At 36.0% G+C, this 72,089-nt stretch overlaps 3 long non-coding RNA genes and 5 other non-coding genes across 9 annotated transcripts; 1 reads left to right on the top strand and 7 right to left on the bottom strand.

The window, feature by feature from the left end:
• The first annotated feature begins 32,228 nt into the window (after window positions 1-32,228).
• On the top strand, window positions 32,229-36,476 carry LOC145063455 (uncharacterized). Its single transcript, XR_013687956.1, has 3 exons — window positions 32,229-33,007; window positions 35,294-35,409; window positions 35,740-36,476. It is a non-coding gene; the product is annotated as an uncharacterized LOC145063455 (long non-coding RNA).
• Window positions 36,477-36,662: 186 nt separating this feature from the next.
• Window positions 36,663-37,583, bottom strand: LOC145063456 (uncharacterized). Its single transcript, XR_013687957.1, has 2 exons — window positions 37,532-37,583; window positions 36,663-37,372 (listed from the first exon to the last, which is right to left on the bottom strand). It is a non-coding gene; the product is annotated as an uncharacterized LOC145063456 (long non-coding RNA).
• An 11,422-nt stretch (window positions 37,584-49,005) lies between these two features.
• Window positions 49,006-51,899, bottom strand: LOC145063454 (uncharacterized). 2 transcript variants are annotated; one of them, XR_013687955.1, is made up of 3 exons: window positions 50,113-51,765; window positions 49,291-49,518; window positions 49,006-49,199 (listed from the first exon to the last, which is right to left on the bottom strand). It is a non-coding gene; the product is annotated as an uncharacterized LOC145063454 (long non-coding RNA). The 2 variants fall into 2 exon arrangements; XR_013687954.1 differs by having other exon boundaries at window positions 49,291-51,899.
• LOC145065238 (small nucleolar RNA Z196/R39/R59 family) lies at window positions 50,880-50,968 on the bottom strand. The gene has a single exon (XR_013688382.1). It is a non-coding gene; the product is annotated as a small nucleolar RNA Z196/R39/R59 family (small nucleolar RNA).
• Window positions 51,054-51,138, bottom strand: LOC145065236 (small nucleolar RNA Z195/SNORD33/SNORD32 family). The gene has a single exon (XR_013688380.1). It is a non-coding gene; the product is annotated as a small nucleolar RNA Z195/SNORD33/SNORD32 family (small nucleolar RNA).
• On the bottom strand, window positions 51,241-51,330 carry LOC145065248 (small nucleolar RNA U31b). Its single transcript, XR_013688392.1, has one exon. It is a non-coding gene; the product is annotated as a small nucleolar RNA U31b (small nucleolar RNA).
• Window positions 51,448-51,537, bottom strand: LOC145065250 (small nucleolar RNA U31b). Its single transcript, XR_013688394.1, has one exon. It is a non-coding gene; the product is annotated as a small nucleolar RNA U31b (small nucleolar RNA).
• TRNAH-GUG (transfer RNA histidin (anticodon GUG)) lies at window positions 51,840-51,911 on the bottom strand. Its single transcript has one exon. It is a non-coding gene; the product is annotated as a tRNA-His (tRNA).
• Between the last annotated feature and the right edge of the window lie 20,178 nt (window positions 51,912-72,089).

Raw genomic sequence — 72,089 nt, 5'->3', positions numbered from 1 at the left:
CCTACTCAGTCCCTTCGTAAGGGGATCTGTTGGGTTATCCTCTGACGATACCCTCTTCACTACGAGGAGTCCCTCTTCTACTCGATGTCTTATGAAGTGATACTTTCTGTCGATGTGCCTGGATCTGCCATGATCCCTTGGTTCCTTGGTTAAGGCGACCGCACCCTCTTTGTCATAGAAAATATCCATAGGCTCCTTTACAGCTGGTACAACTCCAAGGTCTCCGATGAAGTTCTTCAACCATATTGCTTCCTTCGACGCTTCGCTTGCTACTGTGTACTCTGATTCGCACGTTGAATCAGCTACAGTATTTTGTTTGGAACTTTTCCATGTTATTGCTCCTCCATTTAGGGTAAATACCCAGTCCGACTGAGAGCGGAAATTATCTATGTTGGTCTAAAAGTTGACGTCACTATACGCTGCCACTCTCAAGTCATCACTCCCACTGAGGATAAGGACCCAATCCTTAGTCCTCCGCAAGTACTTAAGAATGTTCTTAACTGCTATCCAATGAGTTCTACCAGTATTCCCTTGATATTGACTAACCATGCTCAAAGCAAAAGCCACATCAGGGCGAGTACATGTCATAACATACATGATCGATCCAACGACAGAAGCATATGGTACTCAACTCATTTATGCTATTTCAGCATCGGTACTCAGACTCTGAGTCTTACTCAGTTTGGTATTGATATGGATAAGCAATTCTCCTTTATTGGAATTCTCCACGTTGAAACGTTTCAACACATTGTCCAAGTAGGTACTTTGACTAAGTCCTATTGGTCTTTTACTCCTATTTCTCAATATCCTTATCCCTAGAATATAAGGAGCTTCTCCGAGGTCCTTCATAGTGAAGCACTTCCCAAGCCAGGACTTAACTTCCTGCAAGGTTGGAATGTCGTTTCATATGAGTAGTATGTCATCCACATACAATACCTGAAAGCTAACTATACTCCCACTAGCCTTGACATATGCGTAGGACTCATCCTCACTTCTCGAAAAACCAAACTCTTTGACTTTCTCATCAAAACAAAGATTCCATCTGCAAGATGCTTGCTTTAATCCGTAAATGGATTTCTCAAGCTTACACACTCTATTAGGGTACTTCACATCTATAAAACCCTATGGATGAATCATATAAACATCTTCAACCAACTTCCCATTAAGGAAAGCGGTTTTAACATCCATCTGCCATATTTCATAATCATGAAACGCAACCATGGCTAGCATAATCCTTATAGATGTAATCTTCGTTGCTGGTGAGAAGGCCTCGTCATAGTCAACTCCAGGAGTTTGAGTAAAGCCCTTCGCAACCAATCCCATCTTATACGTGTGTACTTTCCCATCCATGTCGGTCCTCTTCTTGAAGATCCACTTGCACCCGGCCGTCTTACGACCTGGTACATTTTCAACCAAGTTCCAAACTTCATTGTCATACATGGACTGAATCTCGCTGTCCATCGCCTCTTTCCACTTTGTAGACTCTTGGCCTGCCATGGCCTCCTTGTAGCTGTTAGGTTCATCCAAGTTTATCAATGTACTATCACTGATAAGTGTATTACCTTCAATTGTTATATGAAAACCATATAACATAGGTGGAACATTAACTCTAATGGAATGTCTTAGAGGTACGGACTCATCAACTGGTTTAACAGGAGTCTCATCCTCAGGTTGATTCCTTCATCGCTTAACTCTTGAAGCTCTTCGAGGTAAATCTGCCTTCCACCGTCCTTTTGGCATATGAGTTCTCTTTCACGAAATACACCCCTTCGCGCTACGAAGACCATGTTCTCACTAGGTCTATAGAACAAATATCCAAAGGATTTTTGTGGGTAGACGATGAAAATACAATGCTCACTATGAGGTTTGAGCTTGTCGTGAGTCTCTCGTCTTACGAAAGCCTCAAAACCCCAAACCTTGATATGTGCTAACGTCAATCTCTAAGGCGTACCCACAAAATGAGATAGGTAGCGAAGCTCGACTCATCATGGAACGAACCATGTCCAACAAGGTTCGATTACGCCTCTTAGCCACACCATTAAGCTGCAACGTCCTAGGTGGCGTCAATTCTGAAACAATTCCACATTCTTTAAGATAGTCGTGGAACTCGATACTAAGATACTCATCACCAAGATCGGATCGGAGCATCTTTATCTTCCTGTCCAATCGATTCTCCACTTCTTGCTTGAACTCTTTGAACTTTTCAAAGGTTTCCGGCTTGTGCTTGATTAAGTAGATATATCCATATATGCTATAATCGTCGGTAAAGGTTACATAGAAGCGATTAGCATCCCTTGTAGCGGACCTGAAGGGTCCACACACATCGGTGTATATGACATCCAACAAAACCCCACCTTTCTCACAAGTACCAGTGAAAGGTGACTTGGTTATCTTTCCAAGCAAAGAAGATTTGCACGTGTCATCCGACTTTAAGTCAAATGACTCCAACACTCCATCCTTTTAGAGCTGGGTTATGCGCTTCTTGTTGACATGTCCAAGACAACAATGCCACAAGCATGCCTTGTCCAAACCATTAGACGAATCAATATGCAATACATTATTTCCTAAGTTGTATACAAACATCACAGTTTCATATATACCATTACAAGGCAATGCTTCAAAATCAAATTTAGCATTACAAGGCAATGCTTCAAAATCAAATTTACCATTACAAAAAGCATTAATAGAACCAATTTCATTGTTAAATGAAAATCTAAAACCTTGTTTATACAAACCATGAAAAGAAATAATGTTTCTTGCCATATCTGGCGAGTAGCAACAATTGTTCAAATATAACCCTAACCCATTACTAAGCAATAAAGAATAAACTCCAATCTTGGTGACAGGCAACGCTTTCCTATTCCCCATGATCAACTTCATTTTCCCATGCTCCACATCCCTACTTCTTCTTAGACCCTGCAAATCAGAACAAATGTGAAAACCACATCTTGTATCAAGGACCTAAGAACTAACATATGATGAGTTATTAGATTGAATAGTGTAAATACCTGTGAAGGTGGGCTTTATCTTTACATCCTTAATGTCCTGCAACTATTTAGGGCAGCTTTATTTCCAGTGCCCTTTTTCATGACAATCGAAGCACTCTGCTTCATTTGGATTGGATGAGGGAGCAACAGAACCACCTTTGGACCCACTAGAAGAGGGTCCACCAAGAGACTTTTCCTTGTGATTCTCTTAGGAAGCTTTCCTCTTCTTTCACTTCCCATGTCCAATTGTCGGGACTGGGGCAGCAGTAGGAGTGGATACACAAACTTGCCTTTTAAACCACTTTCAGCAGTTCTCAGTAGGCCTTGAAGCTTGCTCAGAGTGACTTCCTCCTTGTTCATATGATAAGTCATTCTGAACTGATTGTAACAAGGAGGAAAGGAGCGTAGGATAACATCAATAGCCAACTCTTCGTTGAAACTGACATTCAACTTTAGCAAGCGGTCCACATATCTTTGCATCTTTTGCAAGTGGGTTGTGATACACTCTCCATCCTTCATTTTTGTTGTTATCATGGAGGCAATGATTTCATACCTTTCTTGTCGAGCGCTCTAATAGTAACTTTCCATCAAGTCTTGGTTCATCTCGAAAGGCCAGAAGTCATTGTAGGACTTCTGAAGCTCATAAGTCATAGTGGCTAGCAAGATGCACAACACCTTTGTCGCCTCCTTCTCATGAGCCATATACTTAGCCAATTGCTCAGGAGTAGGAGTTTCTTCATCAATCTCCTTTAGCTCTTTGTCGAGGACATATTCCTTTTCCTCGTAGCGAATGGCCATGCACATGTTTCGAATCCAGTCATTGAAATTCGATCCATCGAAAATGACCCTCCCACATAAGTTCATGAGGGAGAAAGAGCCAATAGCATTTGAGTTCGAAGCGTTTTTTGAAGCAGACATCTAAAAAGAAAGACAAGTTTCATTAGATAGAAATTCCTTAACATAACACCCAAATGAAATATTAAGGCTAGGACCCAAACACAATATTTCACAATTCGGAAGAGGGATGCCGTAATCCAATTGCAAAATATTTGAAGGTAGGTAATTGACGATTTACCAATTTCACCACCCAAAACTAAAATTTTAAAGAATTAAGTTTTATGAAATTCCTAGTTCTTTGCGATTCATTGAACTTTTCAATGGCATGTTTAAATATCGATTATGCTCTTCAAGTTTGTAACGGGGATACCTAGGATCACAAACAAGGTGTGAATAACCATGCAAATATGTGTGGTACTCTTGATGTCATTTATCACCTAATCAATGTGTCGGTGAACCACACATCCTCCATTGATCTATGAAAAACATCGAGCTACCCTTTGCCACCCTTGTTAGTCCAAATTAGTGTGTCGGTTAACCACACACGCTCCATTAACGACTTGGAAAGGCGTAAAGTGAAAATTCATGGAATAACACCATTTTCACATTTTTCCTAAAGTAACTAAGATTGGGAATTTAGAAAAACATTTAGTTACTTTTAAGATTATCATTATACTTTTTAATGAGAATTAATGTCCTATCCTACCCGTTCGGCTAACGACCCTCCACTAGTCAGGGAAGTGGTGGGTGAGAGTGGACACCCATTCAATCGCCATTTTATAGGCAATTTCCTTATACCCCCTTATAGACCAACTTCGTGAACGAGGCCTACTAATGGTAAGACTGACTGTCTTATACATATATAAGTATTAAGTTATTAATATTATAATAGTATAAGGGTTCAATTTTAAACTTTTAAAAATCTAGGGTTTAGAATTTAAATATTTCAAAATTAAACTTTTTAATCAATTTTTTTAAATTTCAAAACTTGAGGGCAAATTTTGAATTTTTTCAAAACTCTCCTGGATCAATTTGAAAACAATTAAATTAATCATATAATTAACTATATCACAAAATTGACCTAATCTAATTTCATACAGCAAGATGATTTAAATCAAATTCTACAAATAATTAATTTTTCACAATATCAAGTAATTATCTTAAAATTTTCCAATCACCATTCAATTGGATGAGGATAATCATTACCTTATCAGAAAAATTGAATTTTATCAGTCAAAACAGTTTGTGGTAATGATCCTACTCCAAATTTGCCCAAAAAATCGAAAAATCTGCCAACAGATGATCCAACTCGTGGAGTCAGGCAATTGATTCGTCGAGTTCCTACATAGGACTCGTCGAGTATATCAGTCAGAGGCTAAAAATGAAAAAATTTCAACTTTGAAAACAATACAGTTGCATCAATATAACAGAAAACACCTTAGTATTTGATACCACTGATGGGTTTTGAGCACTATAACAATCCTATGGTGCACATACAACCCTAATGCTCTGGATCTAAGTTTTCTCAAGTTATACATGCAATTTTCATTTTTCCAAAGCATGAACTATAACTAGCATACAATTTAGAGATTTACAACATAAAACAAGTTAGATGAATACCTCTTGTTGTAGCTTGTAGAACTTGGCCTTTCAAGAGCTTAGTACCTCAAGTGTGATACCTCAAATAAGTCACAAACACCAAAAACAAGAGGAGGCTTATGAAAGAGAGATTAGGAAGCACCAAAATCGACTAGGTTTTCACCTTGGAAGAGATAGGCCGATTTTGGGAAGGCTAGGGGTTCAATTTATAGTGTTGAATTCTTAGGGTTTCTTACATAAAACCCTAATTTACTTAAACCTTTAAGTATTCCAATGATCTATGTGATAGGCCCTTTGGACTAACTCTTCATGAACTCTCACATAGATTTAGCACATCCCTAATCAACATGGTGATGGGTTTTAAGAAAAACATCAATCCTATGGTGTACATGCAAACCCTAATAGCTTTTGGATATAGTTTGTCTAATGAACATGCAATTGAATATCTAAAGCTATAAACCCTAGATTTATCATATAAGAACTGAAATAAGGGTTTAGTAATTTCCTTTGATTATTATATTGCAATAACAATCAATTCCTTGCTTTGATTGGTTTCAGAAAGCTTAGTGCCTCAAGTGTTGCACCTCTAATGGAGTCACAAACACCACTAAGCAACTAAATGAAGAAGGAGAAGAGAGGAGGCTGCCAAAATTGTCTAGAAACCCTAATCCCAGAGTTCACCACGTTTTTGGTGCCTAAGGGCTCCTTATATACATAGGCAATTAGGGTTGTCAAGCTAGTAAACCCTAATTTGACTGCTTAAGCCCTAAACAGCCCATGAACCATTCTAGAAGGCCCTTGGACGATTTCTTTATGGAACTCCATATAGAATTCTGTCACACCCCCAAACCAAGATGGCGGAAACGTCCGGGGGTGGAGGACTTCATGTACAGTATCACAACAACGTGTATAATAGTGCTCAAAGTAAATACAACCATCATAAATATAATTGAAAAAGTTACACCAAAGTATATGTTTACATGTTTCAAAATCAATTACATTATGATGACAAAAATAAATTGTTGACGGTTTAACGTCCCATCCTCAAAGCGCTGAAGTTTTCCTGTTTCACTGACTTCCTGAGAATACAAGTAGTTTTGAAAGAGTGTCAACAATTAAGTTGGTGAGTTCATAAGAGTTTTGTTTGGAGTAGAAACCGTTTTCCTTATAAAATCGATAGAGTTGATTTCCAGAAAATCCAATATTTTCTTAGTTAAGTGTGAATAGAATATTCCTATATGGTACATTAATGAACCATAGAATGACCCGTAGATTTCCCCTATAATCGTCCAGCGTATATAAGTTATATAAGATTTAGGTTAGATAAAACGTTGAATATAGTGGGTCTGCCCTAGGTCCACAACCCAACGAGGAACAGGAGATGAGGCGGGCACCACCAATTCTAAGCCAATCCAGACTAAATTCTTGTATGACTCAAGCATATACGCTCAACGATTATAGTTGAAATATAACAATGCGAAAATTTAATGTGGACTTAAATCCAGAAACCGGAACCAAACCCTAGTGTAGTGTATGAAATAGTAATAGTGACTGTGAACATAAACTATACATATCATAGTTCATCGGATAGTGATAGTGACTAGTGAACATGAACCATGCATATTATAGTTTACCAAAAGTGGTGGTGATGGTGAATATAACCTATACATATCATAGTTCATCGGATAGTGATAGTGACTAGTGAACATGAACTATGCATATTATAGCTTATCAAAAGTGGTGGTGATGGTGAATTCCTTTCTTGTAATTAAGTTCATAGTGTAGATGAAACATAAACTATACCTATTATAGTTTATCACTTTGTTTGTAATATATATATGCCATAACTATACCGATTATAACTAGCGTGTTCGTTTGTGGGGGTATAATGGCTTAACTATACTTATTATAGTTTATCATAATTATCCATAGTGGTAATAACTCTTTTGTATGTGTAAAACCTTTAATCATGTGTTTGTTATGTAAAATAACCCTAAACTATACCTATTATAGTTTATTAAATATTTGTGTGGGTAGTGGGCATAAGCCTTACTTGTCATAATTTACCAATGTTTATATTTTAATGGATATAGTCTTGTAATATCATTTATATATTTACCATACTTGTGGAGGTATAAATCCATTTGTTTTCTGATGTATCTCTATATAAGAATACAAAATTGTCATATATTGCAACAACACATAATCACATAATGATGTATACCTTGCTCAACATGTTACAAGGTGAAATGAAATTTATAGTGTTTTTCTGTTAATAACATTTTCTGTAACTGTTATTGGAAAATTTGTAGAAAAATCATAAAATGTCCAAATCAAGTTCTGTAACTTCTGAGAGTTTGGAAAATGAGTCTAGTTTGTTCATAATTTTTATTATAATTTTTAATGACTTCTTACTTGTGTGAAAAAGTCCATAATCACAGACTGGTCCGGATTGATGTTTGAAATGATAGGCAGTTTTGTAAAAATCACCATAAATTGTAGAAAAATTGTATGGAGATGTGCAAGTAGTCATTTTAAAGCTAAGAAGTGGAACTACATGCACCTAAAACAGTTTTGAAAACTAAAATGTTTAAGTTGTCCAAAACAGTCCGTGAATGGGGTTGAACTTTTCTGATGAAGGCTGTTAGAAAAGTTTAGTTATGTTCTTGGTGTTTTAACTTGTATTCCCCCCCCCCCCCCCCTAAAAACTTGAGAAAACATGAAAATGTAGGGGTATGAACTCACCTTGAGTGATTTCAGTAGGTAAGTGTTGAAGAAGAGAAGTGTTCAACCCAAGAACACTTGAAGAATCACTTGAAGATTCGAAGATCTAACAAGAATGTGATGATGTTTGTGTAAGCAATCTTTGATTTTGAGTAGGAGGATGTGTAATAATCATAAGAAAGATGATGATACTTACTAATTGTAGGAGAAGAGTCTTGGAGTATGCCTTGAAATTCTCGAATTAGAGAGAAAAAGATGAGAGAGTTTGGAGTGTGATTCTTGATAAAAATGAGAGAATGATTAAAGTGTGAGGAGAGAGGATGGATGTTCCAGCCCTAAGAACGTGGAAATAGTTGAAAATAGTGAGAAAGGACCTATGAAGTGACTAGGGATGGGCTGGTGGTGAATAGTGACATGGAGTGGGTATGGGAGTGGTTGCTTGTGTCATAGAAATAAGTAAAGTCAACACTCTACCTTTGTACTTCACCGACTCTCTTTTGGATAAGGTTTTATCCTTAAAAATGTGATTAATTAATAGTTAAGGGTCCTTATATGTTAAAATAAAGTTTTGGGTGAAAATCCCGTGTTAAAATAATTAAAAACGGGCCTAAAATGCGAATTTAGTCGAAAATCGGGAGAAAAAGCGTTCCCAGCGAGACCTCTCGGTCCTAGGCCGAGGTTCGGTCCCTAGGCCGAGGTTCGGTCCTTGCTGGTGCTGAGCCGGAAACGAAGTGCGAACCAGAAGAAGAAGGCGAAGGCGAGGGGCTCAGTCCGAAGGCTCGGTCCGAAGGGTCAGAAGCGAAGGTTCGGTTTGGTTCTTTGAGTGAGGTTCGGTTCGGTTCTTTGAGTGAGGTTCGGTTCAGTTCTTTGACCGAGGTTCGGTTCGGTTCAGCAGCCTTCTTCATCAGGAGGGTTCGGTTCCTAAGGGGACTTTCGGTTCCTAAGAGGGGTTTCGGTTCCTAAGAGGACTTTCGGGTCCTAAGAGGGGTTTCGGTTCCTGAAACCCGTTTTTCGCGTAGACTTCCGCTTTTGGGCTGTTTTCGCCAAATTCGAGGGTCGGAATGCCCCGAGTGATTATAGAAAGTTGGGAGAGATTTCGAGAGAGATTTGAGAGAGATTCCACATACTCAGAGAGATTTGGGAGAGATTTGACATTCTTGGAGAGATTTCACATACAAAGAGATATTTGGGAGAGATTTCACATATTTAGAGAGATTTGGGAGAGATTTGACATTCTTGGAGAGATTTCACATACAGAGAGATATTTGGGAGAGATTTCACATACTTAGAGAGATTTGGGGGAGATTTGACATCCTTGGAGAGATTTCACATACAGAGAGATATTTAGGAGAGATTTCACATACTTAGAGAGATTTGGGAGAGATTTGACATTCTTGGAGAGATTTCACATACAGAGAGATATGTGGGAGAGATTTCACATACTTAGAGAGATTTGGGGGAGATTTGACATCCTTGGAGAGATTTCACATACAAAGAGATATTTAGGAGAGATTTCACATACTTAGAGAGATTTGGGAGAGATTTGACATTCTTGGAGAGATTTCACATACAAAGAGATATTTGGGAGAGATTTCACATACTTAGAGAGATTTGGGAGAGATTTGACATTCTTGGAGAGATTTCACATACAGAGAGATATTTGGGAGAGATTTCACATACTTAAAGAGATTTGGGAGAGATTTGACATTCTTGGAGAGATTTCACATAAAGAGAGATATTTGGGAGAGATTTCACATACAGAGAGATATTTGGGAGAGATTTCACATACTTAGAGAGATTTGGGAGAGATTTGACATTCTTGGAGAGATTTCTCATACAAAGAGATAGAGTGAAAACGATTGAGAGCGGTTTTGTGTGTGATGAATGTGAGTGTCTGGCTTCGCAATGCAAGGTCTGTAAGCCCCGTTAAGCCTTGTTTAAGGATCTTGCATACTCCCGATGAGTATGCAACATTGTTTTATCGGTTTGGCTCGCCACGTACCACAGTTTTAGGTTAAGGAGATCTAGATGTACGCACTTTTCGATTTATGATCTCTCATTAGAATAGAGAGTTGTTTAGAAATTACATAACGTAAACTCTAGTACCTACGGGCAAATTGAGTTGACCGGTTTGACTTGTTGACTTTATTTGACTTTGAATTGACCAGAATTTGACGGTTGTCACATCATCCCCCCGTTAGAGGGAATTTCGTCCCGAAATTTGAAATCAGGCAAGGAGTTTGTGAATGACTAAGGTCGGCTCTACATTATTTTGATTCTGACTAAGAGATGAGTTATTATACATGAAAACTTAGCTCATACACATTATGATATAACCAATACTGGGCGGATAGTAAAATGTGTGATTCTACTTCAGTTTCACATCCCAACGAGGAAAAGAAACTAAGTCAGAATTCTCACATTCTATTATCTACCAGGTATTCGTTATATATAACTGGGGAATGTATAAGTGAGGAAATCACAACAAATAACATCCTTCTTAATGAACTAGAGTTCCTAGTCAGGGCTAACATTGAACCTAGATGTATTTCGACCGTTCACCTATAGAGTAGAAGCATGTTCTCGAAAGTTTGACCTACATCCCTATGATGCAGTCCTATTACGGAGTAGAAGTAAATTCGTAGAATGGTCTCATGATTGTTTGTCGTTCAAACCGGGTTCCGTGGGTTGGTGAATAACATGATCCAACCTTTGAAAGAGAATTGGGAACGATCCCGGAGCGAAATTACTCTAGTCCAACAACTTGACTAAAGTGGGTTCCAGATAGACTCCTATGGGAGTATTTGAATCAAAGAGTGTCATAGAATTTATCCGACTGAAAACGTCATTGATGCTTAAGATGTAACAAATTAGGGAAAATTGACCTTGAAGAGGGTCTTACATTACATCCGGAGCAGGAGAGTTTTGGTTGTCTAAAGGCCTAACTAAAAGTACTTACGGCCTTGGAATTTCTTATGGTTTACGCTCTCAGTTTAATCCTTGGCATTACTACTATGCATGTTTTAATCGATGCTAGATTTAATCATATAAAGAAATTTGGAATTTAAACGTCGATGTTAGAAACACGTACTGATATTTGCGGGCAGTTCCGGGGTGGTCTCTCCTTCGGTGATCGCAAGCACCCTTCCACCACCACTGGCATCTCTTGCACTTGGGCAGTTCCTTTTAAAGTGTCCTGTTTCTCCACACTTGTAACAGGCTGGGCTTACTCCAAAGCCGGGGAACTGGTTGATGGGTCGTACCGGTGCCCTACAGAAACGGGTAGTGTGCCCTTTCCTATTGCAATTCATGCAATGCAATTCTCTACAAGCCCCAGTGTGATGGAAGCTACACTTGTTACATTTCGGAAGTTGTAACAGCCCGGAATTCCAAATATTGATATAATTATGATTTTGGGGGTGTTTTAAGAAGGGACTCGGCGAGTTGGAGCCAGACTCGCCGAGTAGGACCGCAGACTTGGTCGCGGGTTCGCGACTGGACTCGACGAGTCCAGATATGGACTCGGCGAGTCGACGCTGTTCAGCAGAAACCCTAGCCGTTTGGTTTTGGATCGTATATAACGCCTCTTAGGCCGTCATTGTCCGTCTTTTGGCCGATTGAGAAGAACCCTAATCGTTGTGGACGTCTAGAGCAGGAGAGAAAGCTATTGGAACTTGGAGGAACTTGTTAGGCAAGAAGAAGAAGAGTTTGGCCAAAGGAATATCAAGGAGGATCGACTCCTGAGGTTTGGGAACACAGAGAGTGCGTTTTCAGGTAATACTCGGACCATTTCTGTTATTTTGATGTGTATACGAATCTAGGGTTTATGAAACCCATTTAGTGATTAGATGGGTTATTATGTTATTACCCAGACGATTATACCCCAGTAATAAGATGTTTAGAAGTCCAGAAAGTCCCATGATTGTATATCTCGGGACCATACGTATTTTAGGAAGCAGTTGCTCGTCTGCATGGCATGGACTCGCCGAGTCCAATGATCAGACTCGGCGAGTAGCTTGAAGATTTACTGGGACTCGCCGAGTTGTTCTTCAGACTCGGCGAGTAGCTTGAAGATTCACTGGGACTCGTCGAGTTGTTCTTCAGACTCGGCGAGTTGAGTCGGGGTGGCCCCGCGATTCTTCCAGGAGGAACTCGTCAAGTAAAAAGGGGATACTCGACGTGTAGAAAAGGAATCTTAAGGAATCGGTGAGTCAAGGGCGAGTGGACTCAGAGTCGTTGAACTCGGCGAGTCTTGGGGTGACTCGGCGAGTTAGGTCGCGGGTTAAGTGAAGTTCTGAGTATGGGGACTCGGCGAGTCATAGGGTGGACTCGGCGAGTAGGGTCAGTCAGGGGTTGACTTTGACCTTGTCTTTGATCAAGGATTGACCAGTGGTTTCAGGGGTATTTTGGTAATTGTTGTTTATTGTTTGAGTTCAGTGCATTGGTGACTATCCAGAGGTGGAGATCGTATCAGTGATCGGAGCAGCTTGAGCTATCTGTTCAGTCGGCAGTTTCGAGGTGAGTTATCCTCACTATATCGCTAGGGTTTATGGCACCAATGCCAACCCTTTTATCGGATGGGAATCCGGGTAGTTGTCAGTTGTTATATGTTATGGGCCGGAAGGCAATATATGTTACAGGCCGGAAAGCATTACTATGTGGACCGAAAGGTCATGGCCTGGAAAGGCGTATGTATGCATTTAGTATGTTGACCGATTCATAGAGTAATGTTATGATAGTGACCGGCTAGACCGGTATCTTGTTAGAGTAATGCTATGATATGTGATCTGTTGATCGATTGTTGTCTATGAACTGCTATATGATTGTTTGTTATTTTATATATGCATTTTATGCTTATGGGCCGGAAGGCGATATGTTATGGGCCGGAAGGCAATATGTCATGGGCCGGGTAGTTGTCAGTTGTTATATGTTATGGGCCGGAAGGCAATATATGTTACAGGCCGGAAGGCATTACTATGTGGACCGAAAGGTCAGGGCCTGGAAAGGCGTATATGTGGTTGGTATTCTGGGGGTATCTCACTAAGCTTTCGGGCTTACAGTTGTGGTTTTATGTTTCAGGTTCTCAAGAGTCTGTGGCAAGGCAAAGGCGTGATCGTACCGTTCCTCGCGTTGGTGTTTTATGATATGAACCTGGGAAATTACTCTGTTTAATAATGTATTGAAAACCTTTTTGCAACAATGTTAATAAAATGGGTGATTTTGAAAATTTTTAATTGTTTTGAAATTTTGGATGTTACAAGTTGGTATCAGAGCCTTGGTTTGAGTGAATTGGGGAAACATTCGTGTGACTCCAGTCTCAAATCGAGGAGGATTTTAAATGAGAAATTAAAATGGTTTTCAAATTTGGTAAAAGGAGGACGCGGAGGTACGATCAGCCGGAGCCAGTAAGTAACCCCAAGATACCATACATGATATTTGTTTATTTGAGCTTGATAGAACAGCATGCTAGAGTTAGGCTAGGGATCTTCAGGAATTCATGATAATGTTGCCTGATATGTGATGCCTGTAGCCTAGGGTCCCCTATGGGATGTTCTCAGTGTTCCTCTAGTGGTGAGGGTTGATAGTTGTTATGCATATTCCCTAGGGTATTGTGGTAGTACTTCATACAAATATGGGTAGGTGTGGAAGGTAGTATGGGCCCGTACTACTGAAAGCACAGGACCCATACGCGTATCAGGGAAACCATGGTCTCTAGGGTAGGGTTGCGAGAGTTGGATCCCAGGATTTTAGGAAGTGTCTGAGATTGGTAGGGCGTCTTCATTATGGAGATCTCGAGGCAAGATGATAGTGGATCCGGATCAGGATCGGGAGCTGGAGAGCGAGTTCCGGGTGGATCAGTGCCGTCGAGGGTTATCGATCGGACGAGCACGAGCGAGCGGGATGCGAGGATTCGTGAGATCCTGCGTGATGGGGTTGCTGCATTGCTCCGGGCTGAGTTGTCGGAGTTGTTTGGGTCGATCAAGACCGCCATGATTGAGTATTTCGATGAGCGATATGCGGCTCTCGCAGAGACGGTTGCCGCGGCTGCTACAGCGGTTGTAGCAACGGCAAAGAGAGGAGCTAGTCAGGGTTTTCAGTATCGGGACTTCTATTATACGAAGCCTCCCACATTCGATGGAGTTCAGGACCCGATTGCTGCTATGAGATGGTTATCAGACGTGGAGGGTTGTTTCTCCACGAGCTTATGCCCTGCTGATCAGAGGGCGAGGTGTACTCTGGACCTATTGGTGGAGATTGACCATGGGGTCATATTCCGACGCGCAGAGGGCTGCGGTTTTAGGGGATCAGTTAGAGAGATGTTCAGTACTCGCTATGTTCTGCGGGATGAAAAGGAGAGATCGGCTCGGAAGTTCCTTGAGCTGAAGCAGGATTTGGAGCCGGTGACTGAGATCACCAGGATGTTTATTGAGGGGGCGATGTTTTGCCCTGAGTTCGCTTCGGAGCAGGCTCAGATGTCCCGATATCTGAGTATGCTCAAGAGGGATAACAGACAGTTCGTGTCTGCGCATAAGTGTGAAACCTTGTTGGAGTTGCAGGAGGCCGCCATGTGGCGTGAGTTAGAGGTTGAGTTGCAGTTGCGTGAGCTGAGGCAGGCCCCGATGCAGTCGCAGTCGGCGCCGAGACGGTCCAGGACCGTAGATGTTAGAATGGGGGGATCGGAGCGGCCACACCTGTGGGAAGTGTGAGAGGGATGGCACCGGAGCTTGTTGGTCCGGTGGTGCATGCCGCAAGTGCGGAAAAAAAAGGGGCACTATGCGCGGGACCGTCGGCAGTCAGTGCCGATTCAGGATTCGAGGGTTGTTATCATTGTCAGCAGGCTGGACATTTGAGGGTCAACTGTCCACAATTTTCTGCGGGACCGGTGCAGGCTCTAGCACCGGCCACCTCGAGGAGTTCAGGAGGAGGACAGGATGGAGCGGAGCCCCAAGGGCTCAGGGTCGTGCTTATCGGCTTGCGGCAGAGGGAGACGGTGCAGTGCCGGAGGCAGCTGCGGGTATGAGGCTTTCTTGATGTCTTGATTGCCTTGCGTTGATTGTGGTGTATTGTTTGTTCTGGTATCTTGTGTGGATTTCGATGCGATATTCGTTGTTTCGCGGGTTGGGCATGGTTATGGATTGGTGCTTCAGGTTTTCGCTTTGGCATTCGTTGTTCCCTGATGGGTTGGTATGGTTATGGTTTGGTGTTTTGGTGCCGGTAGCCTTGTGCGGTTTTCGATGTGGTATTCATCCTTTGGCAGGTGGTGGGTTTGGTTACGGGTTATTGTTGGGAACTCCGTTGGTTATCGTTTGTGAGGGTTGTTAGTGGAGATGCGGCACTGGGTTGAATGTCGGATAGCATCTGCAGTCGTAGAGTGGATAATTGAAAGACCGGATTCTTTTGAGTGGATTGATCAGGGAGGAGATGTGTTTTGCTGAGGGTTGCTTATGCTTGTGGGAAGCAGTCAGTGGCTAAATGTTCTCTTGTGCAGGATTGTTCTGAAAGGTCGTTAATGACGATCGGTGGCAGTTAGTCAGTGCTTTAGTGGGGGGAGAATTGGAGAATTCTCCGGGAGATCGATGAGTATGTGAGGGTGCTTAGCTGTTGGGATTCAGCGGTGTTTGTCAGCTCAGAGCATAGGACGACGAGAGCGAGTGTCGGGTATGCGGGGCGGGATACAGACCTAGGGCATTTGATTGTGGAGGCCTGAGAGAAGGCCGGGATCAAGCTTGAGTAAGTAACCGGGGTTATGCGACCAGGGTATTTGTATTCTTGATGTACGTGATGGGTTGTACTGCATTAATCCCATGGGATTTATGTTGTGCATGTTTCTAGAGTTGGAACCGGAAGGTTCCCAGAGTTAGAACCTGAGGGTTCGCAGAGTTTGGGTGTACGGACCCACAGAGAAATAGCCTCGAGTGGCTAGTATGTGTTATGAGAGTCGGTCCAGTCATGCTGGAAACTCTGTTGGTATTGCTGGATCAGTTTGAGATTGCGGATCGTGTATGTTGCAGTATGATTGCATTGGAAGGTCTGGTCCCGGGTTAGTGATCTTGTTTAGCCGAGGCAGTGATTTTGATGAGTGGAGAGAGTGCATGGGATTGAGAGCCCCTGCAATGAGAACCAGAGTATGTGAATAGCGGTTACGCAAAAAGGGTGGTGTCGCTTGGGGCAAGCACCGTGGCACCGGTTGGAGTGGCATTATGGCCAAGAGGGTCCCTTGGAAGGAAAAGGGAAAGGTGTGTAACTCCGAAGGGGAGTGCAAGTTCACGAGAATGAAAGCTGCAGAGCAGAGTTATGATTAGAGTATTTCGAGTATGGCTTCAAGAATCGTGTTCGCGGCAGCGAAGTAGGAACCCATCTGGGTTGGAGATGTCTGTTGAGGCTCAGAAGGGATGCAGGGGGAGAGAGAATCTTAAATTCTCAAGTGTGATTCTGACCAGAGTGTAGGGTGGATGTAGTGGTTCATCTTGGGAGATGTTCGAGGATATCATCAGTGTATTGGGTCTTCCAACCTGCGGGTGTTGGGGCTAGTTCAGCATGTGTGTGATGGCAAGGCATTACTATGTGGACCGAAAGGTCAGGGCCTGGAAAGGCGTATATGTGGTTGGTATTCTGGGGGTATCTCACTAAGCTTTCGGGCTTACAGTTGTGGTTTTATGTTTCAGGTTCTCAAGAGTCTGTGGCAAGGCAAAGGCGTGATCGTACCGTTCCTCGCGTTGGTGTTTTATGATATGAACCTGGGAAATTACTCTGTTTAATAATGTATTGAAAACCTTTTTGCAACAATGTTAATAAAATGGGTGATTTTGAAAAATTTTAATTGTTTTGAAATTTTGGATGTTACAGAAGGGTTCCAGCGTATTGTTTCATGGGAGTTGGCGTGGTGAGGGTTGTGGCAGCATGAACAACAAAAATTGGCGTGGTTGTCGTAGTGTCATTGCTGGCACGATGGTCGATGAGTTGTTGTGCCAACTCCTTGGTGCTGTCGAAGGTAGTTGGTCTTGAGGCCAATACACTATCATGGATCTGGGATGATAGCCCCCAAAGGTATCGTTCTACCTTTTTCTCCTCTGGGGTGACCATTGCAGGACAGAGGAGTGCTAGGTCATTGAATCGGGCGGTATAAGCTTCGAGATCCATCCCCGACATTTTGAGGTTCCAGAGTTCCTCTTCTAGTTTTTGCACTTCGCCTCTTGGGCAATATTCTTTCAGCATTAAAGCTTTTAAATCCTCCCAGCTTATAGAGTTAGCCACTGCAGGAGTAAGCGACTTAACTCTGCCGTTCCACCAAGTAAGAGCTTTTCTTGTGAAGGTGAATGTCGCATACTTGACCTTGCTTGCTTCGGGACAAGCACAAATTTCGAAGACTGCTTCGGTCCTTTCGAACCATTGCATCAGCGCGATGACGCCCCTGCTTCCGTCGAAAGGATCGGGTTTGCCATTCGTGAAGTCTTTGTAAGAACACTCCTTAGTATGCCTTGTGTTGTCCCCCTGATTTGAGTTAGTATTCCCGGATCCGAAGCCGCCGGAACCATTTGTACCCATTTGCGACATTGCTGCCGCCACGGCTGCTGTTACGGCAGCTTGAAACATTATGGGATCAAACTGTGGAGGGGGCGGTGCTGTGCTTCCGGAGGGTCTGGACTTTTTCTTTGGCGGCATAGTCCTGTCATAAGTTGGTAGAGACGAACAAACGATAAGTTTCTGATAGTAGTGACAAGTCAGATGTTATCAAGCCAGACTTGTCTGTATTATGTTCTGACTTAAAAGTATTTTGCATGTAATTCATAACAAAGCCCCTATGAATGAATTTTAGTGGTAGTGACTCAAATGCAACTTGTGATTTGTTTCGTGCCTGATCCCCTCCTAAAATCACTTGGTATAAATTAAGAATTTCTTGGAGTTACCATGTGTAAATTGTTTGTAATATAGGGTTCGAGGAAAATAGGTCTACATCTTATTAACGTAAGGAAAATTTTGGGCAATGCTACGGTTCCCTTGAATAGTGTAGTCTCCGGATTCTGAAGGATTCGAATGTCTCCATTTAACAGCCTAGGTTGGTCGTGTTCTTCGCTCCAGGTTTCCAAGCACTCTACCCAAGGAGGCGTCGGGCCTTGAAAAAAAAAACCGGGCGAGGGTTAGGATCCGGAACAAGGGTCATCGGGGTAGGTTCTCCACTTCAGGGTCGGAGTCAGAACCATCAGCAAGGCCTTCAGCTTGGTGACCATCCACAGGGATTGGGTAATCATTCTCTGGCTCCTCTCCGAGCCATTCAGTATTGTCGTGGTTAGGGTAGTACGGGTCGTCGTGGGGATGAAATTCAGCCATGATATCTTCGCGAGAAATGGGGATATAAGAAATAACTAAGTAGACGTACTAATTAGATAATTATAAGATGATCTTTATCAGGTACTTTAATATATTGTTTAGTGCATACTAGTCATATGTATTTGGGACATGATAGACCTTCGAATAAGCGATCCTAACTCTAAATCCCCAATCCAACGAGAACAGGAAGTAAAGCAAAGATCCACAGATTCTAAGTCTATGACGTCCCGGATACATATAATTTTAATGTATCCACTAGGCAATTATTGACCTATTGATAAAAATCTATTTAGTTCTCAAATAAGTAATTATAATAACACCAAATACCCCTATGGTATTTCATTGTGGTAGTGTTGGTAAGTTTTTAGACTTGTTGCAACACCTACGACCATTCCTGGGCATATGCTAATCACTTTTGGGTGAGACATAGTTGATCAGGCTATGTCATTCCCAGACCTGACTATACATCCCCAAGCCTACTCGTATTGTTCAACAATCACCACTTTTGTCCCATCCCACCATGATACTGACCCTAGTGTGTGTGCACATGCTCCTACTTTTACCGAGAAATTATTTGTTTCTAAAAGTATAGTTGCTTTGAAAACTTTAAATCAGAGACTTTCAGCCCCAATGTATTTATAGTTTGTATATCTTATGTGGTTCGATATACTGAGTTCACTATAAACAATGCTCTGATACCAATCTGTCACACCCCCAAACCAAGGATGGCGGAAACGTCCGGGGGTGGAGGACTTCATGTACAATATCACAAAAACGTGTATAATAGTGCTCAAAGTAAATACAACCATCATAAATATAATTGAAAAAGTTACACCAAAGTATATGTTTACATGTTTCAAAATCAATTACATTATGATGACAAAAATAAATTGTTGACGGTTTAACGTCCCATCCTCAAAGCGCTGAAGTTTTCCTGTTTCACTGACTTCCTGAGAATACAAGTAGTTTTGAAAGAGTGTCAACAATTAAGTTGGTGAGTTCATAAGAGTTTTGTTTGGAGTAGAAACCATTTTCCTTATAAAATCGATAGAGTTGATTTCCAGAAAATCCAATATTTTCTTAGTTAAGTGTGAATAGAATATTCCTATATGGTACATTAATGAACCCTAGAATGACCCGTAGACTTCAACTATAATCGTTGAGCGTATATGCTTGAGTCATACAAGAATTTAGTCTGGATTGGCTTAGAATTGGTGGTGCCCGCCTCATCTCCTGTTCCTCGTTGGGTTGTGGACCTAGGGCAGACCCACTATATTCAACGTTTTATCTAACCTAAATCTTATATAACTTATATATGCTGGACGATTATAGGGGAAATCTACGGGTCATTCTAGGGTTCATTAATGTACCATATAGGAATATTCTATTCACACTTAACTAAGAAAATATTGGATTTTCTGGAAATCAACTCTATCGATTTTATAAGGAAAACGGTTTCTACTCCAAACAAAACTCTTATGAACTCACCAACTTAATTGTTGACACTCTTTCAAAACTACTTGTATTCTCAGGAAGTCAGTGAAACAGGAAAACTTCAGCGCTTTGAGGATGGGACGTTAAACCGTCAACAATTTATTTTTGTCATCATAATGTAATTGATTTTGAAACATGTAAACATATACTTTGGTGTAACTTTTTCAATTATATTTATGATGGTTGTATTTACTTTGAGCACTACTATACACGTTGTTGTGATATTGTACATGAAGTCCTCCACCCCCGGACGTTTCCACCATCCTTGGTTTGGGGGTGTGACAAATTCGTCCATTGCTATCTAATGGATCCTAAGCCCAACTTTGTAACTATCTTATAATTACAATATCAATCCCCTAAGTTTAATTAATCTCTTTTAGCCACGAAATTAATTATCAATTAATTCTTGACTAATATTAATTAAACAATATGATTTCTCCTTTAATATATTATTCTCATAATATATTAATAAATCATAATTAAACCTTTCTCTCCTTAATTCATCCTACATATTGCTATGGTGAAGGCAACCCAAAAGGACCATGCTCATAATCGGGTCAAGTACATACCAAAATAGTTATGGACTTAGACACTAATCCAACACATGGATCATTAGCCCAAACTATAAGTATTACTGATTTACCTAACCAGTCCCTGTAAATTTAATCAGTCTCTTTTGATCACTAAATTAATTCTCGATCAATACTAATTAAATAGTATGATTTCTCAATTAATATATTATTCATATAATATATTAATAAATCACAAATAGCCTCTTTCTCAATTATCCATCCTATCAAATTGCTCCGGTGAAGGCAACCCAAAAGGACTATGCTACTATCGGGTCAAGTACATACCAATTATAGTTATGGGCTTAGATACATAATCCAACACTACCTTAGGCTAAAACGGGACAACACAACCCAACTCGTCGAGTTCCTCTATGGACTCGATGAATTCCTCTGTCTGATTGGCCATTTTAACAAATTAAGCCTCTACTCTCCAAATCCAACGTTCATACTTCATCTACATACTGGAAAAGATCTTTTAATGGTAAAGTTTCCAACTTTACCCATTGATAACCCTTCTTAATGGGTTTAGCTAAAACCCTAGTTCTTTTAGTACTTGGATCTTTGTCCAACAACCTTATCACTCCAAACCAATGCGTGAAAACCCAGATCTAGGTCATATATACCAAAAGAACACGTAAAGCCTCAGACTTTCCTTCCATGCATGGCCTTTTGGAGCACAAAAGGCCATACCAACACCTTTAGAGCTTGCATGGGGGTTTCAATGGCATAAATTTTGCACCTTTATGCCTTAACAACCCTTAATGATCTCAGATCTGAAAGGATCCTTGATTGGGACGTCCAAAACCCAAGTATCCATATCTCTTCCTGAATGCAGTCTTCTCGATATCATGCTCTCTCACCTTCAGCTGATGATATCCTGACCTAAGATCGATCTTTGAGAAATAGCTCGAACCTTACAGCTGATCAAATAGGTCATCAATCCTTGGCAAAGGGTACTTGTTCTTTACCGCTGCCTTGTTCAACTCTCTGTAGTCTATACACATTCTCATGCTTCCGTCCTTCTTTTTCACGAATAGCACCAGGGCTCCCCAGGGTGATGAACTAGGTCGAATGAAACTGTTATCCAACAACTCCTAAAGTTGCGTCATGATCTCCTTCATCTTTGTTGGTGCTAGTCGGTACGGTGCTTTTGCTATTGGTGTCGTCCCTGGTAACAAGTCTATCCGAAACTCCACTTGTCTATCAGGCGGTAATCCGGGAAGATCTTCAGGAAAGATTTCCAGATAATCACATATGACCGATATATTCTGCACCTCCTCTTTTCCTTCTTAGCATCGATCACAAATGCCAAATATGATGCACATCATTTGGACAAACATTTTCTGACTTTCATCAGGGAGATGATTCCAGAATTTACTCTGCGTTTGTCCCCGTACACCATGAATGACTCTTTTCTAGGGGGATTTACCCTTAATATCTTCTTTCGACATAATACCTCAACATCGTTGGCGCTAAGCCAATCCATTCCCAGAACAATGTCAAAATCGTTCAACTCTATGGGCAACAACTCTTCATGTAATTCGTTTCCGTTTAAGTCGATGGCTACGTTCCTAATACGATTACTAACAGGTATGAACTTACCACTGACAACTTCTACAATCAGGGCATTATCAAGTTTTTCTACAGATAATGCTAGTTTCCCACCAAACTTATATGACACAAAGGAGTCGTTTTCTCCTGAATCAAATAGTATATTGGCAGGCAAGCCATTTACAAGAAAAGGTACCTAAAGCGACGTCTGTTGCCCCCTTCCTAGCCTCAAGCGTCATCTGGAAGGCTCTCACCTTCGACTTTGGTGGAATGTTGGGCCTTGCCGCCTCTTTCTTCTTCGAGCAATACCTTGCAATGTGCCCTTCCTCACGGCACTTGTAGCACACCCTTTTGTTGGCGGTGCACTCATTGGCGTAATGCCCCGTCTTCCCATATTTGTAGCAGGTTACTTCCCCGCTACATTTCCCCGAGTGCTTCTTCCCGCAGTTCTCGCACCATTTCGATTCGTTTCCTCCTCCCCCGAACTTCTTTGAACCGAACTTGCTCTTCTTATTGTTGGGTTTAACATACCCTTCAAATTTCCTCTTCTCGCTAACCTCAACCTTTCTGGCAGCTCTTCCCTTAATCATATCCTCCACAGACTTGGCAGCTTAGATAGCTGCCTCCAGAGTAGGTGCCTGGCGCACTGGCACCGCGTACTCCCATGGAAGTTCCTTTGTGTGCTTGTTGATTTTCTTCAGCTCATCCGGAACACGACGCAAGGTGAACTCCATCTTCTCTGTGAAGTTGTTGGTGTACTCATCAATCGACATGCTTCCTTTCTTCAAGGTCAGGAATTGGTTCTCTAGCTCGAGCAAGTTTTGGGCTGAGCAGTACTTTCGTTTGAATTACACCAAAAACTCAACCCATGTTAGTTGTAGGGGCTCATTGGGGCTCAGAGTCTTCCCCAGGGTATTCCACCAACACACAATGCCTCCTCGGAACTGACGTATTGCAAAGGTGGTCTGTATCTTGCCTCTACAACCATACGTCATGAAAGCTAACTCCATCTCCAAGATCCAATCCATGACTCCGATCGGATCTTCCTTTCCAATGAAAGTCGATGGCTTGCAAGTCAAAAAAAACCCTTATACTTGCATGCATTCCTCTCGACTCCGTCATCCTGGTTGTTTTGTCGAACTATTGGTGGGTTGACTTGACCAACGGTCCTACTATAGTTCCCATCCTCAGACTGCCCTTCGTTCAACTCGGGTTGTTCAATCAGTATGGTAGATTCCTCTCGATTATGTTAGAACAAACGTCTGGTTTCCTCCGTTTGATGATCCAACATCATTTGGATCATTGCTTGTACTCCGACCATCATGATTGGCTCGGGAGCGGCTACCATAACCGGTATTTGTCCAATCACGGGTGGTTGATTCCTATTCCCATTTGCATTCCCAGCTCCACTGCGGGTTCTCGCCATTTTGGTCTATACACCGAATAGGGTGAATATAGATCTTTATTTAGGATGGTCGTTTAAATCATCCTTATCCCTCTGAAAAGTTTACATGTTAGTTCTGATATCGTAGTCGTACGTTTAGAAGCCTAAACACATAAGGTTTCCAGATCCGGTCGGCAATAGACCATAGATCCGAACAAATAACAACATACCATGCACAAAACATTTAGCACATAAAAGCATTTTAGGCACAATTCTTAAAATAAGGTAGTGCTCACACCTTACAATCATCGCTTAACATTCTAAGTTTAAGTCTAGAAATCCTACAAATTCCTAGTTCGCTTAAACTAATTCTCTAATACCAACTGTGACATCCCAATTTTTACGACCAAAAAAGACCGATTTGTTTATGCTTTGTAAAAAAATCAGAGTAACATTTTAAATAAAAGAGTTGCAGAATTTGTTCCCAAAACAAAATATGGTAAAGATTTATCAAAGCATTTCTGTAGAAATGTATTTCATTAAAAGGCTCAGGATGTCATGTTTGTGACAATAGTCAATTTCGGGTCAAGTCAAAGTCAAACAAAGTCAACGTGTCAAACCGGTCAACTCAATTAAACCTTGTATACTAGGGTTTACGTTATGTAATTATTGTACAACTCACCATTTTAATGAGAAAACATCACTTGGAAAATTCGTGTGTTTAATTTTCCTTAGCCTTAGTGCTAAACAATAAACCAAACTGACAAAACAATGTTGCATACTCATCTGGAGTGTGTAAGATCCCAAAACATGGCTTAATGGGGCTTACGGACTTTGCGTTGCGAAGCCAAACACTCACAAATGTCACACACGAAACCTCTATAAATCGTTTTCACTCTATCTCTCTTTATCTGAAATCTCTCCCAAATCTCTCTTTGTATGAGAAATCTCTCCAAGAATGTGGAATCTCTCCCAGAACCTCTCTCAAAAACCTCTTTCGAGTTTTATAATCATTTGAGCCATCCCGACACTTAACCGGGCCAAAAACCGCTTAAAATGGAGTTAGAATGGAGAAAATACCCTAAAAGACCCGAAATCCCCTTTTTAGGACCGAAGCCTCTTAGGGTCGGACCCTCTTGGACCGGAAATAGCCAGGACCGAAGCCCCAGGGTGCAGCCGCAACAAGCTGACCGCAGCCAGCGAGCCGCAACGACATGAAGCCCGCATCCGAAGTCGCTTCCGGTTCTAGCTATCCCGACCGCAGCCCTCCTGCTCGGACCGCAACGCCCTCTTTCTTCGACCTCTGCATCCGCAACTAAGCTTCTCCCTTCGGATCCACTTCAGCAACCAAGACCGGAATCACCTCCTGACTTCGGATTTTGCGTTTTTCACCCGATTTTTTACTAGTTCTCCATTTTAAGTCCATTTTTAATTATTTTAACGCGGGATTTTCTCCATAAATCATATTTTAACATATAAGACCCTAAATATTCATAATTTAGACTTATTTTCATGGAAATATTTATTTAAGAATAAAATCTTTTAAGTGAGATCTTGAGGTGGAGTGTGGATCTTGCCATAATATTTGACACAAACCACCACCCCATGCCCATTCCTTTGACCAGCCATTGTACTCCCCACTACTCCTAGTCACCTCAAGGCACTACCCCACTCCTTTCCCAGCAACCCATGTCCAAAGGAGTTGGAGAACTCTCTTTCACTCTTCACTTCACTCATTTTCCTCATTTCCTCCAAGTATCAAACATAACTTTTCTCTCAAATCCTCTCACTCCAATTTCGAGATTTAAGGTCCGATCATCAAACTTTCTCTCATTTTTGGTAAGTTTCATCATTCTCCTTATGGTTATTACATTCCCTTTTACTCAAAATCATAGACTACTTACATAAACATCATCACATTCATGTTAGATCTTCGAATCTTCAAGTGATCTTTCAAGTGTTCTTGAGTTTAACACTTCCATTCTTCAACAATCATCTACTGAAATCAATCAAGGTGAGTTCATACCCCTACATTTTCATGTTTTCTTAAGTTTTTAGGGGGGGGGGAATACAAGTTAAAACACCAAGAACATAACTAAACTTTTCTAACAGCTTTCATCAGAAAAGTTAGACTCCATTCGCGGACTGTTTTGGGCAACTTAAACATTTTAGTTTTCAAAACTCTTTTAGTTGCAAGTAGTTACAGTTCTTAGCTTTAAAATGACTACTTGCACATCTCCACACGATTTTTCTACAATTTATGGTGATTTTTAGAAAACTGCCTATCATTTCAAACATCAATTCGGACCAGTCTGTGATTATGGACTGGTTCACACAAGTTAGAGGTCATTAAAAATCGTGAGAAAAATTATGGAGAAACTAGACTCATTTTCCAAACTCTTAGAATTTTTGGATTATGATTTGATGATTTTTCTACAAATATTCTAATAACAATGATAGAAAATGTTATCAATAGAAAAATATTATCAATTTCATTTCACCTTGTAACATGTTGAGCAAGGTGTATATCTTTATGTGATTATATGTTATTGCAATATATGACAATATTGTCTGAGTATGTAGACATACATCAGTTAACAAATGGATTTTTCTAGACAAAGCATAGAAATAACAATTTGTTATAATCAAAGTACATCTATTACATACAAACATTTGAATAAACTATGTTAAGCATAGTTTATGTACATTACCACTTTTTCCCTTGTTTTGATAAACTATAATAGGTATAGTTTATGATACATCACATAACACACTCATACAAAAAGGGTACATTTATACAAAAAGGTTCTACACTCACACACACTACACGTAAACTTGTTAACTCGGGTTGTGAGACATTCTCTCCCCGTACGTCCGAGTACGGGATCCAAATTCCTGTAAGTTATAACCAAAATCTCTTGTAGGGAGAGCGTGATAATTGTGTATAGATCTATATTGGGGTTGACATCCCACACCTTGCTGCTAGCTACAGCCGGACCGGCAGGTCTGCGGGTGATAAGAGTCATAGGATCAGGGCGTCTGAAAGACGTTGTGCATGTTACCTCTAGTCATAGTATGGTTATAGCGACTCACATAGGGAGCTAACAATACATAAAGTTTATGGGACTTTTTATAAATCAAAAGGGGTTTTATGTCGATTTAAAATCACTTTTTATATCAATAAGTACGAATATTACTGTACACTTTCAGTCTTGGTATTTAAGACTACACATCATTTGTTACGGAACTTTCCTTCAAATCAAAAAGGGTTTTATGCCGATTTAAAACCACTTTTATATATCTAATTATGGCAAATACTTGTTATTTCTCGGTCCTGGGATTTAGGACTACATATACATATTAAAGAAAATATTGGATTTTCTGGATACATACTCTATCGCTTTTACAAGGAAAACGGTTTACTTCTTTAACGAAATCTCTTATGAACTCACCAACCTTTGTGTTGACACTTTTTCAAACAACTTGTATTCTCAGGAAATCACTAAACAGGAAATCAAGTGCATTTTGAGGATGGGACGTTAAGGCGTCAAACATTTCATATTTTGTCAACATATTGTAATTGATTTTGAAACATGTAATTCCTACAATGATGTAACTCTTTCAATTATACATATGTTGATTTGTGTTTACTTTCATCACTATTGCCATTGTTGTTATGATACTATACATGAAGTCCTCCACCCCCGGACGTTTCCGCCATCCTTGGTTTGGGGGTGTGACAATGTTCGATACATATCAAAAGCATAAACAGTACAACATCAGCCTTACTACATTATTTCGTATTTACAGGCCTATAATCCCTTATCTCTCATCCAAAGATCTATGCTCATGCGCCACTACCTGTAATACAAGAAACTGAGTGAGTCAAGCTTGGAAGCTTAGTGAGCACATAGGGTTTTCAACCCACAATAAATAAGTTTATTAACTTTATCAAACCAAACAAACCCGATTACCCGTTCCCGTTATCCTCACTTTACGTCCCTAAAACATCTAACACAAGGGACCTAGTCTAAGGACTTTCATCAGGGTGACAACACATGCTTCGGGGATTCCTCAGCAATTCATGTCAAATAAGGCAACCATGTGGGGGATGGAGTACTGCTGGTGAGCACACAATTCAAATAAACACCTACATGTTGCGAACCTGCTAGCGTTCCACTGGACTGTCTAGAATAGTCTGTGGTCGTCATCTATACCCCGCTAGATGACTGGATCATTAATAACATCTATAACGAGGCCTCTCATTATTTTATTTTGTCACACAACAACTATTACATCTACCCATGTTTTACCTAACATATTTTGTAGATATAAAATACATATACAATTCAAATCATTTAAAACATGTATAAAATCGTTCATCCAACATAGATAGCAAATATACAGATAATATGCACACACAACACGTAATTTATATAAAATACTTCATATCTATGTGTAAGATGAAAGTAACTATGCACTCACCTGTTAAAGTGGTGACTCGGTACTCGGACGACGCTACGTTATCTCAAAACAATTTTCCCTTGACAAAACCTAGTATCAATACCACTAGGTTAGTCTAACGTTAACTGCGACTAATTAATAGTCTAACTATTATTACTATTATATAAGCGTTAAGTAACACTCTTATATAACTCATAATAATAGCCCAAGTAAATATTTTAAGTTCTATGTTACAAAAATTAAATAAAAGCTATATTAAAAATAGCGTAGGTGTAGCTCACTTATAGCGGGTTTTCTCGAAAACCGAGCTTCGCTTGGAGCAGCGTTTCGGAACCGAAAGACCCTTTTTCTCGGGACTCTGAGAGCCTTGAGGCTTCCTTTGGGTGCTAGGGGGTTTACCTAGGGTTTGTGGGGGGGGGGGGGGTTTGGGGTCCTAGAGAGAGAAAGAAACTAGAGAGAGAAGTAAGAAAGATGAAAGAAAGTCGGCAACCCTCGCAACCTATTTATAGGCGCGAGCCTTCAGTGGTACGCTAGGCGTACAACACTACGCGGGGCATAGTTCGGATAAGGGTGCCAAGTGGTGCTCTTCGGATGGGGCTACGTGTTTACTTCTCGGACCACACAAGACCGAAGTATGCTGGGCGTACTTGGTTTCGGACGTTGGGCGTAATGCGAAGGCCATGTGTCGTTCATCTGAAACGAGGCGTAATCAGCAAGCGATGGCCTAGATCATGCCACATCATCAATTTCGCATCGATCTCGCAATTTTCCTTTCCGACTTCTAAAAATCATAACTTTCGCATACGAGCTCCATTTTCGACGTTCTTTATATCCACGCGTAGGCGGGAACGTCTACAACTTTCGTTTAGACTCTGTCGGCTAATTTTGACTTTATTTTAAATTTATATTTTTAACAGGCCGAAACATGATTGGTCAGTTAAAAATTCATAACTTCTTCATCCAACGTTCGTTTTTGTCTGTCTTTTTATCGTTACGCTACTATTAACGAGATCTTCGATTCTCGTTTAGGTTGTGTCGGCTAAAACCGCTCAATCTAATATTCGAACTTCGGGATGTACACTCCTAAGCCGAAATTTTGAAAAATCATAACTTCCTCATACGAAGTCAGATTTGGGCGTTCTTTTTATGGACGCTCTCGGTTTAACATACTCTACGACTTTCGTTTAGATCACTAAGTCTAAAAATCGCTCTATCGTAAATTTAATATTCATTATTTTTGCTATAAAAGCCCTCAAATTTACACAAAATAGTTGGTTATGTCCCAAGTCCGTTTTTTGGTGCGTTAAAACCCTAAGATACCGGAAAAATGATTCACTTTTGCCGTCGGCCGAATTTGACCTTCTAAACCCGGTCACCTTAGCTAATTGGGACGAAATTTGAGGACTTGGAAGCTGACGTATGAAATTATTATTACACATAAACATGTACTAAATACATATTTATACATATATACCTACTAAATACATATTTATACATCATTTCTATATATAAATACGTAAAAAAAATATCTTCATATATAAAAAATGTTATTTTTATATATAAATATATTGTTAAAACGTATAAATATGTTTTTAAAATATAACTACATAAAGGTATAAATATTTATACATATATACAAACTTATTTATACATTAAAAAGTGTTTTTATACATACATATAAATATGTTTTTGAAAATGTTAATATATATATATATATATATATATATATATATATATATATATATATATATATATATAATTCAAACAAATATGTATATATACATATAAAATCGTTATGCATATATATAAATATGTTTTTGAAAATGTTAAAATACATAAAAATAAACATATAAATATATATACGTATACACACTTTTAAAATGAGTATATATATATATATATATATATATATATATATATATATATATATATATATATATATATATATATATATATAAAGTGAATATACATTACAACCCACTTAAGCTTAGATACTAAACTTCATGAAAATACGTTGTTTTATTATATAAAAATTATGATTAGGGGATTCATGATTAACAATTGAAGATGTAGATTCATGATGTACATAATAGTTATTCTTGATGATGGAAAACAATATTGTTCATTAGGGTGACTAATAAACGATAATGAAGGAAAGAAAATTAGGATGATAAAACGATAACGGAGAAAATAAATGTTATTGGGGATGATATATTTATCAAGTGAAAAACAAATCGAGTATAATTACTAAGTTAAACGACATATTTTAGAAGTTTAATACCTAAGCTTAGGTGAGGTTATAATGTATATACCCGATCCCATATATATATATATATATATATATATATATATATATATATATATATATATATATATAAAATAATAATAATAATAATAATAAACCTGCATGTTAGATAATAAGTATGATTGTTCGGTATAAATTCCAAACAAATCATCTTGTTAAAGTGGTTAAGCTCTTGCTTATGTGTGCACGAGACTCGTGTTTGAAACCCGTCAGCCTCGAATTTTCGTTGTTGCCTTTTTCTCTTGAAGTTCAGCACGTTTCTCCTTCCATGTGTCAGTAGGTCCGACTCCAACTTCGTCAATCAGGTAAGTGGTGACTAGCTATCCCGGTAAAATCTGGCTAGGGGGTAAAATCAAATTTATTTTCCCGTATGTTTGGGTATTAACGAACCAAAAAGTCGACTTGGGACATAAAAAAATGACAAAACTTCAAAAATGGTCCATATGGTTTTTGAAAATATCAAGTTTAGTTTAGTCCTTAAGTTCAAAAAACCTCACAGATGGTCTCTATGGTTTCAAAACTTTTAACAAATGGTCCTTTTAGCTAACTCCGTTAGCTTTTGGCCGTTGAGTGAAAGACATTTCTGTTATTTCACTGCCACAGAGACCATTTATGAAGTTTTGTCTTAATTTAATATAAATAAATAAATAAAATTATTTAATATTAAAGACTCTCTCTCTATTTTTTTCATTGTCTTCTCCCTCTCAATGATATGCAGAAAGAAAAAAAGAAACCCCAACCACATACACCCATTTGATTATTCTGGCTTCATTTTCAATGGAAAACTCGAACTGTGAATAAATGAATATATAAACCATTCTATGTATTCATTCCATCATCACATTCCTCCAATCCAAGAGCAAAGCTGCAAGCCAAGACTAAACCAAAAGTTGGGGTGAGATACGAAACGGAATAAGAGGGTCAAATGGGTCATCGTTTAATCGACAGCAAAAACACACAGGTGAACAAAAAATAAAGAAGATATCAAATGAACTTCATCTTCCCCTCCGATTTGAGTACTGTTAATCGAGTATTGTTAAAAAAATAAAGAAGATATCAAAACCGAGTACTGTTAATCGTGTTCTCCAACAACGATTTGAGTTGCTAAGTCAAAAAAAACTACAATAACTTAAAACAAAACCTTGATTTTGTTTTTAAATTCTTGAAATCAAGCCTAAATCCAAGACAAAAAACGACTGTGACAGGCCGTGGTTTTCTATAATCGTCTTCTTCACTCTTGCAACACATCGATAGAAGCCGCCCATGGCTTAGTTCAGCTCGAAAACAACGATTCCCTAACGAAATATCCATTACTTCGATAATCAGCCTCCCTCTATCCCGATGAGGTCTATCTTGGAACGATTTAGACTCACTCGTTGTCGTCAATGGAGGTGGAAATCTTCGTGAAAGCACCATCTTGAACTCCACCTAATCTCTCCGACTCCTTTTGACTAATAAAGTCGATGATGGGAAGGCAAAAATGGGGTCATCCCCGCTCGTGTTGCTTCCAGTTTTGCTACCTGAACTCCCAGTTCAAAGATCGAGGCTTTTCTGGGTAACTTTCAGAGATTTTTGGTCATGAAGATAAGATTTTCTGGTTTTTGTGAAGAAGTTTCATCAATAGGCTTGTGGGAAAAGGGAGATTCGAGGAAAGTAGAAGGTGAGAAGATGGTTTTTTGGTTGAGAGAGAGAGAGAGAGAGAGAGAGAGAGAGAGAGAGAGAGAGAGAGAGAGAGAGAGAGAGAGAGAGAGAGAGAGAGAGAGAGAGAGAGAGAGAGAGAGAGAGAGAGAGAGAGAGAGAGAGAGAGAGAGAGAGAGAGAGAGAGAGAGAGAGAGAGAGAGAGAGAGAGAGAGAGAGAGAGAGAGAGAGAGAGAGAGAGAGAGAGAGAGAGAGAGAGAGAGAGAGAGAGAGAGAGAGAGAGAGAGAGAGAGAGAGAGAGAGAGAGAGAGAGAGAGAGAGAGAGAGAGAGAGAGAGAGAGAGAGAGAGAGAGAGTACCCCTTGCATATTAAGTTTTATTTATTTTTTTGTTTTTTTTTCCATAAACGGTAAATGACAAAAATGACCCTTACTTAACGGTGAAATGTTAACGGAGTGAGTCGGAAGGACCAAATGTTGAAAGTTTTGAAACCACAGGGATCATCTGTGAGGCTTTTTGAACTTAGAGACTAAACTTGATATTTTCGAAAACCATAAGGACCATTTTTGAAATTTTGTCTAAACAAACATTTTGTGTAAAATCGAGGCTTTTATAGCAATGACTTTTTAAAAAAACAAGAAGTTGGCGTGGTTGATATTTGCAACCACTTTAAAACACGGTGTGGTTCATATTAAAATAAAATTATTTTGCAACCATTTCAAAACACATGAAATACCAACAAAATCACAATTTTAAGAAAGCCCAGTTTATATGATTTAGATACTCTTAACAGCTTGTTCCCCAGTTGAACTTAAGGACGGAAACGGGCAGATTTGGAGGTGAGGTGAGGGATATGGACAGAAAACCTTGTTCCCAAGTTTAAATTAGGAAAGGAAAGGGAGGGGAGGTGAAGGATTTTGAAGGCCCATTTTTCTTCCAAATTTTCCTCCCAATTTGGGCGGATTCGGGAAGAAAACTGGAAGGAATATATTATGGACAATAATACCCTCAACCCTATTTATAACATGATGTAGCCGCATAATCAATACCTCCCAACAAGAATTATCATTCGTGCGTCCCTGTTCAAGTCAGTCGACCTGCTATTCGATTCGTCCCCCTATCAGGTATGTCTTCCATATCCCTGTACAATCTTCTTGCTCACAGTTCTTCCATCTAATATGCATGAAACTATTAAATATGAAAAGATTATAAAATACTGCATGTGACTTCACTGTGTTTGATGCTTCCTGTCTTCTTTTTTGTTTTTTGTTTTTGTTTTTTATTGATTCATGAATCACATAACACCTACACACCCCGAATAACACTATGATTTGTATAATCCTTTTGTAACAAATGTACAATTTATGTTATGATGAGCTGTACTGCTTATGAGTATATACAAAAAATTACTTGAACATGAGAGGTTATAGATGTTTTGCTGTACAGCTTATAAGTAACATTGCCATCAACTTTTTCACGTCTATCACATATAGCTTTTATATCACATGCATAGTGTTTTATGTGGTTCCTCTTTCGTAATTTCAAGTCTTTGTAAGCTTTTCAAATGCTTTGCATAACGATATAAGTGGAGCATATTGGTGTTTACTATTGAACCTGCTTTGTGTTCCCCTTCATTGCTAGCTTATTTCTTCCTTACTATTGTTGATTGCCTCACAATTAACCCACGAGTCTCAAGATTCCTTAATATATTGTATATGTTGTTATTTTTAATGCCAAGTTCTTTGGCAAGATCATTCCGGGTTATTCCATCTATTCTGCAGCAGTAAAAGTAGAGTAAGATCAATATCCTTTATGCATAGTTTTAAACTTCAAAGTGGTCCAAGAGATAGCAATGAGCTGACTTCGAGATCAAATTCACATAGCTAATGAGATTTTTTTTTCTTTTTTCTTGATCAAATGAATTTTTAGTATTAGGAAAGTGCCATGACCAACCAAGATGATGATGGGGAAAAAAGACGAAGGCTAGTGGTTACTCTGATGTTCATGACCATTGTAATACATCGTAGACTTTCGAAAAAAAATAACCATAATTTACTTAGTAAGGAAGAACTATTAAAGCGTCAACGTGAACGAGAACGACTATTACACAAACTTATTAAAGGTGGGAAATGTCGTGAGCTTATTCGTGTGAGTGAACAAGCTTTTAGAAAGTTGTGTACTATCTTACGACGTGATGGTGGACTGCGACCTACGCAACACATTTCTGTTGAAGAACATGTTGCAAGGTTTCTACACATCGTAGGTAACGATATGAGAAATACAATGGTCTCCTTCATTTATGGGCGTGCTAAATCTACAACAAGTAGGTGCTTCCATAGAGTTCTTCGCGCGGTTGTAGCACTAGAAAGTTACTACGTTCAACAACCTAAAGGTGATGTGGTCCCAAAAGAAATTCAAGAGAAAAAGAGATTTTATCCCTACTTCAAGAATTGTGTAGGGGCAATTGACGGGACACATGTTCGTGTAAAAGTACCCAATAGAGATGCCCCTAGATATCGTGGTCGCAAGGGTTACCCGACCATAAATGTCTTAGCCGCATGTTCATTTGATTTGAAGTTTACGTACGTTTTAACTGGCTAGGAGGGCACTGCCTCAGACTCAAGGATAGTGAAAGATGCACTTAAAAGAGACGATAAACTACTAATTCCTAGGGGTAATTTTTGATAACTAATTTAATTTTGTGTGTAGTCTTTTATTAGAAAACTAATTACATGTTATTTATAGGCCGATATTGTTTGGTAGACGCTGGTTTGCCTCATACCATTGAACTAATGACACCATATAGAGGTGTCAGGTATCATTTGAAAGAGTATTCTGCTCACCCCCCAGTGAATGCAAAAGAGTTGTTCAATCTTAGACATGCTTCTTTACGTAATACAATAGAACGGTCGTTTGGTGTTTTAAAAAGAAGTTTCCCAATCGTTAGAAGTTCACAAGAACCTTTTTACTCTTGTGACACACAATCAGACATTTTTGTGGCATGTTGTATCTTACACAATTTTTTACTAGACGAGGATCGTGATAAAAAACTTGAACATGAAGTCTTACAAGAGGTGTTGGATGAAAAACCACAATAAGTGAGACATGATGTTAATAACGGACGTGTGCGTAGTGATGGGGCTGAGGAATTGAGGAATGCTATTACAACTCAAATGTGGAATGATTACTTGTTGAAACCAAACAATGAAATAGATATGTCTAATTAGTTTTATAGTAGATCAACGATTTATCAGTTTTATTTCATTCTGTTAATTTAGTTTAATTTTGTAGTGACATTTGCAATTTCTTTTTTTGATGGTGTTATTTAAATTATGAGCCCTTTATTTTTTATAAATATTTGTACAATTTTTAATAATGTATTTCTGGTTATGTTATCTTTGTATGTACAGAGCAATCATGAACAAAAGGGCAGCGGATGGAAGTGTTGTGAAAAAAGAAAATTTGACATTGACAGATCATATGGATAATGTTCTAGTTGAAGCTCTTGTAAAGGAAGATGATATAGGTAATCGGGTGAATGGTACATTCACTTCGCAAGCATATGTGAACATGATTGCAGGGTTGAGTAAAGAGTTTAACAAGCCTATTACAAAAGATCAACTTAAAAACAGAATGAAAACTTTAAAATGTAATTTTAGTAAATGGTATGATATGTATCGGGGTACTTCGTTGAGTGGGTTCTCATGGAATTCTCAAACAAAACACATTGAAGCAAAGGAGGAAGTATGGGAGCAATTAATTAAAGAATGTGTTGGTTTTACGTTTGATTTATTGTTTTATATAACTTTTTTACCATTAACTTTACTAATTAATTTTTTGGTTTGTTTATAAACAGGCGAACCCTGAAGCAGCCACATTCAGGACCAAATATATTTTAAATTACAGTCAGTTGGAGATGTTATTTTCAGATGATAGAGCATCGGGATCAAAAGCGGAAACAACAAAAGAAAAAAACGCCCGGTTAAGCAAATCCAAAGAAATTAAAATAGAAAAAATTGTTGATGTGGAAAAACTAATGGCAAATAAGGAGGTAAGTTTGGAGAACGTACACAAAGATGATGATGAGGACATTCAAATAGTGTCAACAACAGATGTTTCACCTGATGGGAGTTCAAAAGCAAAGAAGCTGAAGAGTAAAAAAAGAAAACTAGAAAGCAAACTTCAAGATGAAGATGAAGTAGTAGCTGAAACTGAACCTGAACCTGAACCTGAACCTCAACCTCAACAGAATCTTTTGAACACAATATTGTGCAAACATTTAAAGAAATCGTTGATGTTACGAGGGAAGGGAACAAATCTCGTGACTATACAGGTGAGGAAATCGAGAAAGAGTTAAAGTTGATGGGTTTGGATGACGATGAATTTGCAGATGCTTTCATATATTTATCGCGTAATCAAGCCGATGCTAGGACAATCTTTAGTTCTTCAATGAGGATGAGGAAGATCTTTTTAAAAAAGATGATGAGTGAAGCTAAAAATTGAATCATATCTTTAGGTTTTATGAGATTTGTTTTTTGTTTTTTTACAGTAGGTTGCATTGGACTTCATTTGTAAGAGGGAGAATTTTGATTTTCTGGGTTTTCATTGTTGACTTGAGTTTATTTCATTAGTTGATTGTTTGATTAAATGTTTTTGATTGATTTTGATTTCAATTGTAGTTTATTTATATTGTTTACATGTTCTTAACATAATGTGTAAACAGGGGTATAATTGTAATCTTTTAATTTTCTTCTCTTTTCCCTCCTAACTCGGGAACACATAAACTAAAAATTTTACTTTTATTTCTTTCGAACTCGGGAAATTAAATAAAATTTTCCTTCCCCTCCCTTTCATTCCTTTCATTCCGTTAATATGTTCCCTCCCTTTCTTTGAATGAATTTAAAAAAAAAAAAAAAAAAAAAAAAAAAAAAAAAAAAAAAGTCGGCAACAAGGTGTTATGGACAAAAGAAAGATATGAAGGTCATTGTTCGGAAGTCCTGTCCTGGTGTAAATCAGCAATAAAAAAGATAACACTTCATTTATCCCTTTTTGGTGTGTGAAGATTCACGAAATCAAAGGACACTCTATTTCGATGATACAACAGCTTTCAAGAGCAAAAAGTTTTTTGACTTCTCCTCTCTTTAAGGATTTTCTGGGTTGGAGATGCAGCTTCATAATCCTTTTGGGGGCCTCAACCTTTCTCCATCATCCCTCTCATCCCTTTGCCATCTTCACCATCACCTTCTTTCTCCACTCCACCACCGTGACCACCATCTACACCAACACCTCCACCGGCGGATTAACCCAGCATCATACCCACCATCTTCATCACCCAAAAACACAATCATCTTCACCCTTCTTCCACTCAGTCAGCCACCCTCTACTACAGCCTACACCACCCTCCAAATCAACCATAAATCACCACCAAAAACCCTCCTTAACACTCTTCAAGGCAGCAACAGAGCAATCACAGCCACCATCGAGCCTCCCTGCCAAAAAGAAAAACCAACCAACACTTTCTGACTTCGAATTGGAGAGAAAGAGAGAGATCATTTAGAAGAATTTGGAGGTAGTGTGATCGATTTTGAGAAGGAAAAAGAGTGTGGCTTGTGCGAATTGGTGATCGAAATCAGAAGAGGGAGAAGAACCTGTTATCGATTTGGAGTGAAGGACAAACGCAACGGGTAGCTTGACTCTTTGCTGGGTACAAACGCACGCAACATACAAGGTGTAGAAGTGTATTGGGCTGAAATTGTAAGCCTGATTTGTTTTGGGCTAAGTCATCTATGTTTGTTGGGCCAACCGGTTTTTATTTCAAACCGGTTCAGTCAACCAACTAAGGCTAAACCGGTTCGGTAGTCCATTTTGGCAAATTAACATATTTTACATTTAATAGTTATGTTTGGTTGTTTATCTTTGTTTCCTTGTTTTTTTTAATATCAATTATCAAATCTGCTGCTTTGCTTTCTCACAGGGAACGCGTGTTGGAAGCCAGTTGGTGAAGCTGTTGACGGTGGTGTTAGATTGGGTAGAGGTAACATTCAATACATTTTCTTATTGATTAGCATGATAGACCCTGATCCATACATTCTTGAACTGATAATCAAACTAAGATAATAGTATTTAAGATAGATTTCCATTTCCATTCATTCGAGAGGAATGGATTAATGGTCTCTCCAAGGAGACAAGTTTCACTACAAAATAATTCTTAAAACCACCCTCCCCAAGCTTAATTATTTGCAGGACTAAAATCATATGTTGCATCTCTTAAGTCCCCATAACCAAAAATATAAGCTTTTGTGTCAATTCCTAGGAACTCCTGCTAATTAGCAAATGTTATAAAAAAAATACAAATGGAACAATGGAAAATATTATTCGTTTATGTCATAAAGAAAGTTTAAAGAAAATATTATAACAAATATATGAAGCCATATTTTTTGGCTTAACCCATCAAGTCATTAAATCTGGATCAAGTATAAAAAAAATAGCCATGTATAGTTGTCCAAGTTAAGTGCTTGATCATTAAGTTCATTAAATCAAAAAGAAAAAGCTATTTAACACAGAACTGCATGTACAAACATTGGAAATGTGATATAAGCTTTAAAAATCATGATGGAAACTAACCTTGAAAAAACATTAGAATTTAAAAGCACTTACAGCTTTAAAGTTTAGTTACCGGCCCAAGAAGGAAGAGTCGCAAATAGTTCATTGTATTACAAGTCATTGCGAACAAAATATTGTATGGGAATTATAAATAAATAGAAAATCATTTTTTTTCTTAATCAACCAACCTACAATCACTTACATATTGCCAAAAGTTGCACTCTTTACATCGGGAAGAGTACGAGTTAAAGGGTTTTATAAGCATTCTACGACATTCTTTAGGTTTTTCATCACCTAAAGTATTCATTATCCAACCCTTTATATATTGCATTATGCAAGCTTTTCATATTTGGGCATCCTACTTTCAAATATGATATGCCTTTCATATAGTTCAGTATCAATTTAGAACTAAACTATTTACATCATAATGGTTTCCAGGTTTCTCACATCATTTGTCTCATTTTTTGTACATAATAACTTACTTCATTTTTTACTGAAATAGCAATCGACATCTAATTTCCATAATCATGTAACAAGACTATTTTATTCTAGTCACTCCAATGTTATTCCAAACTTGTTTCGATAGCTAAACACACCTCATTGGGCTTTGAACCCATTTTTGGCATTTTCCCCATATTTATTGTTTTTACTACTTGAACGAATTTTTTTATTTTCACAAGGTAAATCTACATAAAAGTCTCAAACTTTTGGGAAAAGTTTCAATAAAGTCATAAAGTTTTTTTTTAACAGAAAAATCCCAATTATTTAAAATCTTGCCAAAATTAACGAAAAAGTTATTTTTTTTTATATTTGAACAACAAATGTCAGATTATGTGATTTTTTCAAAATAATGGAATTTTTCTGTTAAAAAAAATAGGGCTTTTTTGAAACTTTTCCTAAAATTTGAGACTTTTCTGTAGATTTTCCTTTTCACAATTATAATATGAATACTATGTTCTAGTCATTACAATATCATTTCAGATTCATGTCTAGTTAAATATGCTTCGTAAGTGCAAAATACTTATTTTGGACATTTTTTCCTTTTTGTCCCATTTTTTTTTGTCAAGCTCACATATTCTTTCAAAAAATGTATTTAAATCTATGTTATAAAGTCCCAACTCCCAAACATATACCAACTATGTTTTAAACATGTATAAATATTTGTAGAATTTTTTAAACCAGATTGTGAATTGACAACATTATTTGACATTTTTCTCATGTAGGCATCATACTTTGCCAAAATGTAATTTTCCTAAACTTAAAGATGTCGTTTTTGTAAGTTTCAAATTTTAACATGTTTATAAGACAATGCCAATGCTTACATGTCAAAAACATCTATCATTTTAGTAAATTATCCAATATTTGATGATTTTAGCCGTTAATTTTCCGTCAAAAACATGTCAATAACATCTATCATTTTAGTCAATTATCCAATATTTGACGATTTGAGCCGTTAATTTTCCGATAAATAAAAATAATTTTGCATTCTACATTTTCTAATATATTTTGTTGCCAAATCCAGCCAACATTTCATAAATGTTGTTTCGTTTGCATATTTTGGTCCCAAAAAAAAACATGAACCAAAAATGCTACAAAAACCTCAAATAAAGACCAAAAATGTAAGAGAAAACTTTTTGTATCAAAACTTAAAAAAATCATCAATAATCAAGGATCAAAAATGTTATTTTACTCTTTTAAAAAAAATATATTAAATAATTTCGACTTATTAATCTTACGTTGTGCCTGTAAAACGAGTAATCTTAAGGTTCAGTTCAGAATCAAAGATTTCAAAACTTTTGCTCTTTCGGTTCTCTTTGCCGTGTTTTTCTCTCACTTTCTCTCAGCCGCTCTGTTGATCTCAAGAATGGACACTCCAACACTCATGTTTTGGGGTAATGAATCTTATCTACATGCTTTATTTCAATCTTCCTTTTCATTTAAATCTTTAGGGTTCTTTTTGTTCAATTTCCTTTTCATTTTTGCTATTAGGGTTTTTTTTCTCAATGGAAATTTGTGTTTTCTTTTGTCTCTGGTAACACACATCAACATGCAAAAACATCATCCACAAAAGAAACCAGGTTTTTGTTGAATATGCATCAGAAGAATAAGCTAAAATCTGACAAAACATTTCGGACATGTAACTCGCACAATAAAAAATATCACATCATTTAGGGTGTTAAAAGATGAAATAAACCAAGTAAAACTAAACTATCAAACCAACACAAAATTTAAGACATAATTCTATCTCAATTTAAAATATCAAAAATAACTTTTTTCACATTTGTATCCGGTTAACCAAACACCGACATTTCTCGACTTATGGAAGATTCGAAAGTTTTGGTCAAACGGAAATTCTACATCTTGTATTGGGTTCTCGGGATGAAGGTGTGCAAGAACAATTTTTTTTTTATCGACGGTGGCTTGCAAATGAAACTGCTTATTTATTTCCTTTTTGGTTTTGCTAATTTTTCTTTTCAAAGAACACCGACTTTAACTTTCTTTATAAGTGTCTTCCTTATTTTCATTTTCTTAAGAGTAAGAAATGTAACAGTAATGTCTTTGGTAACTGTTACGTCAAATGGTTGATTGTCTTTAACCTCAACATGTGTGTGTAAGTATATATATATATATATATATATATATATATATATATATATATATATATATATATCATGTCGTTATGATTCAGATGTTGATGTTAAAGTTAAAGACAAAGTTATTACTGTGACTCGTCTTACTCTATAGAAAATAAAAATATGGAAGACACTTCCAAACAAAGTTAAAGTTGGTGTTCTTTGAAAACAATTCTTGCCAAAATCAAAAAGGAAATAAATAAGCAGTTTCGTTTGTAAGCCATCGTTGATAAAAAAAAAGTTTGTTCTTACTCACTTTCATCTAGAGAACCCATTACAAGATGTACAATTTTCGTTTGACCAAAACTTTTGAAACTCCACAAGTTGAGAAATGTTAGTGTTTTGTTATCCGGATACAAATGTAAAAAAAAATATTAGTTTTGACATATACCAAACAACAATTATCCACATGAAAACGTAAACATAAAAAGCATGGGAACAAAAGAAAACAATGAATATCATCAATGCTAATGAAAGTGAATATTTTTGTTATCAGAGACAAAAAAAAAGTCATAATTTTCCATAAAAAAAACCCCTAATGGCATAAAGCATAAATAAAAAAAAATTGAAAAAAAGAACCCGAACGACATTAACGAAAAGGAAGATTGAAATAGAGCGTGTAGAGGAGATTCGTTACCCCAAAATGTGAGTGTTGGAGTGTCCCTTCCTGAGAGCGAGCAACAGAGCCGCAGAGAGAAAGTTATAAAGAGAGCAACAAAATGAGAGCGGTAGAGAGAACGGAGAGAACACAAGTTCTGAAATCTTTGATTCCGATCTGAACTCTAAGAGTACTCGTCTTTCAAGTACAATGTAAGAATAATAATTCAAAATTATTTAAGTTATTTTATTTAAAAAGAGTAAAATTACATTTTTGATTCTTACTATAACTTATATTTGTACCAAAACTGAAAAAATTAGCTATAGTCAAATAAAATATATTAAATAATTTCGACTTATTAATCATACGTTGTTCCCATTGTTTAAAAGCGTGGTCAAGGCGTACGCCTCGAGGCGCGCCTGAAAACGGTTCGAGCCTAAAACGAGTATGAGGCGCTGATTCTAAGGTCTGGTCTAGGGCATACGCCTCTGATGTTTGAGGCGGAGAGAAGCGGATGAAAACAGAGGAAGGCGGTGCGTTTTATGTGGAGGCGGTCAATAGCAGATTTTGTCTTCTAACCCTTTTTTTAACGTTTTTTACAGCTGTTTTTCAACAGCTTTGTTTTTACTTTTACTTCTGCAAGAAAGCGAGTTCTGAAACTTCCCAAAATATCAAATTTCACACTTTTTGACCTAGTATAGAATGATATGTTGCTTGTTACTTTGATCTTCCTTCGTTTTCTTCTTCTTTATTCAAAGTCAACATATCCGTATCACATAAATCCTCCATATTTTTTGAAGTTCAACCATTGAAGACCTCATCAGGTTACATCCTTTTTTTCTTTATCTTTTCTTTTTGCCTCTTCTTCTCTAGTATTATTAGCTCTTTTTGTTGTGTTTATTTGTTATTCATTCAGTCAACTTATTATTTTGTGAGTTTATGATCCATGTGTTTATTTATTGCCAATTTGCCATTTATTATTTAATGCATATATGCATTTATTATGTGTTTAATGTCATAAATGCAAGAATTTTTCTAGGTTGTTCCACGAATTAGCATACAACTTTTGGATTTCACTACCTTTTTTTGTTGCTTGTTTGTTGTCTTTTTTGCTATTTCATGTGGTTTTCTTTCTGTTGTTTCAGTTCATACTTCATACATCCATATATTTGGTTTATTTCTTGCTGTTTTCATGTAGTTTTTTTTTGTTTGTTTGTAGTGTTTTTGTTCACTGTTTAGTCGTTTTGCTCACTGTTTAAGGCTGTTTCATCAAATTTCGTTTATTAGGATGGCTACTAAAGGGTCATGAAAGGATCCTGCATGGCCGTATAGTATAAAAATACCAATTGAAGGTGGAAAAAAAGGTTACAAATACCTAAAATGTAAGTTTTGTAGTAAAGTCATCAAGGGGGAGTGAAGAGTGAAAGAACATCTTGCATGCACTCACAAAGATGTTTCACCTTGTCCTAATGTTCCTGATGGGGCGAAGAAAGAAATCCGTCAATATTTGAAGACCTTTGAAACTACAAAATTTATGGCGCAACACAATTTTGAAGAGAATGTGGAATGTGGTGCATACTTTGTGAATCCGAACATTAGTTCTTCTCCAAGTGTAAACGATAGGGGTGTTAGAGGACCTATGGATCAATTTTTGGGGATTACAAAAAATGATGAGCAAGGAACCGTATCGGGTGAGAAGATGACACCAACAAGTGCTAAAGAACATGGGAATTGAGTTTGCTTGAATATCGAGAGATGCTTCTACGAGAATGGGATCTCATTTAACGTGGCAACAAGTCCTTTTATAGGTACTAGTTGTGAGACCCGTATATTATACGGGTTGATTAAAACAAAATGTTAAGTACGAACGATTAAATAGAAATTTTATTTGAATTTGAAATTGAAATAAGTGAAAATTATGAGAAAAAAAAACATGCAAAAAATAAATTAATTAAAATTATGTGTTTAGTGTGTACTAAACGGGTTAAATTAGAACAAAATGTTAAACATAAAGGTTTAAACTGTAAATTTATTTGAAATTGAATTTGAAATTTAAAATTTGAAATTAATAGTCATTATGATAGGTTTAATTTATGGAAACTAAATTAATGATATATTGAAAATAAAAAATTAAAGTAATGACAAGTGGAAAATAAATATATCTCAAATTACGACAAAATGACATGTGGCTAATTTTATGAGAGAAGGACATGTGGCAAAGTCATTTTCATTTATTAGGGTAGATGGTGCGTTCCATTGGCCAATACGGTAGGGAGTTGAAACCACCTACTTCATACGAGTTGAGGACTTGGATATTAAATGAAGAAGTCAAGACAACTACAACAATAGTTGATGATATAAAAGCAACTTGGAAAAAAACTGTTGTTACTTTGATGTCGGATGGCTGGTCAGAGATATGAAATAGAAGTCTTATAAATTTTCTTGTAAACAATCAATAAGAGACTGTTTTTTTTTTGAAGACTGTTGACGCCTCAAATTGTATAAAAAACACACACAAATTATTCGAGTTACTTGATGCTGTCATAGAAGAGATTGATGAAGAACTTGTGGTTCAAGTTGTGACTGATAATGCTAGTGGCTATAAAGCTGCTAGTGCACTATTGATGGAGAAGAGAAAGGGTTTGTATTGGACCCCTTGTGCTGCTCATTGCATCGATTTGATGCTTAAGAAGATTGGAGATTTGCCACAAAATAAATATGCTTTGCTAAAAGCAAAAAAAAGTCAGCAAATTCATCCATAACCATAAATGTGTTTTGAGCTTAACAAGAAAGTTTGATGAGAAAGATATTCTTCGACCAGCTACCACAGGATTCACGACATCATTTTTGACATTGGAAAGTATGCATGGATTAAAGCAACAACTACAAAGTATATTTGTTTCAAGAGAGTGGTCAAATTGTGCTTGGGCAAAAAAGGATGATGGAAATGCTGTCAAAAAGATTGTCATGGACGAGAAAACCTTTTGGTCTAGTGTGGTTTATTCCATTAAAACCTCAAAGCCACTTGTTCATGTTTTAAGGATTATTGATGGTGAAAGGGAGCCGGCAGTGGCTTTATATATATATATATATATATATATATATATATATATATATATATATATATATATATATCATGTTGTTATGATTTAGATGTTGATATTAAAGTTAGAACAAAGTTATTACTATGACACTTCTTACTCTATAGAAAATAAAAATAAGGAAACCACTTCCAAACAAAGTGAAAGTTAGTGTTCTTTGAAAACAATTCTTGCCAAAATCAAAAAGAAAATAAATAAGCATTTTCGTTTGCAAGCTACCGTGATATCCTCCTATTCTAATAAAAGAATCCATATTTTGCCACGTGGCACTTTTACATCCCATAATTCAACAAAGTGATTTTACCATCTTGCCCTTCTTTTGTTTTAAATTCGTACGCAACTTAATATCCAACATTTATAATTGAATTTGGAATCCCTACAAATAAATGAAAATAATTTTACCACATGTCACTCTCTCATTAACTTGGACACATGTCATTTTTTGGTATTTTTGAATACATGTATTTTCCATGTGTCATTTTCTCATTATTTGTCTTTTCTTAATTAACACATCATATTTATATCTCAATTAATAATTACCTTAATTGAAAATAACCATTAAATTACAATATTACAACTCATATACTATTGAATATGTTTCCTTTTAAATTCAAATTTTAAATTTTAAATTTCAAATTTAAATAAATTTTTGTTTAAATCTTCATATTTAATTTTTTTGTTCTATCCAACCCGTATAACATACGGGTCTCACAACTAGTTTAAATGAAAGCAAATCCCGTTTTTCTTTTGAATACGATTTTAAATTCCTGAACATTAGGAATTTAAATTAGAAACAATTGTAATATACCATTAAATCAGCACAAAGTTAATGTAGTTATTTGAATTTCAACAATATATAAGGCAATAAATCAGCCTATGTTATCTTATTTGAATTACCTCCTTTTAATATACTAACAGTCATTCCATTATTTTACCATCGGTAAAGTAGCAGACATTGAAGTTCTTTCATCGGTTTTATTCATCTTTTTTTGAGACATTTGGATATGTCTTCCGTCAGGTAATTACTAAACACCCTTCTCAGAATCATATCAGTAAAAAGGAATAGGTTGGTTCATTCAATTCCGATGGACTAATGAAACATGTCCTTTTTCAGTTGTCTTAATGAATCATCCCATTCCTTCCTGAATTTATCGTACAAAACACTCTCGTGGAGTTATTTTTCTAAGGAAGCATGTAAAGATCATGTTTAATCAAACAAACTCTGATGATTTTAGTTCGATCCCACTAGGGTAAAATCGAGTTACATGTATGTACCTATCTTGGATAGTTCTATTACTTTAGTTTGGAGTTCAATTTTCTTCTTCTATTCAAACTATTTGCTATACATGGTAATGGATATCGTAAGTCAAAAGAAATCAAGAAACAAAAAATAAATAAATAAAGAAACGCAACAATAAAAAAGTAATTATAGCATCCTATGTTTACCTATAAAACAGTTTGACTCATTTTTTTTGTTTATAATGAATTTTTTTTCATTTGGTATCGGTTATCACAAAAAGCAATACACCATATTCTTTAAAAAAATGATAATTAAAAAAAAGGACTTTCTAAAATATGCATAAAGTAGCATTGTACTTTAAAAAAGTCTATCTGCAAGAAAGTAGCTTTCTACTTTCAAAAAACTCAGGAAATTAGCGTTGTACTTTAAAAAAAATTAAAAAAAATCTGTTTTTTGCTTATTTATAGTTTGTTAGTTATTTTCTGCAAATATTATCATTTACAGATTAATTTATAATTTAAAAAGTATAATTTTCTAAACCATGCAGAAAGTAGCATTCTACTTTCAAAAAATCCATCTGCAATAAACTAGCATTGTACTTTGATATATTTCTTCCAGCAGGTAATTGCTAATTGGCATTCCTTTGAAATTTTGGAATAATCATAATTGGTGTTACTTAGAGATTTTTACCATTTTACCCTTAATTTTGTTTTTGTCCCGAATTTAATACTTATTGGATGATACTTTTATGTATTATTAGTTTTTTTAAGGGCCTAAACACTCACATGAGATTGGATAGGTGGTGCTTATCTCTTTATATAGTCAATGAGGGTTGGATAAAAAAAATCTGTAGAATGCTTACAACCAATTCATCAAGTACACAGACTAAATTCCCCTTATATTTGAATATAGTTATTTTAGTAACTTAAATTACTATTTTATTTTTAAGTATTAGATAGGAGATTCAAAGGATCAAGGCTACTATTTCAAATATAACCCACAGGGAAGCTTTTAGTGATGCTGCGAAAAATGTAAGTATGCATGGTACTAAATTTGTTTTTTTTGTAAAATTATTTATTCATAGAATTATATATCTTCTCTCTAATAAAAAAGAATCCATTTATGCCATGTGGCGTCTCCTCAATCTATAAATTTTGAAAGTGAATTACCAAAAATGCCCTTTCTTTTTTAACCTCTCCATCCTCCATCTAAAGCCCTTTGTCATTTATAGTTCTTTCTACTATAGCGTAGTTATTGGATTTGGTTTAGAAATCGCAAGAGGTAATTTCTAAATCCTTTCTCTACTTCTGTTTTCATACTTTCTCTACTCTCCCATCTCACTGTCGAATACTTTTCATGATAGTTCCTTCTTCATCTTTTATCTTATATTTTTCGTTGATATGTTTGAAATCGATTTTGATTTAGAGCTTGATGCATTTCTTGTGGTTTCCATGGGTTTAAATTAATAATATAAATATTTTACCCGTGGTTCCCACGGGTTGTAACCTAGTATGTATATATATATATATATATATATATATATATATATATATATATATATATATATATATATATATATATATTTTGTTCTCTACTTCTGTTTTCATACTTTCTCTACTCTCCCATCTCACTGTCGAATACTTTTCATGATAGTTCCTTCTTCATCTTTTATCTTATATTTTTCGTTGATATGTTTGAAATCGATTTTGATTTAGAGCTTGATGCATTTCTTGTGGTTTCCATGGGTTTAAATTAATAATATAAATATTTTACCCGTGGTTCCCACGGGTTGTAACCTAGTATGTATATATATATATATATATATATATATATATATATATATATATATATTTTTTGTTCTCTACTTCTGTTTTCATACTTTCTCTACTCTCCCATCTCACTGTCGAATACTTTTCATGATAGTTCCTTCTTCATCTTTTATCTTATATTTTTCGTTGATATGTTTGAAATCGATTTTGATTTAGAGCTTGATGCATTTCTTGTGGTTTCCATGGGTTTAAATCGATTTTGATGTGTTTAAATCGATTTCATGATATGTTTGAAATCGATTTTGATTTGTAAAAAAAATTAAATCTGGGCCAAAAGTGTAAATTTTGGACCAAATTTGTAATAAATTTTGAAATCTGGGCCAAAAATGTAATTTTTGAAAGTTTGATGAACTGTTGACCGGGTCAAAGGGTTAAATTGAATACGATTACCAGTATTTGGGACTTAATTGAATAAAAAAATACATAAGGACTAAATCGATTATAAGGCCAATATGTAGGGACTTTATTGCAGTTTTTTTTTTTTTTTTCTCTTGCACTTTCATAGATTAAGTTTTGGTTCATTTAAAAAAAATCATATTTTCTACCTTTAAAACAACTAATTTACAACAATTTGATAAGTTTTAAACATTTTTAACCAAACTATGAACATATTTAGCTTATAAAAGGGTATTTAAGATTTCATTTTCATTTTCAGACAAAATGATTTATTGATAAGGTTGCAGAAAAACAAAATTTTTTAAAATTATTTGAATTAGTTTTTGTGATAGAAAAAAAATCAATAAGTTGTTTTTAAAAGGGATAATGACTTAAAAGGGTAATATGTTTTTCGATTTGTACACATTTGATCACTGAGTTTTTTTTTTGTCCATATTTACCCTTTAACTTGTTGAACTGTACACATTTAGTCGTTATGACCGGTTAGTATGTGAATAATGATTTAATAGGGTAATATATTTTTTATTTTGTACACATTTAGTCCTTAATGTTTTTGTACATACTTAATCCTTAATATTTTTTTGTTTCAAAATAAATCATTTTTGTTTTTGTACACATTCAATACTTATAAATATTTTCTTTAGATATTTCTCATGACATCTTACGTGAGACAATTATTGATGAAGTGTGTGAGGCTGTTGATGTTTATATGTAATGTCTCATTTTCACAACCAAAAAATTTCATTTTTAAATAAGGCAAAACTCCCAAATTATAAATCCATTATTAAGAAAAAAAAACGTTTATTCTAAAATACATTTATCGAAAATCAGAATAATATAAGAAATATGTAATCCTCAATAATGTTGATGAGTGTGTATAGTCATGTATTCGCCTTTCCACGACCAACGATAGAACCTAAAAATATAAACAAATAGGTAAGCACAGAGTTTATGGAGTTTCCCCCAAAATACCCAATACAACAAACGTATTATCATGCATAACATACCCACACTCATTAGATTGGTATACATTGGCCCAATCGGTCATCGAATTGGAATGCAACATACAACAGGTCCAATCAGTCATCGGACTGGAATACTCAGGGTTTGTTGGCATGACGCCTTAATCCAACCACTCTTCTCGAGTCTTCGTACCTACAACTTATAGCCGGTCCGCACCAGGTATCTTGGCTTACAACATATGACTATCCCACATAAGATGTCATGAGAAAAACCTAAAGAAATAATTTTCATAAATACTGCATGAATAAAAAACAAAAATGTATTTTGCAATAAAAAAATATTAAGGACTAAATATGTAGTAAAGACTAAATATGTACAAAGTGATAAATATATTACCCTATTAAGCCATTTTTACCGGCTAAACTAGAATAGCCGGTCGTAATCACTAAATATATAAAGTCTAACAAGTTGAAGGGAGTAAATATGAACAAAAAAAACTCAATGACTAAATGTAAACAAATCAATTATCCTTTTAAGTCATTATCCCTATTTAAAAATATGTTTTTCTTGGCTTAAAATTATTTTAAGATAATGTTTTACTTTTAAGACTCAAAAAAGGTTCAAAAAAATTACATATTCTAACTTTTTGAAATTTTCTTTTTGAAAGATTAAGAAAAAGTTGTTTTAAAAGACATTTTCTTTTTATCAAACATTTTTTTTTACTTTTTTTTTATTTACTCAATAAGTTGGTTAGAGATGAAATACCAAACCCTCTATCTCATTATTCAAGTATCAATAACTTATTCCAAGTTAAATTTATCCAATATTCAATATATCTAAAAATCCCAATTTTCTCAAAAGCCAACCTTTGACATCAACCATATATCAATTTCGGTCAACTTTAAAACCTCAGAGCTCTTTCATATGATCTCGAAGTTCCCATGTTCACTTGATTCTCGAGTCTAACATATAATCCAGACTGAAGAAAGATGTAAAGAAGATAGATAGCCAAACAAATTTTGAATCTTTTAGTTTTCTCTCATATGAAATCAGATTAAGTTGATTCTTTCAAATATGTGTTCCTTGTAGTTGTTTTCGTTCACATATCCTTATATAATATATTAAGAGTAATAAATTAACTTATTGCAAAGATTGTATTGCTTCTCATAATCTAAAATGTTTTCATCAACCTTTCAGCTTGCCTTTACAAATTGTATTCGCCTGCTTTTTCTCATTACACAAGTTTAGTTTGATTATGTTGGTGGAATCAAAATAAATATTTTGTTGATACCATGTTAAAAAAATGAATGAAAGAATGAAGATGTGTTCGCCTTTTGCAAAATCAATGACAATTACATTTAATTTTACTTGTTTCTCTTTTTACATTGCTATAAAATTCAAAAAAAATATATTGTGTATCTACTGGAAAATTATAAAAAGTGTGAACAGCATTAAACAGTAACAGTAAGCTTTTAAAAACTACCAGCAAACTGTGTCGCAAAGTCTGTTTTCATCACTATCTGCCCGTCAAACGAGATGCATTATACATTAATTAGGTAAAAGCATTAGATACCATGGGCATTGAATTCACAAAAAGATTGAAATAAAAAAAAATAACAAAAAAAAACTGTTGCATAATCTCAGCCGAAAGATGGTGATCAATTTAAGTTAATCACAGATAAACATCAGTGTAAAAAATAATAATTTACATCATTGATTACAACAGCTTCGTTTTCGAAACAAGTATGAATAAATGAATGATTTGACAAAAAAAAAATTATTGGGGATTTGATGAGTGGTTGCAAAAGAGAGATCAGATGGTGATGCATGTATATTATATATCATCATTTGATATTACAGACAAAATGGGTAAATAAATCATCACGTCAATCAATTAGCTAACCACATCATCTCCAAATAATATCATTACAACTAAAAAAATTATGAACTTTGAATAACATTTTGAAATCTATTATGTATAATTGGAGCAGCATGAATCAGATTATGAATATGTCTATCACCATTGAGCAATGCAATGATACAAGGCTCGTAAGACTGGGGCGACAATAACTCTCATCATATTCAGAAAAAAAATCTCAGATTTAGTATGGAAAATAAAAAAAAAATATTCAAAGACGTTTCTGAAATTATTTTATGTTACGATTCTGAAAATCGAAGATTGAAAAGACGCACAATTTGAAAAATCAGATTATGAATATGTCTATCAGCATCGAGCGACGTAGTTGTACGAAACTCGTAAGACTGGGGCGACAATAACTCTCATCATATTCAGCCAAAAACGATTTGAATTTGGAAATTATAATTGCAATAGATTAAAAAAAAAAACAGAGAAGAGAGCTCACGAATCTTTATAAATTGCAACCAACGAGATGATGTGATCTTTGTACAAAGAAGAGCTGCAACCATGAGGATTCATGGAGGAAACGACAGCAATTTATAGCGAATCGAGTAAGGTTTAATCTGTGCCCTGTGATATGTTCGATTTAGGGTTTTGACATTTGAGGATAACTAGCGGCCCAATTAGAAATTGGGCAAAAAATAAAAAAAAAAATGAAAATTAAAAAAAAAACTTTGTGGCTGCTGGGATTCGAGCCCAGGTCTCCACGGCCACAACGTGGAATTCTTACCACTAAACTACAGCCACATGATGTGACATAATTCTTAAGATTACCTAACTATAGAATATTATAGCTATATTTAAAATACATTTTTGAGGTAATTTAAAGGCATTCTCTGCCATTTATTAGAGGTATTATTCTGGCAGTAGAGGTATTGTGGCTGTATTACTTCAGATGTAAAAATAAAAGTGTCTTAGAATTTTTTTTAATTAATAAAAATATGTTTAGATGAGTTTTTGAAGTTACCACAGTATTATTTTATAAAAATTTGTTAAAACCACTTTGATATAAACTAAGCATAAAAAAGAGTATATCATCATCCCATCTTATAAGAATCTAATGCATATAAACATTAACCATAAGTTCGTACATTCTCTTTTATACGTTATATTACAACTTTGATTCACAAGCATTTTTGTATGAGCAAGCATGAAAGGAGCGAATTTCCGTAAACATTAAACGATAAATATATTTTAATGTAAATTAATTATACAATACAACAAAGTTATGATAAGCATAAAAATATAGAATTTACATACGATCAATATAACATATATACCAACATTTATGAATTAGGTGACATAGCTATCAATCCCATATATACATCGTCACATATTTTCTAATAACATTTGTTGTAGGTCTACTTCTTGGAAGGTGATGGAGCAAAGAACGGAATTGGGGGGATATTTGGAATTGAAGGAATTGGAGGCAATGTGATTTTGGGTATGTTAGGAGGTAGTGTAGGAATGATTGGTATTGTAGGGAGTGTTGGTATTTGGGGTTGTGCGATAGTCGGGTTAGTAGGCATCTTGGGTTGTGGCATACCTGGGGTGGTAGGGATCTGGGGTTGGAGTTGTGGTATACCTGGGCTGGTGGGTATCTGGGGTTGGGATTGTGGTATACCTGGGTTGGTGGGCATCTGGGGTTGTGGAATGGTTGACATTTGTGGTTAAGGCATCGTTGGTGTTGTTTGCAGTAGGTTGCGTGAAGCGTAACAAAATTGATTGTTTGTGATGCAGATTACTGCAAAGACGAAAATGCAAACGTAACCGGAGGAGGTCATGATTAGGAGTATTTCGATTTGGTTTTAAAATCGCTTTTGAGCTAAATAAACTTTGATATACTTGTTAAGGAGAATGTATATTGGTTTAATGTTATATATAGAGAAGCTATGTGTGGAAAAAGATTTGAAGTAGATAAATGGATTGTAGTTTGTTAAGACTTTTATGTGGTTGATTGGAAACTCTAATAGCAAATGTAAACATTGGACTTAAGAGAGTTGAATTTTGTAATGATCTTCTCATTTACGGGTTTTGTCTGATCTATCTTCAAACGTAAGATTTCCGGTTTTTGCAAATCAAACAAACTAAAGTATTATTTTTTTTTCTTTTTTCTTTAAAAAAATAAAACATCATAACCATATAACATATCATTTTATGAAAAGAAGGCATAGTGAGGTCGATAACTACACCTACTAGAGGAAGAATTATGTGAGGAAAAGTGGGAGCACAAACCAAAACGAATTAAAAATAAAAAAAACCCAAACCGCGAATCCAAATGTACAACTCAGTTTGTTAATGTCCTAAAAAGTTGAGCAACCAAATTACTTAGATTTGAAGGTTTAATCGATTTTGACGAAATCGTAAACATGTTCAACATATATAATTGGCAACCTAACTTTCAATCCATGTCTTCTTGCAACGATGTTGTTTAAACTTCAATCAAAAACTTCATTTTCGGTCAAAGATCTATATCCAAAAGTTTATTTTATTTTATTTATTTATTTTTGCCAATGACAACCTTCACGACTCATGGGATATTGAATGGTGTCGATTTTTTTTCCACATAAGTTCTTAATAATGTTGTTATTGAGGGGTATATTATATACATATTAATTTAGGTGATTTTTAGGAACAATGCATTTTTTGGAGTTCAAAGTTTGGCAACATAAGTTCTTAATAATGTCTTTAGAGTTCAGAGTTTTGCCACTACGTTTGTTGAGATTGCTGGTTTTGGTCCCTTGCTTGCTTCCACCGCCACTGTTAGCCACACAAATATTTACAGATGCTCTCTATCGCCCTTTGATTTATTGGCAAGGTTTAAAGGATAAAGTTGGAAACTTTACCCATCTATGTTATGGTTTGGACCTAGTTGGAGCTTGGTAACTCCTGGATTAGGCTGGAAAATCAGCTTAAGGAATTAAGTCTTGCTGACTGATCATCATGGTGTGGTGGAGCCTCACCACGATGTGGTGGTTAGCCTGAGCATGCCTGTTTTGTCCAATGTTTTAAAAACCGATTTTTTAGTTGAACCGGTATGGTGACCGGTTTTCGGTTCAACCGGTTCGACCGCTGAGTAAACCGGTTTCTATAATTTTCATTTTTTTTTTGTATTTTTCTACACATACATACATACACAAATCAAGAATTTGATGTCCACAAGTGCAAACATTAAAATACACATGAAAATAAGTTGTAGATCAATCTAAATACATTAAAATAACTTATAACCATAAGTTTTACATCAATCCACATGCATTAAAAATAAAATAAAGTCCTAGATTTCATCAAAAAACTTCATAACATTTATCATGTGCTTTTATTCAGAAGAATTTTAATAAATGTGAAAAAATACCAAAGTTTATTATGCAAATGGTTTCAATTCCATGTGTTTTTATTCAGTTTAACCGGTTCAACCGAATTTTTGTAAAAACCGGCCGGTTCGATCCGGTTCAGAAATAGACATAAAACCGGTGATCGTTGAACAGCTCCCTTCCCCGGTTTCCGGTCCAACCGATTCGACCGGACGGTTCAAACCGGTTTTTAAAACATTGGTTTTGTCGTATTGCGACCACGACGTGGCCATGGATGGACATGACGTGGCAGTCAACTAAAGGTTGACTTTGACCCAAGTGTGACTTAAGGGTGTATTGGGTATTTTGATAAGTAGTTGAGCATAAGTGATTGTGATTGTATAGGTGGTTGGTAGAGTCAACATTTGGAGCAGTGATCTGTGTAGCTATTTCTTTAGACTGAGATATGAGTTTTCCTTATTGTACTCGTGGGTCGAAGGCACCAATGCCGACCGACCGACCCACTAAGTTATGTATCGTGGTTATAGGATGGTGACATTCTAGTATATAACTTATTAGTAGATTTGTATGATTATATGTATTTTTTGGTTCTATGTCTATGTTTATCTATTACATATGTCGATAGGTTGGGTTGAGGTAGTCCTGCTTTGTGCTGAAGGCCAAGACACCTGGGGCGGTCTGGATAGGATGTAGGCCCTACGAGGCAGTCCAGTCATGCCGAAGGCCCGTAGAGCGGTCCAGATAGGCTGTAGTCCCTGCGAGGCGGTCCAGTCAGGTCGAAGGATCATATTTGCATGCTATTGTTTGTTATGTTGTGTGATGGTACTTTGGGGGAACTCACTAAGCTTTGTCTTACAATTTTAGTTTATTGTTTCAAGTACTTCAAAGGATCGCGGGAAAGTGAAGGCTTGATCGTGCACATCTTCCTATTTTCATGATATTAGATTTTGGGACACTTTGATATGAATTTACTTTTGAAACAATGGCTTTTCTTATAAAAAAATATGGATAGTGGGTTGTTTTTTTGTGATTTTTGGAGTGTTACATCGAGTATCTTGGCCTACAATACAAAGTTGGTCTGCTCTCAACTCTAAACATGATATGTCGACATATATAACAGACAAACAGTTTAATACAACATGCAGCCGACTAAACTAGTCTACTTGCCTAACAACACTTTACAACATAACAACATCTTAACATACAAATGATACATATTGTAATATATGGTATAGTGAGAAAACTCACTTGAACAATCTCGAAGCAGCTAAGTAGGTTGGTTTGCAGATGGCTCAACCTTCATGTATCAACCTATAATATATTATTCTGGTTGCTGACTAATTGAGCATAACAACTAAATATTTAGATCCTTCATTAATTCCAAAAATCCTTTCATGGCTATCAAATAAGGATCAACCAGTCAAGACATTCAAGAGTCATGACCATTTCGGCATATAGTTTTCTCTAAATCTAACAACCAAGCTAACATGTCTATCCTAGACACATCTCATGTATGCAGACCAATCAATACTTTAACTAGACTCAACGACTAATCTAGTACTTCAAATTCATATCAACGATAATGAATATAATAGATAAGAGTAAGTGTAACTAACTCGATTTGACGAAATCTGAATAGTCATGAGCATAAATTTTACACCTACTTTCTTATATCCTTTCGAAACTTTCAGAGCTTTGCTAACTAGATTACAGAATAAGAAGTCGAATCACGAGGGACCGAAATGCTAGAGGGTGAGAGAGAGACTATTTGAAATAGAATGGGGCCATAAATGTGGGAGGCCAAGGCCTCTGTTTATAAGCTGAAAAAGAGAAAGGCATGATGTGCCCTATAGGGATGCGCCACGCTCTACGGTCTGGCCTGACAGTTTATTTTGTGCACGTAATGTTGGTTTTCGTGTATGTAACCTCAACTGTAATTGTCAAGTGCATTAAATGTGGCACCTAGGGGTGAGCATGGTGCGGTTTTTTGCTAAAACCGAACCGAAAACTGCAACTTCGGTTTTTTGAAATTTAGAAACCGCACCGTTCGTTTTTATGCGGTTTTTATTGCGGTTCGTTTTTTTTAGCGGTTTTTAGTTAGTTTTTTTTTGGTTTTCATTTTCCCTTTTTACTAGAATCAAGTAACTCGACGAGTTACTTTGACTCATATTAAGAGTGCTAATCATTTTTTGGAGATGAATCAATAACACCACCTCTTGGTTTGAAAGCAAAATTACATAACTACTCATCCAACATGTTTCTAACGCTTGAACATGATACAAATTTAATATAATATTTGTTTCACATGTACATGCAATAATATCAATTAATGTATTCATAAAAATGATACTATCATCACTAGTACTCTTCACATTTAAATCTTAAAAAAATGTCATAAACATTATTTGTTATTGTAAATACTACTGACTGTATGCTTAAAAATATACAATCATCATCCGATATATAAGATAAATATTTATATTTATAGAAATTTTAATTGTCATAAGTTCTTGGTTCTTACAAATATCAACACTTAATATATATATATATATATATATATATATATATATATATATATATATATATATATATATATATATTTATATAGAGTTAGGTTCAAATGTTTTCACTATCTATTGTGTGCATGTATGACTGATTCTAGACCAATCATTTTAGTTATTTTAAAAAAGTAATTAATGTATATTAAATGCTGAAGATGTAATTAATATTCATTATATCTTCAACATGTAATATGCATTAATTACTTTCTTAAAATAACTAAATAGATAGTGAAAACAAAATAACCTAACCATATATATATATATATATATATATATATATATATATATAGAGAGAGAGAGAGAGAGAGAGAGAGAGAGAGCTAGGTTCAAATGTTTTTAGCAACTATTGTGTGCATGAATGCACCAATAGGAATTTAAGAATAATTTAATCATTAAATAAATTAAAAAGGGTAAATTAGTAAATCATGACTCTAAAATTATGGTAATTGAGATAAATGGGGGATTTGATTTTAAAATTACCAAAATAAAAGGAGGAAGAACGACTATCTTCTGATCCGCTTCTTCACAATCCAACCCTAAATCACGAAAGTTATCGGCATTTCTTCCTCACACAACAACCGATTCTTGAAGCAAACCTCTCTTCCTCTTTAAAATGTTTCTGTTTGCATGCATATTGGTTTTTAACATATTTTTGATGATTTCTTTGTCTATTTATAAGGATCATGGTCTTTGTTGATACATACCTAGCACCCATATTATTATTCTAACTTCATTAATTGTTTTAGATGGATTTTGGCTTGTTTGATGAAAATGCATAACAAGTGTTTGTTGAAATGCTTGAAAGAGAATCTAAAGAATTTAACCTTGTGGTATGCATTCTGTCAGAATTACTAGCAACGCATGTTTTATGTAATTGTTTCAAAAGATAATTAATTTGTCTATGTATTGTTTTGGTTCAATTTGTGATTTTGAATTCCAATTTACATGAAATTTATTGATCTTTGATTAAGTTTTTTGAGTTGGGTTTTTGTAATTTTTTAGTTTTTTCAGAAATTCAAAGACACCATTCTTTGATGGCAGAGAACTTGTAGCTGGAAGTATTGATGATTCAATCTATGTTTATGATGTTGAAGCAAACATTTATCCTGATCATAGATTTGATGTTGAAGCAAACTGACTTTTCCTTATGTTTATGATGTTGAAGCAAATAGACATATGGACTGATCATAGCTTTGACCTTGTTTACCTTTTTATAATATTTCCATTCTGAAAGAATAGTTTATTATATAAGAATATTATTGCTTTATTCTGATAGAATTTGTAGTTAATTAATTACATGTTTAATGTGCAGTTGTTACAAGTGTATCACTACAAAGTATTTGTCAATGAATTTGTGGTATAAATGGCTTGAAGACGTGATGGGAAAGACTTCTTATATAAAATCATTCTCATGCAATACAATTCTGACAGAATGTCAATGTCACAAAATGTCAATCTCATAGAATGCTAGCATATTTTGAATTGGCTTAGAGGTCAAACATACACAAGACATCTAGAATGTTGTTATTTTTTAAGAATTATACTTGTTATTCTTTCAGAATGTTTGTTATAATTCAATGAATCACAATCGTACAATGTAATTATTTGGTATATTATTAGTTCAAGTATCGATTTTGTGTATTCTTTCATAATATATTTACTAGTTTATGGTTGACATTCTGTCATTCTGACAGAACAAAATCGAAAAATATGTTTACTACTTTATAGTTAAAATTCTATCATTCTGACAGAATAAAAATCGGATTTTTAATTTTAAATTAATTTAAAATATCTAGATCTTTAAAAATAAAGGAATTAATTATCCCTAAAAATCCGAAAATTTCTTTTTTTTAATATAGGTTAATTGACTAGAATGCTCTTATGCTCAAATTTGTGTGATTATATGGTACATGTTATCCTATTCTACTATCATAGACCCTCAGATCATGATCTTTGATTATATTCCATCCAATGGTCCAGATCTGTGCATTCTGGCACACAATAGTTACTAAAAACAAAATAACCTAACCCTATATATATATATATATATATATATATATATATATATATATATATATATATCTTACTAACTTATAAAAGAAATCCTATTATTTCTATAAATAGATCCAATAAAATAATAATATCTTTTTAAGACGTTCAAGTCTTTAAGCTTAAAGTACAACCAACCCTTAATATAATAATATTATCTATATACTCTTTGAATCTAGAATTTTATGAGGTCTAACTAATAATGTTTTAAGTACTATTGTTTATACATAGTGAAATTTATATCCTGTGATTTTTTACTGAAAATGGGGAGATTCATTCAAATCTTTTTGACTTTTCAATCCAAAACGTAGCTTAGGTCAACACTGGAAAAAGGGCGGACTTGCTCAATTAAACTCTAAAACAGATTTTGATTTTTTTTTGAAATTAGAGCTACTCATTTTCACGGCCCTATCCTGTAAATTACATATTTCATGCGTGATTGAGGAGAATGAATTAGAAATTTGAAAAATCTCTATATTTTCCCCTTATCTCGGCCACCCCTCTCCTACAAATTAGAAATTTAGGTATTTCCATCATCTAATTTCTCTATGCTCCCTCTCTCTCTCACTCACTCTCTCTCTTAAAGCTTCATGCTTTTGTTGGTTCAAAGATGGTGGCTGTTGAAACAATGTTTTCTAGCTCTAAGACCTCCCTGTGCACTGCCCACGAACACCAAACGCCACTATTCCAACTTCAACTAGGCACGACTTCAGCTGCCTTCAGCATATGTTATATGTCGCCGATTCTCCTCTATAAAAACCCTAGACACCGCCTTCATCAAATCTCCGAGAACAAATAGGAACGAACCGCAGGTGCGATTTAAACCCTTAAAATCGTTATTTTTTTGGCTTCTTGGTTCTTATTTTTGTTTATGTGCATATAATTTTTTACTAGGTCTGATATTTTGAGTCCCAAAGTTAAGAAATTGATGTATTGAGTGATTGGAAAGGTCCCCGATCACAAATCTTCATATTTTATCAAGCTTTTTGTCTAGGAGCTGTTAGTATACATGGATGTAAAACCGAACACATAATGTATATACATTTTTAATGTGATTGTGTTTGTGCTCTTATCTCATCTCCTTTGTATGATTCAAATGTTGCATATTTTATCCTCTCATCCAAAAACAACAAGTTGTTCTCGAGTTTTAACATTTGAAAGGTAACACTAGATTTTGTAATGTAAACAAGTTTTGTTGGCTTATGGTTGTTTATCTCTGTTGTGATTGTAATATCATGTTCTGTGATTTCTTAATGTTATTTTTTTTTATCTTTTATCATAATTTTTTGATTTTGAGTTTTTTTTGTTGCAGAATAAACTTCTCTCTCACAATATGTAACATACTCTTCTATTGCAGATTCTGAATAAAGAATCTCCAAAGTTGCTTAGATGAAAGTTATGGATGGTAAACTATTTTTTTTGAAGGCTATAATGTGTTTTTTTGGTTGATTTATTTAATCTTAGTTTTGTATGTTGTAGAATTTTGATTACTTTATGCATCCTTTCAGTAATTTTCTTGATAATCATTATTCTTTATTCAAGAAGGATGCCCCGCTCAAACATTGCTGATACTAGATTATGAATAATCTTGCCCAAGCTAGATTTACTATTTTGCCCCAGTTTTTTGGTTATCGTTTGCTCTCATACACCGATTTATAGTTCATGTTGTTGAAAGGAACACCTTTACCGGGGGATAGCCACTCTTGATGCATAGTTATATAGATGACCTGATCAACTTATCAACTCCCATATTTTCATCATATATATTTTTAATTTGTGGTACAACTCTTACACCATTCCTCAAAGCACCACCAGTTTTCTCACCATCTCATGCATTCGATCCAGTTTTCTAAATTGCACTTTGGTGATTAATGTTAATAAATGTGCTCTTAATTGATCATTACTACTTTTTGCAGGTTAATATATTAGCCACATTTACAAAAACACTCATGTCACTGTTGATTAATATTTTGATTTAACTAATAGCGAAAAAATCAATATTCAGGGAACATGAACAAAACGCCATCTCCTTCCATCAACAATTTGCAAAAATAACGGGGAAGAACAAAGTGTATGTATATTTAAAATTTTAATATACGCATGATGTATATGCATTTCTTAAAGTAGAACAATTCAATGCATGAGCCATTCAATATTGGTTGTGACCGGTCTTATAACTAAATGAGTATATGCATTTTGTTTTTATATTTTACATCTTTTTACTGCGTGGTATATAACACATGATTTTACATTAATGACCGATGGAGATACCACACCCCATACGTATTTACATATGATGAAATCCCAGTGAAGACCCCTTTTCAAACTAATCTGAAATTTACCTATTATAGTATTTTGTTATGAAATTATCTTTTTTTATTAAGTGAAGAATTTGTATCGACCGTTTGAAAGATCAAAATGTGAGAACTGAGGTTTCACATGAGAACTGTAGATTAGAAAGTATTTCATGTAAGTCTATGTGTATGTCTGTTGTTTGCTATAATAAGAAGGGATACATTCATGCTCACAATTCATTATTTTGACAATCTCTTGCATACTATCTCTTGATACTTGACTCTATATTTTTCATATTAAATACTAACCATATCATTGGTAAAATGACCAGATGAATATGGTTTCTATGCTAAATATTATTAAGGTTAATTTATCTCTAATTTTACAAAAAAAGATAAAAATATAATATTGAATTTTGAAAAGTTAATTCATTGTCGATATAAAAAGGGATATTTTGTATGTCTGATTTATGAATTTTATTTTTAACGTATAATCAAATGGTTTAGATCTAACGAAGAATTTACGTTTTTGACATCTTTCAAAAAGTAAATTAATTTGGACAAAAGTAATATTTACCGTAAAGAAAAAAAAGACCGGTCATCGAAACTAACCACCGCTCGAAAATTATTTACCAAAATGAAACAACAGCCGGTCGGAAATAACTTACCACAAAAGGCTATCCATAGAACATAAATTGGTTTACATTTTCCAAAACTAATGTAATTGGAGCCTAAAACTCATAGTCGCCCGTTGCATTGCGTGTGTGTGTGTTTTAAATGTCATGTTTTATAGAGGAAACTATTTGCCGATGAATTGTATGTTTATTGTAACGTCATATGTTTTCGAGAATATAATCACCGATAGGTAACTATTATCCAAAAAAACTCATTCACATCACCCACATTCAATCTCCTCCGCTGAATTGAAACTAATCATTGTCTGCTAACTAATTGCCGAAAAAAACTATTCGCTGCCCGCAGCTTTGCGCGGGTAAACGACTAGTATATGTGTATATATATATATAGATATATATATATATATATATATATATATATATATATATAGAGAGAGAGAGAGAGAGAGTTAGGTTCAAATGTTTTTACTGTCTATTGTGTGCTTGTAGGATTGATTCTGGACCAATCATTTTAGTTATTTTAAGAAAAATAATTAATTAATATTAAATGTTGAAAGTGTAATTAATGTTCATTATATCTTTAACATGTAATATGCATTAATTACTTTCTGAGCCTTGTACACTTAAGGAATAAGTTTCGGGGTTAATCGGCTGAAGTTTTAGCTCAAAGAAATGACCTTAAACACTCATGCAAGGAGTTCACGGCCAACACATGGGAGTTTACGGCCGTAAACTCCATGTGGGCCGTAAACTCTTGCTTATATGATGAAGAGGTGGCCATTTGTTCATTCCTTCCTTCCATTTGTCCCAAATCCTCTCAAGTATCATCCCGATCTTTGTCCCCGATCTTCAAACCTCGTAAGCTTATTGTCTTAACTAGTTGATATCTTGCATGAACTACTAATCTTACATGATTTCATCCGTGAAATCATTCCATTTTGTAGATCTTCAAGTTTCACCAAGAACACCAAGAACACACACTAGTGTTCTTGGCCAAAATCGACCATTCGAGCTCGTAGATTGTAAGTACTCTTGATCCAACTCATTGTACACTAATTTTAGCATATTTAGACCTTAGTAAGCCTTGGTTAGTGACATAGCACCTTACACCATTGACCTAAGGACCAAAATTCACGAAATGGTACTCCTTAACATGAGTTTACGGCCGTAAACTCATGGGGGAGTGGTCCCAGGGCCGTGAACACCAAACAAGGTCATTTAAGACCTTAAACCCACCCAAACACTTGTTTAAAGCTTTGGAGCACTTAACCACTTAAGCCCTTAGAGTTTTAAGCCCCTTTTGGTGACCAAATGAGAGTTTACGGCCAGGAGTAAACTCCCCTGGGCCGTAAACTCCAACAAACATGGTCATTGGACCATAAACTCCCGTATGAGGCTTTGCACTCCTTTGTTGCAACCCGATAGCCTCCTAGCACTTGACCAAAGTGTTTTCCTCGCAATAGGATGTTTATACATGTTTAATTAGTGTTAAAATCACTAATTGTTTATATACATATGTCTTCATATGTAATTAGGATCATTGTGTGTGTCTAAGTCTTCACTTGACACCAAACACTTGTCCGACACTTCCTTCCGATCCGCTCACTGCAGGTGAGTTCATACCCCTTGAATTAACCTTTTAAATGTTTTTAAATGTTTATAAATGCTTTATGGGGGGAATACAAGTTGAATCATGTTTAGTAATTATATCAATCACATGTGATTAATAATTAACATGCAAATGGCTTTACTTTACGTTAACTGTTTTACCAATCAAATTTCTTCAAATGTTTATCTTAAACATTTTTAAGTGTTTAAAACACTTTATTAAACTGTTTATTAAACACTGTAGGTTTCATTTCAAACCCTGTTACATTTGCGTTTCAAACAAAGGTTCCTTTATACTTAAACTGTTTTTATCAAACGAATACTTTCAAACCGTTTTATAAACTGACATCAAGTTGATCTTTTCTTAGGTATTAATCTTTTTCAAAGGTTTTACAAAACTCCTTTTATGCTTTTATATTGTCAAATGCATGCCTGTAACGCCCGCGTTTCCAGGCTAGGCATTATCTTTGATGTAATAGTCTAGGTTGACCTTTGTAACCCGTTTTGAAATAATAGAAGTATATTATTTGAGTATTATGTGTTTTGTGCTTAATTGCTTAATTATGTGGTTTGATTAATTAAGAATAAAAATAAGCGTCAAAATTAAAGTATTAGATATGCTCGGATAATGTTGTAGTAGTTGAAACGAGGTTTCCAAATATATATAGAACGCCCAAATCTGACTTCGTATGAGGAAGTTATGAGTTATTGAAGTTTCGACTTAGCGGTATGCAGCTCGAAATACTCGATTTGAGATCGAGTGGTTTTTAGTTGAATCGATCTAAACGAGAATCAAAGATCTCGTTGTTGGTATCGAAACGATGAAAAGTTAGGCGAGAACGGACGTCAAACGAAGAAGTTATGAATTTATAACGAAGTTTTTCTGTCCCGGCCTACTAAAAATAATTAATAAAAATAAATTCAAAATTAGCCGACGGGGTCTAAACGAAAGTTGTAGAGCGTAGTCTCACCTACGCGTGGATATAAAGAACGTCGAAAACGGAGTTCGTATGAAGAAGATATGAATTTCCGAAGTTTATTAAATAATTTGTATTTAAATTTAATCTTTAATTCGGATGTATATCCGAAGGAGTCACCGATCTGATCCGAAGTACGCCCAGCGTACCGCGAAGCATGACGCACCTCGCACTCGAGTTCTTTGGATACGTAAGCAATGACGATTCGGACGCGTACGCCCCGCGTACTGCTGTACGCCCAGCGTACTCCGAGGCTCCAGCCTCCTATAAATAGGATGCGAGGGCAGCTGGCTCATTTGCTCTTTTTCTCTCTTCTCTCTCCCGTTTTGCATCGTTTTGCATGCCAGAAGTACCCCGAAGCCCCGATATCATTCCCGAGCCCCGAAGCAAGTCCCGAGGTCCCGAAGATCCCGAGAAGTAAGATTCCCGAGTCGAAGCTCTGCCCGCGAGGAGTCCGGTTTTTGTGAAGATCTTCCAGATCTGCCGAAGAATACTACTTCTACAAGCCGTAGTATTGTCCGATCATCTTTTGATCAAGTGAGTGTGTAGTTACTTTCTTCTAACGCATAATTATGAAGTATTTTATACGAAATACGTGTTATGTGTATAATTTTGTTGTTATGTGCGTGAATGTATATTCACTTTCTTCTATATCATAGATCTTATTTACTTTCTATGAAATACGTGTTATGTGGGTGTGCCTCATCTGTTATGTGGAATATGTATTGAATGAAAATGCTATACAGGTTTTAAACTATGTATGAAAATATATATTTTTATCTACTAATATGTTGGGTAGAACATGGGTAGATAGTTGGTGCGTAATAAACAGATGAGAGGCCTCGATGTTGTTGTTGTTGATCTAGTTATTCAGCGGAGTATGGATAACGACCACAGACTCTTTCTAGACAGTCCTGTGGAACGCTAGCAGGTTCATAACCTGTAGGTGTTGTGAACGATGTGTTCACCGGTGTATTCTATCCCCCTCATGGTTGCCTTTAGGATATCTATTGTTGAGGAAACCCCTTAGGAGTAATGTCCGTCCCGATGAAAATCCTAGATTAGGTCCCTTGAGATAGATGTTGTTTTAGGGACGTAAAGTGAGGATAACGGGAATGGGTAATCGGGATATTGTTGGTTGGTGAAATTAAATATAATTATTTATTGTGGGTTGAAAACCCTATATGCTCACCAGGCTCCCAAGCCTGACCCACTCAGTTTTATTTGTATTACAGGAAGTGGCGCAAGGGCGTAAGATGGATGAATCATCGAGTTGTTTTGTTTACAAGTCTGTATATGTATATATTTGTTGAATGACTTGTAATGTTATCGTTTATGCTTTATGGTCTGTATCGGAACATGACATCCCGAGTTTTGATTATATAATGAAAATGCATCTCTTGATGAAATGCTTTGATAAATATTATTTTATCATGTTTTGTTTTGGGAACAAATTCCGCAACACTTTTAAATCAAAAGGATTTACTATGAAATTATTTTAAAAAGCATAAATGAAATCGGCCTTTTCTGGCCGTGATTTTGGGGATGTCACAGTTGGTATCAGAGTACTAGTTTAAGCGAACTAGGAATTTGTAGGATTTCTAGACTTAAACTTAGAATGCTAAGTGGAAATTTGAGTTAAGTGTCTGTTGGATTTTAGACACGAGCACTAGTTTATTTTAGGAACGTTGCCTAAAATGCTTTTATGTGCTAAATGTTATATGTTGCCATATATGATATTTTATTTGTTCGGATCTACGGTTTGTTGCCGACCAGATCTGGAAACCTTATGTGTGTAGGATTCTAAGCGTATGTCTACGGTATTAGAACTAGCATGTAAAAGTTTCGGGGTAATTAGGATGATTTGAATATCTATCGTGAATGAGGATCTAATTTCACCTTATTCGGTGTATAGATCAAAAATGGTGAGAACAAGGAGTGGCGTTGGAAACGCGGATGAAAACAAAAATCAACCGCTAGTGATTGAACAAATATCTGTTGTAGCAGCAGCACCAGAACCAATAACAATGGTTGGGGTGCAAGCCATGATTCGGGCTATGTTAGCCGAACAAAGGTATGAGATGCGACAGATGTTGGATGATAATAGGGACGAACCTATCATACCTATTGAGGAACCCGAATTGATTCCCGAGCAATCGGAGGAAGGGAACAATAGTCGCATTATGAGTCAAGTTGGGACTCAAGGAGAACGAAGGAACGATCCGGAAAGGAGAAACAACAAGGATGGGCGAATGTACAAGAACTTCTTGGGCGCCAAGCCGCCAAGTCTTTCTGGAAGCCCAAAGCCTGTGGAGATAATGGATTGGATCTCCGAAATGGAGATGGTATTTGAAAGTTGCGACTGTAGCAACAAACAGAAGAATGTCTTTGCAGTCAGACAACTGAAGACTGGAGTCTTGAGTTGGTGGAAGTTGTTGGCAGATACTATGCCACGAGGGGAAGCCCTGAAAATGTCATGGGAGGAGTTCTTGGAACAACTAAGGGTGCAGTATTGTTCAGAGATAGATCTGATTGATCTGAACAATGAGTTCCAAAACTTGAAGAAGGGGAGGATGAGCATAGATGACTATGCTACTGCATTCACTGAGAAAATGAAGTTATTTCCGTACCTAGTGCCAACGGAACTCTCCAAGATTGAGAGGTTTGCTAATGGACTGCCTGCCGACTTTGGTCCGACAGTCAAGATGGCAACTACTCTGAAAATAGCTGTTCGTGCATCTAAGAATGTGGAGGCCCAACAGAAGGAAAAGGGTCTGGAAAGGATAGATGTTGGTGAAAAGAGGAAGTTCGATGAAACTTCAAGGTCCAACAAGAAAAACAAGTTCTCGAAGTCTGGTTCGAGGGGAGGTGGAGGCGAAGCCAAGTGGTGCAACAAATGTAAGAAGAAGCATCATGGAAAATGTGAGGTAGCGGCCACATGCTACAAATGTGGAAAGCCAGGGCACTATGCAAATGAATGCACCCTCTCTAAGAAGGTTTGCTATGGTTGTGGTGAGGAGGGACACATGTCGAGGGACTACCCGAAGAAGAAGGAGGCAGCTAGACCCAACATTCCGCCAAAGCCAAAGGCGAGAGCATTCTAGATGACACTGGAAGCTGCTAAAGATGAAGCTGATGTCGCTTTAGGTACCTTTCTCGTAAACACATTGCTTGCCCAAATTTTATTTGATTCTGGAGCCAACTACTCCTTTATATCGCATGAATTTGGTAGAAAGATAGCTTTGCCTGTTGATAGACTAGATAGTGCCTTATTAGTCGAAGTTGCTAGTGGCAAGTTTGTACCTGTTAGCCATCGTATGAAAAACATCTTAATTGATCTGAATGGGAATAAGTTCCGCGATGAATTATTGCCTATATAACTTAATGGTTTCGACATCGTGCTTGGAATGGATTGGCTTAGCGCCAATGATGCCGAAATTTTATGCAAGAAGAAAATAGTGAAAGTGAACCCGCCTGGGAAGGAATCGTTTATGGTGTACGGAGATAAACGCAGAGTAAATTCTGGAATCATTTCTCTAATGAAAGCCATAAAATATTTTGACCAAGGGGTGTACATCATACTTAGCATTCGTGATCGATGCTAAGAAGGAAAAGAAGGTGATGCAGAATATTCCCGTTGTGTGTGATTATCCGGAAGTATTTCCTGAAGATCTTCCTGGATTACCACCCGACCGGCAAGTAGAATTTCGTATCGACTTGTTGCCCGGAACAACGCCAATTGCAAAAGAACCTTATCGATTAGCACCGACGGAGATGAAGGAGCTGATGATGCAACTTCAGGAGTTATTGGACAAAGGTTTCATAAGACCTAGTTCATCACCCTGGGGAGCTCCGGTGTTATTTGTGAAGAAGAAAGATGGAAGTATGAGAATGTGCATTGATTACCGAGAGCTGAATAAGGCAACAATAAAGAATAGATATCCGTTGCCGAGGATTGATGACCTGTTCGATCAACTACAAGGTTCAAGTTATTTTTCAAAGATCGACCCAAGGTCAGGATATCATCAGCTGAAAGTAAGAGAGCAGGATATAGAGAAGACTGCATTCAGAACCCGATATGGAGACTACGAGTTTTTGGTTATGTTGTTTGGACTAACCAATGCTCCAGCAGCATTCATGGATTTAATGAATAGAGTTTGTAATCCGTTCCTAGATAAATCTTGATGGGTTTTGGTCATAAGACATCCTATGTACTCATACAAACCCTAATGCTTGGATCTAGGTTTCTCTATTGTACATGCATTGAATCCAAGACTATAAACCCTAATTCTAGCATATGGAAATCAATATTAACATATAATTAGGTTTATGATATTACCTTGATTGTTATGTAGCAATAACAATCCCAATTCCTCCTTGAATTGACTTTGGAATGCTTAGAGTCACAAGTGTCACTCCTCTAATGGCTTACAAACACCAAGAGCAAATGGAGAAGGTATAAAGAGAGAGGATAGAGGTAGGAATTCGTCCTTAGGACTTCTTGGGAAGGCTTAGACAAATTCATGAGCCTTAGGGGGTTTATATAGGTGTAAAGATTAGGGTTTTAGTCCTTATCCTTATCTAGTTGCTTGCCCACCAAGCAACCATAAGATAAGTCTTAGAAACCCTTATCCTAGTCGAATTCTAAGGCATTATCTCCTTAAATTCGTTCACCCTATATTTAAGATAATCCTTACCTTATTTTGTAACCATCACATAATTACAATTCAGCCCCTCTAGTTTAATTAATTACACTTGATCACAAAATTAATTCTTAATTAATTATTGACCAATATTAATTAAACAAATATGATTTCTCCTTTAATATATTATTCTTATAACATATTAATAAATCATAATAACCTCTCTCTCTGTTTATTTCTCCAATCAAGTTGCTTTGGTGAAGGCAACCCAAAAGGACCATGCACCATCGGGTCAAGTACATACCAAAATAGTTATGGACTTAAACACTAATCCAAGAGTCTCCCACTTGGATAAGTCTAACAACTATTCTGCGTATGACTTCAGATCCCGATCTGCAATCGTAGCTTTCCAAAGCCACTGTCAACTCTGATCATATAAAGTACGCGTGTCCTTAGATAAGGGATCATATATTCCTCCATTCTAGATATCATATGAGACATGATTTCAAATCATTCTCTTTATACTACTTTTCGATTTCTGATTTATGACGACAAACTAATTGAACAAATCAAATTAGGCCTAGCCCGGCCGAGCATTTACGTTTGTCATCACTAAACCATTGAGGGGCCCAAAGATATCGCTTTTATTCTACTTTGAATAAAAGGAATGGATAAACTTTGATACAATGCTTGCTTGCACTTACTAACCAAATCACACACAACAATATATTTTATAACACCAAGTTACTAGTGCGTTTACATATTATCAATGTGCAACCGATTTGCAAGATACAACTCACACATCTCAGTTTCAAGAATATAAGATGTTATCGTCTCACCAATCACTCGTGATACAATCCATGGAGTGATCCAAGTGAGCGTGGGTTTAATCCAATGCTCAAATCATATTCATAAGCACTCATGAACGTTGCAGCAAACATTTGCTTATGTCTAATACTCTTTTAGACAATCCACACACCAATTCACGACAGTCTTCATTCATATCTACTTCCAACATATGAACAACTGTGGCCCGTTTGAATAATTCGATTATTCTTAATAAACTCAATTATTTTGGAAGTCAAAACATGCAAATGTGAAACACAAGAATAATACTAATCCCATATGGCCTCAACCCTTTGAGCATAAATAAAACACCTTTTATTTATCACCATATCGATTACTCATTATTTGTTGTTTCGGTTAATCAACTTCTTACTTGAATTACAACACTTGTACCATGCTCCTAGCATGCACACAATGTTTACCTATGGTTCTTTCTTTGTGAAATAGATCATATTGAACACATTTCCAATCATTCTCATTTCACAACTCCAAATCCTTTTCCATAAGTTAAAGAATATCAAATTCTTGCTACTTATAGAATATGCTAGATTCTAACATTTTATGCAATGATCTCTTTTGTAATGTCACTGCACCAAAGTCACAAAGACTATTGCCAATGATATTACAAAGTCTTCTATCGGAGATTGTCACAAGACAATTCCTTAGATATGATGTCTCTCACTCAAAGTACATTACTTTAAACATCCTTTTGCATAAGAGTTTCCAATCTAGACATAGATTTTCAATATTCAATTCCCTAATATGGACACGCTTCCATATTTTCCATATGACAACTCATTCTTAATAAAATCTTATCTATTCGTAATGATGTCAATATGGTCCATCCGATATGGAAACATTTCCATAATTTACATATGACAACTCATCCTTAATAGAATCTTTTCTATTCATAATAAAGTCGATATGGTCCATCCAATACCATGCTTCCAACTACTCACAAGCGACCAATCCTCGTCGAACTTTGGATTTTCCTTTGATAGTTGTTTAATTATTTTAGCCAAAACCAATTCTTGTCCTTTTTCCTTCTAAATGCGCTAGACATTTGGAAAATTTTATAATGGTCAAACATTAAAGCATTTGCAATCGATCCTATACCCGAAGCGTATGGGACACGACGCATAATGTTTTATTTTCTATGTTCTCAAAATTCGAATTGTGAAGAGGAATGCCGTAATCATAATCGAAATTTTAAGAACACACTATGTACCTTTGACTAAATTTATTAACATTTCTCAACCTAAACCTTTAGATTTGAAATGAAGCATAATATTCTCTCCCTTAATTATAGCAAAACAACTTTATAACCCTTACTACTTTGCAAGGTATAACTCTTGTTTTCTATAATTAATATTGCCATCTTGCAATACGTGCCTTAATAATCAAACAATCATAACATTTATGCTCCCACTATCATGATGATTATTATAAAACATAACATTTATGCTCCCACTAGCTTCGACATGTATTCATAAACATCTTAACTTTCAGAAAAACAATGCTTATTGAATTTCTTAAGTCCATGTTTCTAATGCTTAATGCTTTGATAATCTTTTATCAAGGCTTCTTGAACTTATACACCTTTGCCTTCGATAGTTCATATGTGTGTCTAAACAATTAAGACTAATTGCCAAACCTCACAATTCAAATTATGGAAAGGGATACCGTAACCATAATCAAATTCGAGAATGCAATTTTACAATCACTATCTTCTTAAAATCTTTCTTAGTGAAAGCATTTCCTCACAATCATTTTCATGAAGGAGGAAATCTTATGACACTTAGATTTAAACGGTGTATGTGTTCCTATCCATGTGAATTTGTTAAAACCAAAGTTTACGACAAATTCAAACTCATATGGACCGAACTTTCTTAATCTTGATTTCTTGCCTTATGGTAGCACAACTGCCCACCATGTCTTCCAAGTAGTTAAGCAGCTCACCCTTTCCTATCAATGTACCTTTCATTGATTAAGGTGCTT

Source organism: Lactuca serriola, chromosome 7 (genome assembly GCF_051521515.1).
Source record: "Lactuca serriola cultivar US96UC23 chromosome 7, Lser_US96UC23_V15, whole genome shotgun sequence".
Lineage (NCBI taxonomy): Eukaryota > Viridiplantae > Streptophyta > Magnoliopsida > Asterales > Asteraceae > Lactuca > Lactuca serriola.
The sequence above is the reverse complement of the archived record's forward strand: the minus strand, read 5'-3'. Positions and strand labels throughout refer to the sequence as shown.